The 66,381-nt window shown below is 54.5% G+C and overlaps 3 protein-coding genes across 15 annotated transcripts; all 3 read left to right on the forward strand.

Annotated features, from left to right (window-relative positions):
• Positions 1–10,306: 10,306 nt before the first annotated feature.
• On the forward strand, positions 10,307–23,303 carry FURIN (furin, paired basic amino acid cleaving enzyme). 9 transcript variants are annotated; one of them, XM_059912423.1, is made up of 18 exons: positions 10,993–11,190; positions 12,345–12,452; positions 13,222–13,390; positions 15,457–15,796; positions 16,177–16,275; positions 16,389–16,484; positions 16,806–16,934; positions 17,045–17,121; positions 17,415–17,503; positions 18,033–18,205; positions 18,651–18,863; positions 19,329–19,429; positions 19,551–19,654; positions 19,731–19,848; positions 19,960–20,139; positions 20,543–20,667; positions 20,765–20,875; positions 21,130–23,303. In XM_059912423.1, exons 4-18 carry the CDS (start codon positions 15,620–15,622, stop codon positions 21,723–21,725), a joined length of 2,388 nt encoding a protein of 795 aa, XP_059768406.1. In that variant the 5' UTR covers positions 10,993–11,190; positions 12,345–12,452; positions 13,222–13,390; positions 15,457–15,619; the 3' UTR covers positions 21,726–23,303. The 9 variants fall into 9 exon arrangements, with proteins under 9 accessions (XP_059768412.1, XP_059768406.1, XP_059768407.1 ...); XM_059912424.1 differs by lacking the exon at positions 12,345–12,452; XM_059912425.1 differs by lacking the exon at positions 10,993–11,190 and having other exon boundaries at positions 11,932–12,452; positions 13,222–13,344.
• An 835-nt stretch (positions 23,304–24,138) lies between these two features.
• FES (FES proto-oncogene, tyrosine kinase) lies at positions 24,139–34,932 on the forward strand. The gene is made up of 19 exons (XM_059912432.1): positions 24,139–24,549; positions 24,932–25,153; positions 25,345–25,518; positions 26,900–26,996; positions 27,127–27,310; positions 29,227–29,364; positions 29,437–29,556; positions 29,692–29,814; positions 29,948–30,134; positions 30,257–30,340; positions 30,859–31,068; positions 31,410–31,532; positions 31,891–31,944; positions 32,752–32,870; positions 33,164–33,258; positions 33,374–33,497; positions 33,744–33,901; positions 34,017–34,139; positions 34,568–34,932. Exons 2-19 carry the CDS (start codon positions 24,941–24,943, stop codon positions 34,708–34,710), a joined length of 2,469 nt encoding a protein of 822 aa, XP_059768415.1. The 5' UTR covers positions 24,139–24,549; positions 24,932–24,940; the 3' UTR covers positions 34,711–34,932.
• A 7,522-nt stretch (positions 34,933–42,454) lies between these two features.
• MAN2A2 (mannosidase alpha class 2A member 2) lies at positions 42,455–63,009 on the forward strand. 5 transcript variants are annotated; one of them, XM_059912433.1, is made up of 25 exons: positions 42,455–42,618; positions 42,880–43,082; positions 43,939–44,088; positions 44,659–44,916; positions 44,988–45,132; positions 46,840–47,011; positions 47,461–47,588; positions 47,805–47,978; positions 48,341–48,527; positions 50,997–51,174; positions 51,484–51,686; positions 51,892–52,074; positions 52,247–52,361; positions 52,599–52,666; positions 52,833–52,998; positions 53,504–53,740; positions 53,987–54,109; positions 54,406–54,520; positions 54,783–54,916; positions 55,097–55,238; positions 57,265–57,398; positions 57,718–57,792; positions 59,351–59,545; positions 59,705–59,815; positions 60,427–63,009. In XM_059912433.1, the coding sequence occupies exons 3-25, from the start codon at positions 43,957–43,959 to the stop codon at positions 60,577–60,579; spliced, it is 3,528 nt and encodes a 1,175-aa protein (XP_059768416.1). In that variant the 5' UTR covers positions 42,455–42,618; positions 42,880–43,082; positions 43,939–43,956; the 3' UTR covers positions 60,580–63,009. The 5 variants fall into 5 exon arrangements, with proteins under 5 accessions (XP_059768416.1, XP_059768418.1, XP_059768419.1 ...); XM_059912435.1 differs by lacking the exon at positions 57,718–57,792; XM_059912434.1 differs by lacking the exons at positions 42,455–42,618; positions 42,880–43,082 and adding an exon at positions 43,305–43,372.
• The last annotated feature ends 3,372 nt before the right edge of the window (positions 63,010–66,381 follow it).

Genomic DNA, 66,381 nt, shown 5'->3' on the forward strand with positions numbered 1-66,381 from the left:
GCTCCCAATAGGACTCAACTGGGTCATCGTCTTTGTCATTGAACTAATATGCAACTTCCGTTGCCCAGGAAGCATGGTAAGCTCACACATGCTCTGTGACTTGCAAACTAAGCTTGGGCTGAGGCCCCAGCTTCAGGCCTACCTGACCTCCCTGTTTCTCCTGGAGCTACAGGCTGAGGCCGCAACAGGGAACACGGACAGGCCCGGGGCAGGGAATGAGCAAACAGGCATCGCCAGGAGAGGGGCTAGGAGAGAAAGTGAGGCAGGGCAGGAGTTGAGGGAGGTGGAAGGCCATGGGGAGGTGATGGCTACAGAGTCCACACTTTCACCCTGAGCCTGGCCCAACCCCAGCCCGGCACAGCTGCCCAGGGACCGTCGAAGAACATTCAGAACTCTCAGTCCTTCACCAGAAGCTGACATAGTGTCACTGTTACAGTCACCCATCATGGACATAGAGCATTATCGTCTAAATGGTATTTTGGGGGGGGGGGTGTTTATTCACTTTGATATTGAGAGAGAGGAGGCAGGGTCACATAACAGGCTCAGCACACTTTCACCCAGGACTCAGGGAGAGGGTCCCAGGGGGTCCACGCCCCCACAGGGACTGTCACCCACACACTCCCCTTCCGCCCTCTGCCCCAGACCCCATATATCCGGCCTGGCCCGGTCCAGCAGCGCCTAGCCAGGTGAGCAGTTATGGCCAGCACCTGATGGCAAAGAGCATAGTAAGGTCCCTGCCCCAGCTACCAGCCCTTCCAGTGATCACTGGGGTCAGCCTGACACGGGTTCAAATTCTGACTGTCCCAGTTCCCATACATGTGGTCTTGAGCAAGTTAATATTTAATCCCTCTAAGACTAAATGTTCTCATCTGTAAAATGGGTAGTGCTTACTTTATAGGGCTGTTTGGAAGATTACATAAAATCCTGCATGTAAAGCACTTAGCACAGGGACTTCTCTGGTGGTCCAGTGGGTAAGACTGTGAGCTCCCAATGCAGGGGGCCCAGGTTCGATCCCTCTTCGGGGAACTAGATCCCATATGCATGCCGCAACTAAGAAGCCCACGTGCCACAAGTAAGAAGCCCACATGCTGCAACTAAGACCCAACGGAGCCTAATATATATATATATATATATATATATATATATATATATATATATATATATATAAATATAAAGCACAGCACGGTGCCAGCTCATAGCAAGTACTTGGTAAATGTTAGCCATCATGATTATTTTCATCATCATTACTGTCGGCATGACCACCTTACAATCTACTGTTCACACAGGATTTCACTGCCCAAGTTTGCATTTGTGTTTATGATGGTGGGTGTTGGCATCACGCAGTCCTTTTTAATTGCTGCTGGCTAACAAGAAAAGAACAGAGGTAGATTTAATGCATAAATGATGCATTGAAGCCAAGTGCAGCCCAAATGATGTAACAGCCCACTGTGCAAACAGAAGTATTACAGTAATTCAAATAGAGAAAAGTAGTGGGAGAACTAAGTCATTCCCCAGCACATGGCAGCAGCCACAGGCATGTCAAACTCAAAAGGAAATCTACTCTTATTGGTCAGTCCGATATCACTGTTAAGTGGCAGTTTGGTTTCAGCCAAACAACATCATCCTTCCCATTAAACTAATATTGTCACTTTGAATTGTATTGGGTTTGTAGTTTTGTTTATTTTTGCATTCTCTGTCCCTTTTTAAAATTTTTTATTGAAATATAGTTGATTTACAGTGTTGTATTAGTTTCAGGTGTACAGCAAAGTGATTCAATTATATATATACAATATATATATACATATATATATATATTCTTTTTTTATTTTTTATTTTTATTTTATTTATTTATTTTTAAATTTTTTGGCTGCATCGCACAGCATGTGGGATATTAGTTCCCCGACCAGGGATCGAACCCACACTCCCTGCATTGGAAGCGCAGAATCTTAATCACTGGACTGCCAGGGAAGTCCCTATATATTCTTTTTTAGATTCTTTTCCATTATACGTTATTAAAAGATATTGAGTATAGTTCCCTGTGCTATTCATTAGGTCCTTGTTTATTATCTATTTTATATATAATAGCGTGTATCTTTTAATCTCTTGTTTATTTTTATTATGTAAACTTCTCCAGAATGTACTGCTAAGTGAAAAAACAAATTGTAATATGCTACCTTTTGATTAAAAAAAGGGAAGTACAGGAATAGAGAGAGATAAATGTGTGTGTACATATAATTTTGGGGGTTTTTTTGTTTGTTTTTTTGCAGAAAGAAATAGTGGAAGGATAAATCAGATCTAATAAAAATTGGTACTCAAGGGACCTCCTTGGTGATCCAGTGGGTAAGACTCCACGCTCCCAGTGCAGGGGGCCTGGGTTCGATCCCTGGTTGGGTAAGTAGACCCCACATGAATGCCGCAACTAAGAAGTCCGCATACAGCACCTAAAAATCCCGCATGCTACAACTAAAAGATCCCACATGCTGAGACTAAAACCCGGCACAGCCAAAATAAATTAATAAATTAATTATTTTTTTAAAATTGGTACTCAAGTGTGGAAGGGGGCTGAACAGAAGGGGCAGAGGTATGAGCAAGATTGCTTTATGTGTATTTTTCTGTATAGTTTTGACCTTTGAATCATTTTGGCCTGATGACTGCATGACAACTATAAGGAGTATACCTAATAAAACAAAAATAATTTACACCTCAACCAGCATTGGGGAGGCTGCAGGGGTCTCTTTCCCATGAAGGGAATGTACAGGACTCAGATTTGAGACCCATGTCAGTGATAAAGAGCCCTATTGCGGGACTTCCCTCGTGGTTCAGTGGTTAAGACTGTGCACTTCCACTGCAGGGGTCACGGGTTCCATCCCTGGTCAGGGAACTAAGAAGACTGGCCCTGCCCAGGACTCTATGAGAGGACTTGGCAGTGACGTGGCCTGACCGCCAGGCACCCCTTAGCGAGCACTGCCCGCTCCTGTTCCTGAAATGGGTTCTAGAGCCTCCAGTCCCCAAGCAGGCATTGAGGTGTGGGGTGGCAGCTGCCACCAAGACCCCACCAGCCTCAATCAGCCTGGTCCCTTTGCCCCAGCGGCTGCCCACACTTTCTGCACGTCCTGATGTGAACATGTCGGGAAGCACTGCCTCAGAGGACCGTCTGCTGACCTCTGACCTCAAAGGAGCCGGCAGCTTGCAAAATGGTTACAAGGCACCTCATGTGTCACCCAGGGACCAGGCCACAGCAAAGGCTGCTTTCAGCACAGCAGCAATGCAAGGAGACTGGCCGCTCTCCTCCTAGGAAAAAAAAGAAATCACCTAACAGCACCAAAGAAGGGCCACAGGGAGGGCAGAGATTTCATCCACGAACGCCTGGGTTTGGACCAATGCAGAAGAGTTAGAAGCCTCCACAGCCAGCCCACTGGAAGAGCGTGCCTGCCTCAGAAGGAAGGAGGGTGTAATTTAATCATAGTAGCTACCACTGCGGACCAGACGCTGTGCTGAGTGAGTACTTTACAGGTATCACCTGATGGGCTGGATATTTTTTACCCCAGTTTACAGATGAGGAAACTGAGGCCCTAAGAGGTTAAGTAATTTGCCCAGGGATTGGGGGTAGCATTCAAGCAAGTGTCAGGGCTGGATCTGAGCCCAGGGCTGGGCTGGTAACAGCACACTGGATGGGGGGAAGGGCAGCTCTGTGGTTCTGCAGCACACACCCTATAGAAACATCAACATTACGACTGGGAGAGTGCAGGTGAGCAAGCCTTGTCCAAGAAAAAGTAAAAGGTGAATCACAGCTGAGCCACCCACATCACGGTGCCTCGGGAATCGGCATCTGATTCAGCCCTTGTTCACCCTCTTCTAGAAGCAGAAAGCTGAGTGGTTTAAGTTTGTGTGTTCCCCAGGTTCAAATCCTGGATCTTCCTCTTCCTGTGACTCCAAGCAGGCTCTCAAGGCCTCAGTTTCCTCATCTGTAAAATGGGAATAACAATGGTGCCCGGCTCAGGGTTGCTATGAGAAGTAAAGGGGACAATGAGAGGAAAGCACATAGCAGGGTGCCTGCCAGGGAATGAGCAGTGAGTGCTCTGGGAGTTTTACTGTTGACTCAGGGCAATCCCTTTTTGCCAAGTCTGAAGCTAAAGATGCTGACAGGGATGTGATTTAGGGAGAAGCACCTGAACCCACCCAAGCGGTTGGGCAGTGGGGCCCCAGGCCTGGGTGCCCTGGCCAGCTCTTGGCCTGAGGAGGCTCTGCCTTCCCAGGGCAGACAAGTGGCATGGCTCCCGTCCATCCTTCCCAGGCCTGCTCCCTGCTCAGGAGCCCACAGACTCGCTTAGTGGGTTATGAGAGTCACCCCGACATCCCCAAGCCAGACCCCTCACCCCACATGCAACATGGGAGGGTCACAAATGGTGCCTCCTGCATAGAACAGTCGTGGGGCTCCCACTCTTACCCTCACCCCCCATGACATGTCTTCTCCCCATGGTAGTCAGAGGGGCCTTTGAAAAGGCCCAAATTAGTAAAATTCCTCCAAACTGTCCATTGTTCAATTCAGCATCCAGCCCAGCCTGCCAGATGCTGCATGGTCTAGCCTTGTCTACCCCTCTCATCCCATCTCTTCCCACTGTCACCCTCTCCCACGGCGCTCCGGAGAAGTGTCTGCTCTCCAAGTGCACAAGCTCACACACCAGGCCCATGCACCCTGGTTTCCTCTGCTCACTGCCTGGGACTCCCTCTCTCCAGATCTTCACTCCTTTGTCTCTTGCTTAAGCCTCTGCTCAAATATCACCTCCTCAGAGAGGCCTTCCCTGACCATCCCAGGGACAGTACCCTCCCCTCTCCCAGGCATTACTACACCACCCTCTGTTATTTTTGTTCCAGAGTACTTACCAGGATCTGAACTTCTCTTATAAACTGGCTTAGTTACCTGCTGTCTGGACTTCCCTCACAACTGGAGCACTGGAGGAGGTCCCGCACCACACCCAGTCAATATCTGAGGAAGGAATGATTGAAATGCCTGGTGCACAGTCAACTCTCCACAGACTTTTATTGTCACACATCCCCATGCTAGGCCTCTCCTTGCTCCCCTTCCTCACTCCGGACTTCTGAGACCCTTGGTGGAGGTCTCCATCAGCTAAAAACACTTGAACTGTCCGTGAGACGCCCCTCATTGTTGGCCGCCCCCAGGTCTCCCTGCTGGGCATCTTGGCACCCCTCCCTGCTGAGTGCACCCCCCTGGGCACGGTCGATTCTGGCAACTTTCCCGTGCACCCTGCTCCTATAAAGGCTCTCCGCTCCCCAGCTGTACCAGCCCCACTGAGGGATAGCACCCGCCCTCCTCCAGGTATTAACTGGCTTTTCCCCCAGCAGTGTTTGTTTTAGGGATTAATGGTAGTGGAGGAGCCTGTAATTTCCAGATTCATCTGTTCCTTTCCTGGTAGCCAGCACTACATTTGTTTTTTTTTTTTTCCCCAAGCCCCTGATAATACCTTTCCAGACACGTTGGTTTGATAGCATCATCCAATGGAAAAACTCTCCAGTGTTTCCTCTAAACCAGCGGACAGGCTCTCGCTGGCTTCATCGAAAGACGTCGGAGCTGAATGTTCTCGGCATCCCTTTTCCTCCTTCCTTAGGTCAGCCTTAAGGCCCGTGATCATTTTCTTTTTTGCTGTTTCCTTTTTAAGTACTGCAGTGACCGCCACCCCTCCCCCCATTCATCTGGCACAGTCAAGAAATGGCTACTTCATGTTAGTAAATTTCCAAAATAATGCCTTTCAAGCACTAAAATGTTAAACAATGAAATACATTTTAAAAACAGCTTTATTGACATATAATTGACACGCTATAAACTGCACATATTTAAAACGTACAACTTGATCCATTTTGACGTTTGTGTGTACCCATGGAATCATCACCACAATCAGGATAGCGAACATATCCATCACTCCCCGAAGTCTCCTCCTGCCCCACCCGCACCTCTGCCCCCAGCCACCACTGATCTGCTTTCTAAATACATATTTAATGCGAAGCTGGCTCACCCACTTCCCCACCTCAGTAAACAGAGTGTGATCAATGTGATTGTTCCTTTCCTCAATTCAGCATTATCATTAACGTTCCTGAGAGCGATGTCCTCAGGTGTCGTGGAGATACATAAGATCGTTTGCCCTGAACACTAAATGGCCCCATTTGTTGCACTGCCATGCCAGGCGGTTTGGGGTTTGGGAATTTTCTCCCTTGCTGCCTGCTGTCTCAGTGCATAGTTCCCAGCAGACAACCCCTGATGCCTGGAACCCTGGCACACAAACCGTCTCCCGCACCACTCCCAGTCCTCACTCCGGACCAGTGGTTCTCAGCCGGGGGCAACTTTACACGCCCCCTCCAGGGGATGTTCGGCAATGTCTGGGGACACTTTTGGTTGTCATAATGGGGGTGGGGTGCGACTGGCCCCTAGTGTTTAGAGACCAGGGATGTTGCTAAACATCCTACCATGCAAGGGACAGTTCCCAGAACAAGAATAACCTGGCCCAAGATGTCAATAGTGTGAGGTTGCAAAACCCTGTTCCAGTAACAAAACTGATAGGAAAATTCAACAAGTCGTTAACTGACTGTTTTACTTTTTTGTATCAAGAGGGAGAAGGAAGGGCAGAGCTTGTTGGAACTGCAAGGCCAGAAGGGAGGGTGAAGCTTCAGGAAGATACTGTCATGTCTCAGGTACCTCCTAAGTCTCCCAGAGGTGGTCGCTGGCTTCCTGAGGACAAGTTCTAAGGGACTCAGCTTGAGGTCCCAGGGCCAGGCATTCAGCAGGTGCTCAATGAATGTCTGCCAGACTAGAGTGCACACAAAGCACCTATTTGGTGCCCAATTGTGGGTAGCACTGCCTGGGCACTGAAGGCAAGGCAAAAGACACAGAGCCAGCAGAAGGGAACCAGCCATTAAGCCGACCAGTGACTTGGGGAGGCAGCAGAGCCAGCAGGTAAAAGGTAAGTGCGGAGCTAGCCCAGTAATTGGGAACATGAGAAGGGCTGACCTTGCTGCAATCCTGTCCCAGCGTGACCAGATACATCACCACCACATCACTTCTAGCTCCTCCCCACACCCACACAGACACCCTGTTGGCCTGTCCTATAAAGGAGGTTTTCCCAAAGTGGTTTAGCCAGAACTGGAAGGGCCCTGCCCAGTGATGGGATAGGAGGAGGGACCCCAGGTGTTCTGGAGCTAGATGGTGAAGTATGGGCATGCTTTATTCAGTTTTGCATGACTTAAAATTTTAATTATCTTATTCTAAAAGTTATTGTAGAAATTCCTGAAAATGCAGGTAAGCAAAAAGAAGACAACAAAAAGCTCTCAAATCCCCACCTTTTTAGAGAAAATACCAATTAAATTTTGTTGTCTGCTCCTCTATGCATGTGTGGATGTGGTGCAGACATTTTGATTAAAACCAGGTGTCGGGGGACTTCCCTGGTGGTCCAGTGGTTAAGACTCCGCGCTTCCACTGCAGGGGTCGTGGGTTCGATCCCTGGTCGGGAACTAAGATCCTGCATGCCGAGTGGTGCAGCCAAAAAAAAAAAAAAAGAAGAGAAAAGAAAAAGCCCAGGTGTGGGTGCTGCTGCGAAGGCTTTGTTTGAGGTGCCTGAGAGTGGGGCAGAGATTTTGAGAGAAAGGGACCCCCGGAGCACTCCAAGGGGACAGTGGGAGTGCCTGAGGTAAGGGTGACTGGGTGGATTTTACCATAGGACAACGGTTGCTCTTGGGAGTCTCCCAGGTTAGCCCCAAATCCAAGGATAAAGAGAGGCCTGGCTGGCTGGACGGCTCCTCCGGCCCCCTGCTGGGAAGGTGGGAACTGGTCACAGCCCCTTCCTCCCTCAGGCCTTACCCATCAGGCCCTGCTCCACCCCATAGGTCGCCCCCCACCCTGTTGCCAGACTTCTGTCACGTGGTGCCCCCTGTCCTATTAACTGCTGTGTAAAACGGATAACTGTGATCCAGAGGGCCCTGGGCTCTTAGGGCCCCAAGTCAGTGGACCTGGGCTCTGCAGGCAGTTGAGCTCCTTCTGGCTTTTAAGGCCTCAGACAAATTGTTGGGAGTGATAAAGAGAACAAAACCTGCCCACAGGACTTGTTCCAGGAGAAAAAGAATTTGGCTAGCAGTCACCAGCTGTGGCAAGCTGGGATTCTCTCCAGAGGGCTTTTCGCAAGGAGGTGTCTTCCACATTCTTTTTTTCTTTTGTTTTTTGGGGTTGTTTTTGGCCACGCTGCATGGCATGAGGGATCTTAGCTCCCTGACCAGGGATTGAACCCTTGCCCCCTGCAGTGGAAGCACAGAGTCTTAACCACTGGACCACCTGGGAATTCCCTCCACATTCTTTTTTTTTTTTTTTTTAATTTATTTGTTATTTATTTATTATTTATTTTTGGCTGTGCTGGGTCTTCGTTTCTGTGCGAGGGCTTTCTCTAGTTGCGGCAAGTGCGGGCCACTCTTCATCGCGGTGCGCGGGCCTCTCACTATCGCGGCCTCTCGTTGCCGAGCACAGGCTCCAGACGCCGCAGGCTCAGTAGTTGTGGCTCACAGGCCTAGTTGCTCCGTGGCATGTGGGATCTTCCCAGACCAGGGCTCGAACCCATGTCCCCTGCACTGGCAGGCAGATTCTCAACCACTGCGCCACCAGGGAAGCCCCCCTCCACATTCTTTTAAACAACCAAATCGTTGTAAAATACAGTTGTATGTGAAACCCTAAAATAGGAGCAAGACTAAGATGGAGATCCTCCGGGGCAGGGGCTTACTCTCTCGGTCCTCTCCTCTCTCCTTCCCTCAGTGATGCACTTCTGAGCAACAGTTGAAAGAATTCTCCTTATGCCAAAGGCAGGATTGGAGGGGCCGGCTGTCGGGAGAAACTGGGAAGCTCCAGTGCCTCTGCTGGGTGGCAGCCGCCTGAGACAGGGCTAGCCCCTCCTCCTCCTCAGACCCACTTCGGCTCCCCTGGGGCCGGCCTCCAGGATGGGTGGGGCACCTAGAGGCAGACAGGATTGCTTTCCTTCCGGGTTTACCTTTCTTGTAAGTCAGAGGACAAGGGGGAAGGGCACTGGGGGACTCTGAGGCTAGATGGGACCAGCCCTGTCCCCATTTCCCCTCAATAGGGATCTCTTGCTCACAGACTTAGGAAGAACCGTGACTCACTTCCTGCCTAGGTCTGACTGAAGAAGTATTGTTTTCCCAACTGTGGCTGGTGCTGCTAGTTGGAGCCACCCCAGGGTGGCCCCTAGGAGTCTTTGCTCCCTGTGGGGGGCAGTTCCCATTCCAAGAGGGGGCCAACTGGACTTATCTCCCGGCTCAACTTTTAGGACTGCACATTCTTCCCTGAGTTTCCGGTTTTTGCACTGTTTGTACAGGTGCCCAAACAGTACCTTATCCCACTAGTTGAATATTATCTCCATTTTACAGAGGGGTAAATTGAGGCTCTGAGAATTAAGTAACTTGTCTAAGGTGGCATAGTGTAAATCAGTACTGCAGGGTTTCAAACGCAGGTTTGCTGGTTGACTTGTCACCTAGTGAGTTACTTTACGAATGTTACTTAACTTCTCTGGGCCTCAGTTTCCTCCTCTGTAGATAGTGATACATGAAAGATCCCTAAAGGAAAATTGTATCCACCTTACAGGGTTTGTGGTAAGGATAAAATAATTTAACACACGGAAAGAGCTGAGAACTACTCCTGGCTCAGAGAACATGCTCTGCAGTGTTCGGTGCTCGTTTTTGTCATTATCCCCAAACCGGTGTTGAACAGATCACAGGATAATATTGTTCTGCCAGGTTATCTCAAAGCGAGCAGGAAAGGATGGGCAGAGACTGCTCTGCGACCTTGGAATAACCCAGCCTGGGGAGCTTTTGGCCACATTTCCCCTCTTTTCTCTCTCAGCTCAAGCAGTGGTGGCCTCGGCCAAGTAGCACAGACGTTTTCTAGGGCAGGGACCCAGGGAGGGAGAGGAGCCGGCTGGTATATTGCAAGTAGCTCAGATTCAGGCTCTGCCAAAGCCCTAGATCTCTTCCAGGCTCTGAGGCCTGCTAGTTGTGGTATCTTGGGCAAATTATTTAAACCTTGTGCGCCTCAGTTTCCTTATCTGTAAAATGGGATTAATAATGTCAGCCTGAAAGGATTATGTAGATTAAATAATGTACATGAGAAGGAGATAATATAAAGTGATTGGCCTGGTGCCTGGCAGGCGGTTGGAGTTAAAAAAAAAAAAAGTTTTAAAAAAATTAAAAGGGGATGGGCTACTTGTTCTGCTTATCCACCTGTCTATATAAATGCAAATAAAATCGTGAGTCCTCTAACTGCAGGCCACGAGGAGGTTTGCCCAGGCGCGGTGAAGCCCGACCTCAGATGGGGTACCCCAGGTGCGTCATCCCAGGGCACTTAAATCGGTCGTGCCCAAACTCGTGGCTTAGGAGTGGGGAAGTGGGGGGAGAAGAAGGCCAGCTTCCCCAGAATCCGGCCGAGACTGGGCTCAGAGTGACGCCTCGAGCCCTTCCCAACCCCTGCCGGGGGTTCCGAGTTCGGGTCTCCTCGGCCGCCGGCCCGGGGAGCTCGCGGCGCGAAGAGCCGAGCCCGGGGCGGGGGTGCGGGCAGTGGGGCCTGGGCGACGCGCCGGGCGGCCGCGAGGGCTTTGGGATCGCTGGCCCCACTTCCTACCTGCCCCGACCGTGAGCCGGAGGCAGCGGGCGCCCCGCAAGGCCGGAGCTCGGGGGCTGCGGCTCTCCCGCTCCGAACGCGGGCCCGGGGCCGGGCGGCATGGGCGGCGCGGCGGGCCAGGGCGGCGGGACCGCTGCGGCGGCTGCTGGGGAGCGCGGAGGTGGCGCCGCGAGGGGGAGGGGGCGCGGCGGCGGAGGAGGAGGAGCCCCGGCCGCCGCAGCCGCTGACAGCGGCCCGAGTAAACAAGCCGCGCCGCCGCCGCGGCCCGGCCGCTGCCCCCGCCCGCGCCGGAGCCGGAGCCGGAGCCGAGGCCGAGGCCGAGCCCTGCCCTGGTCGCCGGCCCGGCCGAGGCCGCGCCGCCGCTCCTTCCCGCCTCCGCGCGGTGACGCTGCTGCCGGGCGCGGGGATCGCGTCGAGCCCAGGCCCCGCCGCCGGGCTCTCCGCTCGGCCGAGGGGCGCCCGAGCCGCCGCGGCGCTCGCCTGGAAAAGTTTCCCCGCCCGCGCTCCCTAGGGTAAGCGGCGAGGGCGCGGGGCCCGGTGGAGGCAGCGCGCCGGGAGCCGGGCCCGAGGAGAGCCGGTCGGACTGGGCCGCTCTGCCGGAGGAGCGGGCTCCGCGGCCCGGGCGCCCAGGCAGGGGAGGGTCGGGGTCGCTGGCGCGGAGGCAGCCCGGGCCCGGCTGCCCTCCCGGCTTTCGAAACTGGCCCCCGGGCCGGCCCCGAGGGTGAAGCCGTGGGGAGCAGGAAGGGCGCCCCGCAGCCCACCTGAGAGCGTCGGGCCCGGCTCGGCTCCCAGCCCTTGTAGGTGCCGGTACTTTTCCGCTTGGGGCCGGGGCGAGCCCTCTGACCTCAGGAAGCGCCAGCGGGGCCCCCGCTGGGGGCGGGATGGCGAGAGAATTCCAGAGGCGCCGGGTGCTCCCGCCTCCCCGCAGTCCTTCGGGGGCCGCCGCCGGCTCGCCCACTCCGCGGCTGGGGAGGGCCTGCGCTCCCGCCGGGGGAGGGGAGGAGCGGCTGTTCGCGAGGCGGAGGGGATTATTCACGGCCCGGGCCTCGTCCCCGCCCGCACACCTGAGCGGCGAGACACTCAGGTGCGGGATCCGCGGGCGCTGGGAGGCTGGCTCAGGTAGGTTCCGGGGCTGCCTCCCGCGGAGGCCTGGCCGAGACCCCTGCTGCCCCCGTGGGGTGGCTGGACTGAGGGGCGGCCTGCTTGCCAGACAGGTCTTACAGCAGTCACTTGTCAGGTCAGTACCTGCTTTCCCCGCCATCCCCTAGCCCTTTGCCCCTGGGGGTGCAGACCCTCCTCCACCGGAGGATGTCAGAATTCTTTCTGACTTGGGAAGTGGGAGGGGAACCCAGGTGATGTGGCCTAGTGAGGGCTGGGCAGCTGCTGGCCAGGTGTGGGCACAGCATAGGAGAGTAGCCAAGCGTGACCCGTTTCAACCAGAGTGGCCCAAGTTTTACAATTTCCTATACTGGGCTTCCACATAAGATTTGATTTTTTAAAGATTCTGTGGCTTTAAAAAAAAAGTTTGAAAACCTCTGGTCTAGCAGTTTTTACCATCTAGGAAACTGAGGCCCAGAGAGAGGAAGTGACTTAAGATCACATAGCAAATGAGTTGAGTAAAGATTGGAATTCAGAATTTCAGCACAGCCTTCGGTGCCTGTTACAGGACCTGGCTTGGTGTTTCTTTGCTGGAAAGAGAGACGGGACCAGGTTTCCCAGGCAGCCCTGTCCACGCCAGACCCCCAGTGCCTGGGAAACAGCAGCTGGACCTGGGGTAGGTTCAGTTTGGGTGCCTCAGAGTGGGTGTCTGTGTTAGGAGGTTCCTGGGACTGGAGAAAAGGGCTTTGGCCTAGAACACAGCCACGAGGAGCACCCACAGGTCTCTCTGTGGCCACAGCCTGGAGCTGACTCCCATGTGAGAGGGCTTCACAGGAGGCTGGAAATACAGCAAGCCTCCGGGTTTGAGCCGAACTGGGACTCAGAGGGTGAGTCAGAGTCTGGGATGGGGGTGGGGAGAAGCCCATTCATTCATTGTTCTCAGCGCCTGCTCTTTTGGGAGGGGGTCCTCCCTCCCTCCCTCCCTCCCTCCCTTCCTCCCTCCCTCCCTCCAGGATGCTGAGGCAGGGCTGTCTGGAGGCTTCAGGCTCTGTGGAAGCCATATCTACGGCTCACCGTGGCTGGGGATGCTGAGCAGACAAAGGCTGGTCCTTTCTTGGGGGATTGTTTGGTTGTGCCTGAAGCCCGCTTTCTTTTTGGGTGCTGCAAGGTAATTAAGTAGTTAATCACCTTTACCACCAAGCAGCTGCAGCTCCATCCACAATGTCCCAGAACTTGGGCTGGACGCAGATGAACCCAGTCTTGATTTGGGAGTTCCAGTACGGCTCACAGCACTGTGGTCAGGAGATGGCCTTTCTTGACATCTGGAACCAAGAGGCCGCTCTTGTGGCAAGAAGGGGAGAAGAGGGCTTGTTTCTATCTGGCTCTGCCCCTAGGTCTCCATATCCTCTGTTAAATGAGGGGCTTGGATTTCCTTCACCCCCTAGGGCTGGATGTCTGGCTGCCCAGCCATTGCTCAGACCAGCTTTCCGGAACTTGGTCACCCAAGGCATCATGGGGCTGTGGCTTCCAGGCCTGTCCGGGAACCCTATGGACTCTGCCCATCCAGGGTGAGGAGGAGCTGCATTGTGGATGCCTCCTGCCATCAGCTGTCAGGTTATTTTGGTGTAAACTGAAAATACTCCAGGAATTGTGTGTTGAGTCTCTCCAGCCTGCAGGGTGGGACTGCAGCAGGAGCAGGCAGGGAGGCTGACTGTGACTGAGGGCAGTCTCTGGAAAAGGAGTGTTCCCAGTGGTGAGCCCGCCTGTCCAGCTCTCCGGGGCCCGGGTGAGATGGGGAGCTTCATTTTGCCGTCCAGCAGAGTGGCCTCCTTTGGGGCTGGGCCCTGGGAGTGGTGGGGGCATCCGGGGCCGTGTGGGCAGGCGCTGTGCTCAACAAGCTTGGCACTGAGGCGGGACACCTCCGGCAGCCCCACCGGGACCTCCCCCAGCTTCTCCCCACCCCAGGGGCTTGGCTTCTGGCTAGCCAGGGGCCCTATGTGGGGACAGTTATGTGGCCCCAGGCAGAGAGGTCCTGCTGTCTGTTTGCTGAAGGAGGAAAAACAACACTCGGACTATTGATTCAGCTTCACCTTGGCGCTCCTGGCTCAGCAGCCAGTGTTTGCCCTGGCTGCCCGGGCTCAGATTACGCAAGGCTGGTGGGTGTGGAGCGACCGAGGGGGCTGCTGGAGGCCTGCAGGCCAGGGCTGGGTGGCCCCAGCGTTTCCCAGGAAACTGTGTAAAAAAAGAGCCTGAGCCCCTGACTTTGCTGATGGTCTGGGCCAAAGAGGGAGGGTGAAGCCACTGCGATCCCCCCTCCCCGTGCTCAGCCCCCAAAGCCCCCATCCCACCTTAGGTTACCCACTCTTTCTTGCCAGGGGCTGTGGGTCTTTGCAGGTAACTCCCTATGGCTGGGTCTGCTTTGCTGAACTAGGAAGCCCTAGTGAGCTGTGTAGACACCGCCCATTAAAAAACTTTAAAAAGCTAACATTTTATTCCTTTATAAAATATACCTGGGTAATTTGGAAAATATACATGACACAAAAGAAAATAACAATTACTCATAATTCTCACCACCTTGAGAGAACCATTGTTAGCATGTGTCCTTCCAGATTATGTTTTGTGGTTTTATATAAATATACACGTATAAATAGTTTTTTAAAAACAAAACAGGATTATAGGTACCTACTGCTTTATAACCCACCTTTTTAAAAAATAATTAATTAATTAATTTTTGTCTGCGTTGGGTCTTCGTTGCTGTGCGCAGGCTTTCTCTAGTTGTGGCGAGTGGGGGTTACTCTTCGTTGTGGTGCGAGGGCTTCTCATTACAGTGGCTTCTCTTGTTGTGGAGCCCGGGCTCTAGGAGTGCAAGCTTCAGTAGTTGTGACACGAGGGCTCAGTACTTGTGGCCCACGGGCTTAGTTGCTCCATTGCATGTGGGATCTTACCTGACCAGGGCTTGAACCCCTGTCCCCTGCAGTGGCAGGTGGGTTCTTAACCACTGCGCCACCAGGGAAGTCCCTATAACCCACCTTTTTTTTTTTTTTTAATTTATTTATTTATTTATTTATTTATATTTGGCTGCATTGGGTCTTTGTTGCTGCGCATGGGCTTTCTCTAGTTGTGGCGAGCAGGGGCTGCTCTTCGTTGCGGTGTGCGGGATTCTCATTGCAGTGGCTTCTCTTGTTGCAGAGCACGGGCTCTAGGTGCATGGGCTGCAGTAGTTGTGACACGCGGGCTCAGTAGTTGTGGTTCGCGGGCTCTAGAGCGCAGGCTCAGTAGTTGTGGCGCACGGGCTTAGTTGCTCTACGGCATGTGGGATCTTCCCGGACCAGGGCTCGAACCCGTGTCCCCTGCATTGGCAGGAGGATTCTTAACCACTGCGCCACCAGGGAAGTCCCTAACCCACCTTTTTGACTTCAATTCTGGCAAGCATTTATTCAGTTGTTGCTTCTAATTTTGAGCGACTCAAGCCTTGGTCCTCTTCATCCCACTTCCGTATTCTTGCGTGTGGAGGCGGTCCTTCTGTCCATCTATCCGGCTAACCTTGGGGGGCTGGATTTTCACCCCTCCCCCCCAGAGCCCCTTTCAGGCCTGGAGTGAGCCGTGGGGTGGGAAGGCAGCTTTAGTGCGTGGCTGGGGAGCGACTGACTCTCCCTCTTCTCCTCCCTTGTTCCTCTCAGAGCCGGCAGCCCTCATCCTCCCCGCGCAGTCCTGCCCGTCTCGGTCCCATGCCCCCGCCAGTCAGCCCCGGGCCACAGTCAGTGAGCAGGCACACGGGAGCCGAGGCCCTGTGACCAGGCCAAGGAGACGGGGGCTCCGGGGTCCCGGCCACCTGTCCCCCCCATGGAGCTGAGGCCCTGGTTGCTATGGGTGGTAGCAGCAGCAGGAGCCTTGGTCCTGCTGGCGGCCGATGTCCGTGGCCAGAAGGTCTTCACCAACACCTGGGCCGTGTGCATTCCTGGAGGCCCAGCCGTGGCTGACAGTGTGGCACGCAAGCATGGCTTCCTCAACCTGGGCCAGGTAGGTGTTCTTCCCTCCTGCTGGCCGAGGCATAGGACATCGCCAGGGGGTGGGGCCAGTGAGGGCAGGGGTTCCGGCACCCAGAGCAGGAACTCTGGGGCTTGTCTTCTCAGGGGCATCTGGGTAGTAGGCATGTTATGGGTGGCTTGTCCTGCCCTTGGGCTTCTAGCCTAGGTTGCTCAGTGGACCGGTGTATCCCAGGGGGGGTGAGTCCCCCTCAGCCCGCTGCACCTCCTTGTGGGGTCCTGGGCGAGGAGCAGATGCCCACCACCCCCTGCCGTGGTGAGCCTACCCTTGCAGCCGGTTGTCCACCCCCATCCCCCGCCTCCATGAGGACTGGCAGATGGAAAGCCCAGCTCAGTCTCCCTGCTCTGTTGTAGATCTTCGGCGACTATTACCACTTCTGGCATCGAGCGGTGACAAAGCGGTCCCTGTCACCTCACCGCCCGCGGCACAGCCGGCTGCAGCGGGAACCTCAAGTGAGTGCGGCCCCAGCCCCTCCTGCTGCCACCCTTCCCTTTCAGTTCTCAGGAGGCCTTGCTCTCCCTCCCCACTCCTCCACCCACACCATCTCTCCCTCACTCCCTCACAGGTACAGTGGCTGGAGCAGCAGGTGGCAAAGCGACGGGCCAAACGGGACGTGTACCAGGAGCCCACGGACCCCAAGTTTCCCCAGCAGTGGTACCTGGTACGTTGCCTCCCTGGCTGCATCCATCCATCCACTGAGGGGTCCCGTGAGTGGGTGAGGCCGACTTCCAGGCCTCCTGTCAGTCTTCCTCTGTCTGCTGAGTAATCTTACTCCAGCCCATCCTGCTGAGCCCTGGGGAGTGCCCTCCCAGAGTTCTTTATAATTCCATGAGCCCAGACAACCAGTGGTGGCATTTGAGGAGCAGGGGCGGGTGGAGAAGGAGCTTTTGGGGGTGGCAAAGGGATTCTCCAAGGTTCCCGTAACCTCACCCAGCAACCACATCTCGTAAGTGCTGGGTGACGGGGGTGGGTGTCTCTGCAGTCTGGTGTCACCCAGCGGGACCTGAACGTGAAGGAGGCCTGGGCCCAGGGCTACACGGGGCGTGGCATCGTGGTCTCCATTCTGGACGATGGCATCGAGAAGAACCACCCGGACTTGGCAGGCAATTATGTGAGGAGGTTGGGGAGGGAGGCAGCCATCCCTGGCGAGGGGAGTCTAGGGATGGTCCTGTTCTGCCGGTGTGTTCAGGCTGACCCTGATGATGGCCATGTCCTTTCCAGGATCCTGGGGCCAGCTTCGATGTCAATGACCAGGACCCTGACCCCCAGCCTCGGTACACGCAGATGAATGACAACAGGTAAGAATTGCAGGTCCCTGGCCTCTGCTTCCCTTCTGTTTTCCACTGAGGAAGCAGATGTGCCCTTCCCGAGAGGCTGAAGTCTTTTCCATAGTCCTGGTCTAGCTGGGGCTCTGAGGGAAGGTTCGGTCTGAGTGGAGGTGGCCATAGGCCAAGAGGAGCGGGGGGTGTGTGGTCTGTGTACAGATATGGGACAGCAAAGGTAGAGGGGCATGCATGTGGCCCTTCCTGCTCCTCAGGCTGCACCCACCATGCTCTGTCCACTGTTAATGCTGTGCTCTTGGCCCTGGCAGGCATGGCACACGGTGTGCAGGCGAGGTGGCTGCAGTGGCCAACAACGGTGTCTGTGGTGTAGGCGTGGCCTACAATGCCCGCATTGGAGGTGGGTGTGGGCCTTGGCTACCCGGTCTTTGGGAGGACCCTTCCAGTGGGATTCTTCTCTATTCACTTCCCATCTAGCCTGTGTCTGCCACTTTCCTGCTGTGGATCCTTTTGACCGCATGGCTCTTCTTTAGAGGGTTCTTAGTAACTCAAAAAGCTGAACCACCTGTGCTGGTGGCCCTGTGCTGTGGGGCGGAGGGAGTGTTTCTTAGCAGGAGTCTCCCTAAATCCTCACTGTCCACTCTGAGTCCTTACATGGCAGGCCTTGATCACCATGCTCCTTTGGGACCCCAGAAACTCATCCTAGTCCAGAATGTGTGGTTGGGGCCCAGGGAGATCTCCCCTTTTCCCCTGCGTCTTGTCTTCGAAAGGCAGAGGCTGGCCAGTGAGTTAGGGGCTCAGGGTTTCCCAGCACCATCCTCTGCCCTCCCCTGCCCATCCTCTGGGTGCAAGGCTGGGTGTGCTCCAGGGAGAGCTCCTGGCAGCTGGACCCACGCAGCATCCCTCTCCCCGCCCCCCTCCATGGCCAGGGGTGCGCATGCTGGACGGTGAAGTGACAGATGCGGTAGAGGCACGCTCGCTGGGCCTGAATCCCAACCACATCCACATCTACAGCGCCAGTTGGGGCCCCGAGGACGACGGCAAGACCGTGGATGGGCCAGCCCGCCTTGCTGAGGAGGCCTTCTTCCGGGGGGTCAGCCAGGTGAGGTGGGGGTCCTGGCCCCGCCCTAGAAACCAGGCCCAGCCTCGGGGGGTAAACTAGGCGCTACCTTTTCCATACTTCTTTGTGTTTTTCTGTTCCTATTTATTTATTCTTGTGTTTAATTTTAATTTACACAAAGTTTGTTTATTAAATGTTATTAAAATGTTAAGGAACTGGAAGGACAGAAAAAAGAGAAAAGTAAATACTAATTACCCATAATTCCACCCTTTGGAATCACCAGTCTGAGCATTTTGGTTGGTGGTCTGGGTCTCTCTTTTTTGTGCAAAAAAGGATGAGATCCACCAGGGGTCTCCCAGGGGAACAGGGGCTGGATAGAGAGTCCCCCGAGAAGGATGCTCCAGCCTTCCCAGTCTCGAGCAGCATCTTCCTGCCAGGCCTCCCCCAAGTCCTGTTCTCGAGTGACCCCAGCCCACTCTGTCCACAGGGCCGTGGGGGGCTGGGCTCCATCTTTGTCTGGGCCTCTGGGAACGGGGGCCGGGAACATGACAGCTGCAACTGCGACGGCTACACCAACAGCATCTACACGCTGTCCATCAGCAGCGCCACGCAGTCCGGCAACGTGCCCTGGTACAGTGAGGCCTGCTCGTCCACGCTGGCCACAACCTACAGCAGTGGAAACCAGAACGAGAAGCAGATCGTGAGTCCTGCCCCGGGTGGCGGCTGGGGAAACGGGGCTGCTTGCTGGCTCTGCCCGGGGCCCCCTTTCCAACCCCGTCTGCCTTCCACCCGCACGTGGCTGGGTGGTGGTGGCTAAGGCGTCATGGGATGGGGGCTAGGGAGCTCTCCAAGACTCTTGGGGACTCTGGAGCCATCGGTGAAGCCCCTGAGAAGACTCTCCCTGAAAACATGCGTTGCTCTTAATGATCGCCAACCTTTAGTTCAATCCTCTCATTCCTCGGGAAACTGAGGCCCGGAAAGGGCCAGGCATCGGCCTGTCCACAGCAAGTTAGCAAGGCAGCAGGTGGGACCAAGGTTTCTTGGCCCTGGCTCCGCACTCCTGCTTATGGTGCTCAGGGCCTGTGGGCAGAGGGAGGGCAGGCAGGTGGCCCCCCTCTGGTGCCCTCCCCCCATTACAGGCCCAACATCATTGTCCTCCTGGTAGGTGACCACTGATCTGCGGCAGAAGTGTACGGAGTCTCACACAGGCACCTCTGCCTCTGCCCCCTTGGCAGCGGGCATCATCGCTCTCACCCTGGAGGCCAAGTAAGTGGGTGGGGGCTGAGGCGCAACCCTGTCCCCACCAGCGCCCCCTGCAAGGCAGCCCTTGGTCTCCAGCTTCTTTCCGAAGAGACAGCCCCCAAGCCTCTCCGTCCTTCCTCTGCAGTAAGAACCTCACCTGGCGGGACATGCAGCACCTGGTGGTACAGACCTCAAAGCCAGCGCACCTCAATGCTAACGACTGGGCCACCAATGGTGTGGGCCGCAAAGGTGAGCACAGGGCTGGATTGGGGGTTGCGGGGGCCCTGTGTGCCTCCCAACTGACCCCGCCTTCCCTGCCCCACAGTGAGCCATTCGTATGGCTACGGGTTACTGGACGCAGGTGCCATGGTGGCTCTGGCTCAGAACTGGACGACGGTGACCCCCCAGCGGAAGTGCATCATCGACATCCTCACTGAGCCCAAGTGAGGGCTGGACCCTGGCTGGGAGGGGGCAGGCGGGACCTGAGGGGCGCAGGGGTGCCCGCTGGTCCCCCTGGGCCAGGCTGATAGACCATCACGGTGCTCTCCGTGCAGGGACATCGGGAAGCGGCTGGAGGTGCGGAAGACTGTGACCGCCTGCCTGGGGGAGCCCGGCCACATCACGCGGCTGGAACACACTCAGGCGCGGCTCACCCTGTCCTACAACCGCCGCGGTGACCTGGCCATCCACCTGGTCAGCCCCATGGGCACCCGCTCCACCCTGCTGGCCGCCAGGTGCTTGCCCTCTCCTCTGTCCAGCTTGTCCTGTCCCTCACGTCCACATGCATTCATTCATTCACTCACACAGCCCTGAAGGGCACCAAATACTTTTCCACTGTTGGCATTTTGGGAAGGATGGTTTTTGTCCTATGGGACTGTCCCATGTTGCAGGAATCCCTGATTTTGCCTATTAAATGCCATGTCTGTGTGCCTTCCCATGCGTAGTACCCTTGCACATTTCCAGAATCTTCTGGTTGAGAACATTTGGCCTGCTGGGAAACACCCAGCAGGCATTTCCAGCCCAACGGGGTTATGCTGCACTGGGGGGAGGGTGTGTGGTCCATGTGCTGTGGGCTCGGTGTCCCCTGGCTGGGATCCCCCAGAGGCCTCAGGCAGCTACGTGCACCTTCCTCCCCAGGCCGCACGACTATTCTGCAGACGGGTTTAACGATTGGGCCTTCATGACGACCCATTCCTGGGACGAGGACCCCTCTGGCGAGTGGGTCCTGGAGATTGAAAACACCAGCGAAGCAAACAACTATGGTATTGGGGGTGCTCGAGGGCTGGGGATGGAGGAGGAGCGCTGGCAGAGTCTGAGGTGCCGGGCGTGGCTTCTGACTTTTGCCTCCCCCCTCAATAGGGACACTGACCAAGTTCACCCTCGTGCTGTACGGCACGGCCCCCGAGGGGCTGCCCACACCTCCTGAGAGCATCGGCTGCAAGACCCTCACGTCCAGCCAGGCCTGTGTGGGTCAGTCGTGGGTGCTGCGAGGGCTTGGGAACCTGAGGCTGGGGACAGAGGGCGCCTGTCCTAAAGGAGGAAAAGGGGTGTGAAGGGACGCTGGGACCCCCAGGGTGACCACAGTCCTGGGGCGGGTGGGAGCTCCTGGGGACGGCGGTGACTGCCTGGGGCTGCAGGTCCACAGGCTGCCACTGTCGTGGGGCTCAGGGCCCAACAGCCATGGGCGGCTGGGCTGACGCTCACCTTCTGCCCCGTGCCGGCAGTGTGCGAGGAAGGCTTCTCCCTGCACCAGAAGAGCTGTGTCCAGCGCTGCCCTCCAGGCTTCGCTCCCCAAGTCCTCGACACGCACTACAGCACCGAGAACGACGTGGAGATCATCCGGGCCAGCGTCTGTGCCCCCTGCCACGCCTCGTGTGCCACGTGCCAGGGGCCAGCCCCCACAGACTGCCTCAGCTGCCCCAGCCACTCCTCCCTGGACCCTGTGGAGCAGACGTGCTCCCGGCAAAGCCAGAGCAGCCGTGAGTCTCCGCAGCCGCAGCAGCCACCTCGGCCGCCGCCCGCGGAGGTGGAGGCAGAGCCGCGGCTGCGGGAGGGGTTGCTGCCCTCGCACCTGCCCGAGGTGGTGGCCGGCCTCAGCTGCGCCTTCATCGTGCTGGTCTTCGTCACTGTCTTCCTGGTCCTGCAGCTGCGCTCGGGCTTCAGCTTCCGAGGGGTGAAGGTGTACACCATGGACCGTGGCCTCATCTCCTACAAGGGGCTGCCCCCTGAAGCCTGGCAGGAGGAGTGCCCGTCCGACTCAGAAGAGGACGAGGGCCGGGACGAGAGGACCGCCTTTATCAAAGACCAGAGCGCCCTTTGACGAGCGCCTACTGCCCGCCCCTTCGAGCCCATCCCCTCCTGGGGCACTTTTTAATTCACCAAAGTATTTTTTTATCTTGGGACTGGGTTTGGACCCCAGCTGGGAGGCAAGAGAGGCAGAGACGGCTTCCCACCCTACCCTTGGGCCCCCCGGCTGCCTGAGGTGGGACCCCAGGACCAGCTGGGGAGCAGGGGAGGGCCTCTGCCCACCCCCAGCACACCTGCGTGTGGAGAAAGGAGTGAAACCTTTAGGGCAGCTTTCCAAGTTCCAGGCCCCAGCCAGAGTTCCCTGCGGAGTGAAGAGGGGCAGCCCTTCCCTTATGGGATTCCTGACCCGGGCTGCAGCTCTCGCCCCTTCCCTGTTCCTCTAAAGCAATAATGGTCCCCATCCAGGCAGCAGGGAGGCTGGCCTAGGGGGTATTTGAAGGAGGAGGCCACCTCTCTAAGGGCTTTTGCATCCCTGACCCCATCCCCCACCTCTGGTGAGCCTCGGGCGGAAGCAGTAAGCAAAGGAAGGGACCAAGGCAAGGCAGGCACTTCCAGGGTGCACACGTGTGTGCACACATGTGTTTGTCCCTTTGCCCACCTCCACTACAGCTGGCTGCCTGCTGAGCGAGGCTGGCCCGGCCCCGTGCTGGTGTGCTGACCACCCTCCCCTCTCTGGCACCCTCTCCTCCTGCCAGGGCCCAAGTCCCTGTTTTCTGAGCCCGGGGCTGCCTGGGCTGTTGGCACTCACAGTCCCGGAGCCCCTGGGTGGGTGGTGGGGAGGGACGGTGGCCCAGCCGGCCTCTCCCGCCTCCCACCCGATGCTGCTTTCCCCTGTGGGGATCTCAGGGGCTGTTTGAGGATATATTTTCACTTTGTGATTATTTCACTTTAGATGCTGATTTCTTTTTTTTTTTTTTTTTTTTTGGTATTTTTAATGGGGGTAGCAGCTGGACCATCCACCTTCCCACACCCACTGTCCACCCTGCTGTTCCCCCCGGCTGCCCTGGCCCTGAGGTGTGGGGGTCTGCAGCGTGTTGCTGAGGAGTAGCTGAGCCCCAGGTCCTGAAGAGGCAGGCCAGGCCAGGCGGGCCCTAGGAAAGGAGGAGTACAGTAGAAGGGGCAGGCTGTCGTCCATTTCAGATGGGGCTCCTCGTGCCAAGGGCTCATGGGTCACTGGTTCTCCAAGTGCCAGGGGTGGGCAGGCAGTGGCACTGAGCCCCCCTCCAACACTGTGCCCTGGTGGAGAAAGCACTGACCTGTCCTGCCCCCCAAGTCCCCCTCTTCTGACGTGCCTTTTGTACCCCTCCCATTAGGACAATCAGTCCCCTCCCGTTTGGGAGCCCCCTTTTCTTTCTCTTCCCTAGCCCCTCCTGGCACCCAGCCACCTGCCCAGGGGTGCCCCCACCTCTCCCATCCCCCCCCCCCCACCCTTGTGGCCAGCCCAGCTGGTTTTGTAAGATACTGGGTTGGTGCACAGTGATTTTTTTTTTTCTTGTAATTTAAACAGGCCCAGCATTGTTGGTTCTATTTAATGGACAAGAGATAATGTTAGAGGTTTTAAAGTGATTAAACGTGCAGACTATGCAAACCAGGCCTGGTCTCCAGTGTGGTGATGTTCTTCCCAGGACCTGGGGCTGCGTCCAGGATGGGCTGCGGGTGAGGGCTGGGGCGAGTTACATGCCCGCATGATGTCCTGCCTACCTGTAAGTGCCCAAAGTCCACTTCCCGTGGCGCTCAAAGCCTTCTTTAGGTGGGTGTGGAAGGGATAGCAGCTGGAGACAAGCCCCAGGGGTGGGACTAATGAGCCCCAGGGGTGGGACTAATGAGCCCCAGGGGTGGGACTAGCTGAGCACCTCCACCCCCACAGGCCTGGACTCCAGCAGGGTGGAGAGTGATGGCCTGTGTCCAGTTGCTCAGGGTCTCCCTTGGCTGAAGTAACCTGGCCGCCAGCTGTAGGGCTGAGGCCTTCGGTGGGGCCTAACTGGACCAAGATGGCTTTTGCTGGGGAGATCCTGAGTCCCACACTAGGAACGCCATACCTCTCCACTCCCCAGCCCAGGGCCCTCGCCTGCCACAGGTCTCCCTTGGGACAGGAAGCCCCTGCCTGGGGGTGGAGGAGCCGTGCCAGTTCCACCAGGATCTGTGCCTGAGAAGCAGGCCTCTCCTCGGGATATTTACTTGGAAATTTTATTCAAATGGAGGCTGGCGCCTGAGCTCTCCTTGGGGAATCCAGTGGGGTGGGGAAGGCCTGGACTAGGCTTCCCCCTTCCTCTTCTGGGGCTGCCCTGGCCTGCTGCTCGGACTGCCCGCCCGCCCCCAGGCTCTGGACCCCCAGACTCCCCGGCCCAACGCAATCCTGCAGCCCGGCCCTGTGCCAGGCGCCCACCGCCACCCCCTTGGGCCGTTCCCCGTGTTCCCGGGCGCTGTCTGGGCCCTGGGGAGTGCCGGGCGCAGGCTGCTCTCTTCTGGGCCATTCTTTCCCAGCCCCCTCCTCCCTTCCGTTTCCGTGGCCGTGTGGCCGGCTGAGGCAGCGGCCTGCACTGGGCAGGGGGGCGGGCAGGCGTCGGGGGCTCCCGCCCGCCCCTTCCCCTCAGCCGGCCCGCCCCGGGGCCGGGGCCAACTGAAACCGCAGGAGGAGGAAACGCGGAATCAGGAACTGGCCCCGGGTGGTGCGGGCCTGAGTCTGAGTCGGTCCTCGGCGGCCCCAGGATCAGCTGCCCACGCGGGTAACTCCTGCCCCAAGGCCCAGGAGGCAGCAGCGGCGGGCACGGGGAGCGGGGTCAGCAGGCAGTGGGCAGGGGCCCGGCAGGCGATCAGAGAGCGCGACACGGGACCAGGTAGGGCAGGGGCCTCAGAAGGGCAGGGTCCCGGGCGGCGGCTGCCTGGGGCACCGGCAGGGGCAGCCTTGTGCACACCTTGCCCCTGCAGCGGGTGCTGGGTGGAAAGGCCCAGGGAGGGAGGCTCCGGGAAGTTTCTGTTCCAGGGCTGGGAAGGAGACCCCTGGCACCAGGCCTCGACCTGGGACACAGGAAGCAATGAGGGCTTTCCCAGCCCAGGCCGTGTTCTGTACCCATGGCTGCATTTCAGCGGGACAGGCCCCCACCTCCTGCCTGCCTGCGGCTCCTCCTGGCCCGGCAGCCCCTAGCTTCCCTGTCCTGCCCGCCCGTCTCCAGCTTCTGCCTTGCCCCCAGTGGTGGCCTCTCCTCTCTTGGTCCCCAGGACCACACTATGGGCTTCTCTTCGGAGCTGTGCAGTCCCCAGGGCCACGGGGCAGTGCAGCAGATGCAGGAGGCCGAGCTTCGGCTGCTGGAGGGCATGAGGAAGTGGATGGCCCAGCGGGTCAAGAGTGACAGAGAATACGCTGGGCTGCTGCACCACATGTCACTGCAGGACAGCGGGGGCCAGAGCCGGGGCATCAGCCCCCAGAGCCCCATCAGTCAGGTGGGATTCTACAGGGCCCTAGGCCTCCTCACCGCCCTTCCCGCCCTCGACCAACAAAGCCCTGTGGGTGCTGGGTAGATCTGCCTGCCCCTTCCTTTCCCGGAGCCCACTGGGGAGGGTTGGAGATTGGGCAGGCCCAGGCGTGGGAGCCACTGTCCCCAACTCCCTGCCTTGCCCGCCCCATGCTGTAGTCCTGGGCAGAGATCACCAGCCAGACGGAGGGCCTGAGCCGGTTGCTGAGGCAGCACGCAGAAGATCTGAACTCAGGGCCGCTGAGCAAGCTGAGCCTGTTGATCCGGGAGCGGCAGCAGCTGCGCAAGACCTACAACGAGCAGTGGCAGCAGCTCCAGCAGGAGCTCACCAAGGTAGGTGGGTGGGTGGCACCGGGGCTTCACCTGGTCATTTCTGCCTACATTTTGAGCTGAAAAGGGCTGGTTTTGCAAGGAACCCCTGGACTCACTGAAGAAGTGTAAGTATCTGACCACAGGCCCACCCCCCAGCTTCCTTCCCTCACCCCCCTTCCTGCCTTAGCTTGGGCCGGGCTGCAGCAGCGCCTCTCCACGCCTTTTCTGTCACCCTACTGTGTGCCTGAGCAGAGTGCTGGGAATACAAGGATGAGTGATCCAGCCATTGCCTGGGAGGAGCGCAGGACCTGTGACCCACCTCCTGCACTGCACCAGCGGGCCCTCGGGTCCGAGAGACAGTGACAGGAATGAGGGCTACTCTGCCCGCCCTTGGCCCAGGCTGGCTCCTCCCAGGGACCCAGAGACTCCACAAGGCATCAGCATGGCCCCCTGACTCGGAGGTTAAGGACTGGGGCTGTGAAGTGGGTCTGCCTGCACTTGAATCCTGCCCAGCTCCTCTGACTAGAGGCTGTTTGATTGGAGCTATTTACGCGGATGCTTTAGCCTTCTTATTCAGTGTGCTGGGCAGCCGCCTGCACCACACCCCTTCTACCAGTGCAAACCCAGCCTTGCTGCAGACCCACAGCGGCCCCTGGTGGCCAGTCTTCACCCGCTCCTCTCTTCCCAGACGATCATCTAATTCAGGGGTCAGCCTGCTTTTGCAGGCAGTTTTACTGGAACACAGCCTTGCCCATATGTTTTCATATTATCTGTGGCTACTAAAGAGCTACAGTGGCAGAGCCCAGCAAGTTCAACAGAGACTGCATGGTCTACAAGCCTAAAATGTTTACCACTTGGCCCTTAAGAAAAGGGCTGATCTAGTCTGTGCATTTAGCTCTGTTACAGATGGGGAAGCTGAGGTTCAGAGGAGAGGAGTGGAGTTTGCCCTAAGTACCCCAGTGCAGAAACAGGCAACTGGGATGAGAACTCCAGTCTTGACCACCAGGAACATAATTGTGGGACCCAGTGCAAAATGAAAACGCGGGGCCCCTTGTCAAAAAATTATTAAGAATTTCAAGATGGCATCAACAGAGTGTTAAACCAAGCACACATGCCTGCCTCTGGACCTTAGTTGCCACCAGATACCACTCTAGGCCAAGGAAGGACAGTTTTCGCCTGCCCAGTCCGGCTCTCTGCTGCCCCTGGGGGCCTGTCCTTAGCCCGACTCCTCTGACCTTAACCTCAGCAGCAATGGCTAAGTCCCAGAGGTCTCCAGGCCCTTGCTGAAGGATGAACTTGGATGTGCTGCCCACCTGGACTGCAGAACCTGTCCAGGGCTTCACCTCGGGCAGGAATCCTCTGGGGACCTGCTGTCCCACACTGGTCTCTCCTCTCTCTCCAGACCCACAGCCAGGACATTGAGAAGCTGAAGAGCCAGTACCGAGCCCTGGCACGGGACAGCGCCCAGGCCCGACGCAAGTACCAGGAGGCCAGCAAAGGTCCGGGGCTTCCCTCGCTGGCAGGATGGGAATCCCAAGCCAGCCCAGACCTGTCCACAGGTACCTGGGGAGGGAGGTGCTACCCAGGCCTCTGTGCTGTCACCCACGCCTCCTTCCCCCGACCTGGCAGACAAAGACCGTGACAAGGCCAAGGACAAGTACGTGCGCAGCTTGTGGAAGCTGTTCGCTCACCACAACCGCTATGTGCTGGGCGTGCGGGCCGCGCAGCTACACCACCAGCACCACCACCGGCTCATGCTGCCCGGCCTGCTCCAGTCCCTGCAGGACCTGCACCAGGAGATGGCGTGCATCTTGTAAGCCCACACCCCCCGACCCCCGTCACAGCCCTGAAGCCCAGAGGCAGGGTCCAGAAAACGCAGTCCTGTAAAAGTGACAGGCGTGTAGTCACGTGAGAACACGCCCTGGGCCAGTCAGTTTACATCCAAATTACATTATTCTGGGCCCCTTATTGCAGGGTTTTATTACGTTTATTGAACAGCATTCTAGGCTCTGCTGTGTGATACAGCAGAGAACGTAGACAAAAATATCTGTCCTCTAGGATCATTCGTTTGTGGAGAAAGAAAAGGAAATCAATAAGTAAAGTAGAAAGCATGTTAGAGGTGATAGGTGCTATGGAGAAAAATAAAAAAAGAAAAGAGGATAGGGAGGCAGTGGGACAGGGCAGGAGGTTACTGGTTTATTTATTTATTTATTTATTTATTTTTAAGGCATATGTTCTTTTTTTGCCATTTTTATTTATTTGGTTGCGCCATGTCTTAGTTGCGGCAGGTGGGCTCCTTAGTTGCGGCTCACCAGCTCCTTAGTTGTGGCACGCAAACTCTTAGTTGCAACATGCATGAGAGATCTAGTTCCCTCACCAGGGATCGGACCCGAGGCCCCTGCATTGGGAGCGTGGAGTCTTAACCACTGCACCACCAGGGAAGTCCCAGGTTTGCTGTTTTAAATGGAGTGGTCTGGGAAAGCCTCAAAAGTGCAGAAGTGAGCCAGGGGGATTTTGAGGAAGGGCCATTCCAGAAAGAGGAATCACAGGCGCACAGGCCACAAGGTGGGAGAGTGCCTGAAATCAAGGAATAGCAAGGAAGCCAGTGCAGCCTTTGCAGAGTGAGGGAAGGGCAGAGTCAGACACAGGGCTGGAGGAGTCCAGGGATGATAGAGGGTCCCGCAGGCCATTGTGAGGACTTTGGCTCTGGGTGGACCAGAAGAGCAGCATGATCTGAGCCGTCTTAGTGAGGTCAGTTCGACTGCTGTGTTGAGAACAGACTTCAGGGGGCAAGACAGGACCAGGGAGACCAGGCAGGAGGCTACTGCAGTGATCCAGACCACAGACCATGCCACTGGACCTGGGCAGTAGCAATGGAGGGGAGAAGTGGTCAGGTCTTGGACGTACTTTGAAGGTGGAGCCGGTGGGAATTCCTCATGCACTGGAAGTGGGGTGTGGATAGAGCAGTCAAGGATGACTCCAAGGATTTGGCCCGGAGCCCCTGGGTGGTGGAGGCTACATGGAGAATGCTATGGGAGAAGCAGGTTCAGGAGATAAGAATAGGAGTTCATTTTTCATTTTTTTTTTTAATATTTATTTATTTATTTTTGGCTGTGTCGGGTCTTAAGTTGTGGCACGCGGGATCTTTCGTCGTGGCGTGCAGCCTTCTCTCTAGTTGCAGCGTGCGGGTTCCAGAGTGCGTGGGCTCTATAGTTGCAGCACATGGGATCTTAGTTCCCCAACCAGGGATCGAACCCGTGTCCCCTGAATTGGAAGGTGGATTCTTAACCACTGCGCCACCAGGGAAGTCCCAGCAGTTCATTTTTCAACTGGTAGATGTCCAACAGGACATTTAGAGTAGGTAGATAGTTACATGAGACTGGAGCTCTGGGAGGTATAAATGCGGGGTCAGCAGCACATCGATGGCTTACGCGTGTATCAGAGCCCCGGAGCCCCAGCTGTGGGCCTATGCCCAGGGCAGGCACATTTGTAGCTCACATTTACTGAGCACTTCCTCAAACCACACACTCTGCACATAGGCTGTCACTGGGGCCTTATTACAAACTCCCGGGAGACACTAAGTAACTTGCCTGTGGTCATTTGACTGGTAAATGATGGGTGGGGAGGATCAACCCCAGGGTGGGTCCAAATCCAGTGCCACAGGCCCCAAGCTTCCTAGCCTTGTCCAGCCTGAGGCTCCCCCTGACCCGGGGTCCCGTCTGGGGGCAGGAAGGAGATCCTGCAGGAATACCTGGAGATTAGCAGCCTGGTGCAGGACGAGGTGGTGGCCATTCACCGGGAGATGGCTGCAGCGGTTGCCCACATCCAGCCCGAGGCCGAGTACCAAGGCTTCCTGCAACAGTATGGGTAAGCCCCTCCTTGCAGCAGCTGGGTGCCAGGGCTGCTGGCCTGTGCACTGACGGGCACTGTCCCCCGCAGGTCCACACCTGACGTCCCACCCTGTGTCACCTTTGATGAGTCGCTGCTTGAGGAGGCTGAACTGCTGGAGCCCGGGGAGCTGCAGCTGAACGAGCTGACTGTGGAAAGCGTGCAGCACACGTGTGTGGTGGCTCGGCTCGGGGTCGGGGGTGGACGCCGTCCACACAGAGCTGTGGCCAGCCCGCAGGCTTGCTTGGCCCCACAGGGATGCATCTGAGGGGCGTGGCTCTAACACTGCCCTTCCTCTGGGCACAGGCTGACCTCAGTGACAGAAGAACTGGCTGTGGCCACTGAGACAGTGCTCAGCCGGCAGGAGGTGGTCACTCAGCTGCAGCACGAGCTCTGGACTGAGGAGCAGACCACCCACCCCCGGGAGCGGTGAGTGGGGCCCGCCTACAGCAGCCTGCTGGCCCTCCCTTCCCTCCTTCCGGCCTGCCTGCCCCACTGCTGGCCGCCAGCTGCAGGCTGAGCCCCTCTCTCCCCCCACCCAACCATCCGCCCCTGCCCACAGGGTGCAGCTGCTGGGCAAGAAGCAGGTGCTGCAGGAGGCACTGCAGGGGCTGCAGGTAGCGCTGTGCAGCCAGGCCAAGCTGCAGGCCCAGCAGGAGCTGCTGCAGGCCAAGCTGGAGCAGCTGGGCCCCGGTGAGCCCCTGCCCGTGCTGCTCCTGCAGGACGACCGCCACTCCACCTCGTCCTCGGTGAGCCGCCCACCCGCAGCCTGCACCGCCAGCCCTGCCCGCCCACCCGGGGCCGCGCTCCTCATTTTCGCCCTCCCCCTCCCCAAGCCTGGCCACCCGCTGACGTCTGTCCCTGGCCTCAGGAGCAGGAGCGAGAAGGGGGAAGGACACCCACCCTGGAGATCCTTAAGAGCCACATCTCAGGAATCTTCCGCCCCAAGTTCTCGGTGAGTGGAGCCCAGCCTGGACCCGCACCTCTGCCCTTCTCTTAAGGGGTGGGCCAGGCCAGCGGTCTCAGGGACGTCCCCCTAAGCCCCTCCTACCACGGTGCTTTGGGTTTAGTCACGGGGTTGCCCTAGAGAGGAGGCTCTTCCCAGGCTACTTTTACTGGGGAGCCCCTCTCTTCCCTGGGATTCCGTGCCACCCCTGTACCCTCTTCCTCTCCACCACCCACGTGTGTGGAAGGGACCTGCAGCCTCGTCATCCCACGGCTCTCTCTGCTCCAGGAGTGGTTGGGGGCTGTGGCCTGGAGGAAAAGGCAAAAGCTTTGTTTGGGATCACCCAGCCTGGGTGAGTTTATTGCTGGCTCCAAGGGTTGCAGATGGCTCTTTGTGGCACTAGCGTGGTTTGTGAGGACGAGGAGTATATGAGAGAGAGACGGACACCCCCCAACTGGCCGGCCTAGTGGCCTCCCTGATGGGCTGGCTGAGTGACCCCTCCTTGCTCCTCCCCTGTGCCTGTCTAGCTCCCCCCACCGCTGCAGCTCGTTCCAGAGGTGCAGAAGCCCCTGCATGAGCAGCTGTGGTACCACGGAGCCATCCCACGGGCAGAGGTGGCTGAGCTGCTGACACACTCCGGGGACTTCCTGGTCCGGGAGAGCCAGGGCAAGCAGGAGTACGTGCTGTCTGTGCTGTGGGATGGGCAGCCCCGACACTTCATCATCCAGTATGCTGACGTGAGTGGGGCCTGAACTCCAGCCTTTCTCTTCCCTTCCCCTCCCTCCCCTCCCTCCCCTCCTTTCCCCTTCACCAGGGAGCGTAGAAAGGAGCTGCTATGTCTTAGATGTCTCCCTGGCAGAGCTGAAAGGGGCCCCAGGGACCACCCAGTCCCTGCAACCAAACAGAGGTGTGCGTCCTCCCATAGGACGGGGGAGCAGGCTTGTCGTGCAGCATCAGGTCTCTGCCTCTCGTCCCAGGCAGGCCCTTTCTCCCTGCCGTTCTTTCTTTCTCTCCTCTCCCAGGGCTCAGGCCCCCTCAGCAATGGAGGCTGTTGACCCCAGTTCCCCCTACCCCGCAGAACCTGTACCGACTGGAAGGAGATGGCTTTCCCAGCATCCCCTTGCTCATAGACCACCTGTTGCGCTCCCAGCAGCCCCTCACCAAGAAGAGCGGTATCATCCTGAACAGGGCTGTGCCCAAGGTGAGTCTGTGGCAGGATTGGGACCCACACAGAATCAGAGCAGGAAAAGGGCTTTCCAGGTCCCATACACTCCCCAGGGGGCCGGCCTCCCTCTAGGTTTGGAATGTCAAGGTCAATCCCATTCCCTGGGCCACACACCCCCAGCTGGTGCTCACCCATTTAGTGCCCCTGCCTGGTCCCTGAGTCATCTAAGTGTGATCCTGTGTCCAACCCCCATTTTGCAGACCAACGAACCAAGGTGCCAAGAAATGAAAGACACAGCGTTGGGAGGGGGTATTCAGTCCTTGATAGGGCTCAGCACTCCCTCACTTCACTGACTTCTGACGCACCCCTCCCCCCCGACTCCTCCCTTCCCCAGGACAAGTGGGCACTAAGCCACGAGGACCTGGTGTTGGGTGAGCAGATTGGGCGGGTGAGTTGAGTGCGCTCTGCCAGGCTCCTGGCCGCCTGCTTTTCCCCTCCCCCAGTATCACTTCTTTCCATCCCAAAGGCCGAGTCACACCAGGGCCCCACCCTCAGAGGACTCTCAGCCTCCCTGCCTCAGTCTGAGTTCCAACTTGGACCCCTGACTCCCTGCCCAGCCACCGCCATACGCTGTCCTGCAGGAAACCGGGGGGAAAGCACCTGCCCTGGAAGCTCCCCAGAGACGGCTCTGCCACCAGCACCCACCCCACCCCACTCACACGCACACACTTCCCCCCCAACCCCTGCCTCCTCAGGGAAGAGAGACACGCTCTGTTCACATGAGCCATCAAATACCTGCTTAGGGGGCTTCCCTGGCGGTCCAGTGGTTAAGACTGCGCCTCCAATGCGACGGTGAGGTGGGGCGCAGGTTTGATCCCTGGTCAGGGAACTAGGATCCCACATGCTGCGTGCTGTGGCCTAAAAATAAAAATTAAAAGAAAGAAAGAAAGAAAGAAAAATAAAATAAAATACCTACTCAGGAAAGAAGTCACTTTCCTAAAAACCAGAATGCTTTACCAACCCCAGCAAAAGTGATTGTTGGACTTCCATGTCACTTCTCAGTGAACATGGTAAATCAGAGGTGACTCGCCCTGCCTGTCCCACGTGTACGCTTCGTCCCCCGACCAGAGAGCCGGGATGAGCAGGTCTGAGCATGGGGGCACTGAGGCAAGGGCCGGTGGGGACAAGGTGGGCCCCGAGTGCAGGAGAGGACCACAGTCCAGGGAAGACAGATAGGAGCCCCAGACCGTTTCAGGGGAACTTTGGCGAAGTATTCAGCGGACGCCTGAGAGCAGACAACACCCTGGTGGCCGTGAAATCTTGCCGCGAGACGCTCCCACCTGACCTCAAGGCCAAGTTTCTGCAGGAAGCGAGGTGGGTGATGAAATACCCACCCCTGGAGGTTCCACATACGAGGGCTCCTCTGCGCACGGCAGGGTGCTTGACTTCGGAAGTGCTTGACTTCGGTTCATCCTCACAGCCCCGCCCCCCCGTAGTGTGGAAGGGTTGAGGCTCTGGGACCCACCCAAAGTCACACTTCCAGGTCTGCTGCCCTGCTCTCACCCTGCCTCAGGCTCCCTGGGCTCCCGGGGCCGACGAGGTGAATGTGTAAGACCCCCTGCCCGGCCAAGGTGGGAGCCTGAGCAGCCCTGCGCCCCCGCCCCCAGGATCCTGAAGCAGTACAGCCACCCCAACATCGTGCGTCTCATTGGCGTCTGCACCCAGAAGCAGCCCATCTACATCGTCATGGAGCTCGTGCAGGGTGAGCAGAGTGAGCTGACCTCCAGGGCTGGGGTGCGCCGCTGGGCTAGGTCTCCCCGCCGCCTCCGACCCCCGGAAGGCTCATCGAGCTCCCCGTCCCCACCGTCCACTCCCAGGGGGCGACTTCCTGACCTTCCTCCGGACAGAGGGAGCCCGCCTGAGGGTGAAGACTCTGCTGCAGATGGTAGGGGATGCGGCTGCGGGCATGGAGTATCTGGAGAGCAAGTGCTGCATCCACCGGTGAGGGGGTGGGCGCGGCAGGCAGTCCTGACACCCGCCCCCCCGCCCCCGCACCAGATGCAGGCGCTGCTGCCCCTCACCAGCAGGCACCAGCTCCGGGGGTGGAGTTTGCCTCTCTGACGGACCAGGCATCCCAGGAACAGGGGCAGCTTCGGCTCGTGGCTGTGTCTAGGGAGCCCGGGCCGGGCAGGTGGCAGGTGCTGTGTGGATATTGGCTAAATGAGCCCCTGTCCTGCTTTTGCCCAGGGACCTGGCCGCTCGGAACTGCCTAGTGACAGAGAAGAATGTCCTGAAGATCAGTGACTTTGGGATGTCCCGGGAGGAAGCCGACGGGATCTACGCAGCCTCGGGGGGTCTCAGACAAGTTCCCGTGAAGTGGACCGCACCGGAGGCCCTGAACTACGGTACCTGGGCCTGATCCGCTCTGGCTGCAGGGCCCGAGGCTGGGCATGGGTCCCGCCACCTGCCCTTCTCTGGCCAATGGGTGTGGCCCACTCACGCCGCCTCACCTCCTCATAGGCCGCTACTCCTCTGAGAGCGACGTGTGGAGCTTTGGCATCTTGCTCTGGGAGACCTTCAGCCTGGGGGCCTCTCCCTACCCCAACCTCAGCAATCAGCAGACTCGGGAGTTTGTGGAAAAGGGTAAGGGAACCCTGCGGTGTGACAGTGGCCTCAGAGCCAAGCCCTCTTCCCACCGCTCCAGCTGGACTCCTCCAGGCCTCCTAACGCCCTATCCTTCCCACTGAGGCAGAGTAAGAATAATCCTAGAGCTACCATCCAGTGAAACCCTGCTGTGTGTCAGGCCATCGTTTATTTCATTTACTCTTCATAACATGTGAGGTCGGGATTAATAGGTCCCTTTTACAGAAGGAAACACTGAGGTTTGCAGGGATCACACAACTAGCACATGGTGGCTTGAGATTAGAATCTCTGTGTTTTTGTTGAAGAAAAGGGGCTCCTTAAGAACACTGTACCTTAAGCAGCTCCCATTGCTCATGGCATGGCCCAGGGGCTGCCAGGGCCCCTCAGACCCCCTCCTCATGCCTGGTGTGCTGTGCCTGTCCTCACAGGGGGCCGCCTGCCCTGCCCCGAGCTGTGCCCCGACGCTGTGTTCAGACTCATGGAGCAGTGCTGGGCCTCTGAGCCCGGGCAGCGACCCAGCTTCAGCACCATCTACCAGGAGCTGCAGAGCATCCGAAAGCGGCATCGGTGAGACTGGGGCCCCACTTCTCAAGCCAGTGGCCTCTGCAGGCAAGATTATACCTCCTCACCAGCTCCAGGTCACGCCGCTGGACAGCTCTTCATCGTCCTGGACTCCAGCCAGCGGTATCTATGCTGCCGGCAGGGATGCAGCTCTGTGTCTGTTGTGCATCCCTGTTCCTGCCAGGGATTCCTCTTCCAGGCAGAAATAATAAAAACCATTTGTGCCCATCAAGTGCTCTTGGCATGTGCACTCCTCTGGAGGGCAGGTCTTAGAAGGAATAGAGGCCCTGTACCGTGGCCGTGGGGAAGGAGGAGGACGGGCAGTGTTCACAGGGCAGAACTGACATGGTTTGGTAGCTGTTGGATGTGCGACTTGGGGAAGAGGGAGAGAGATCAGGATGATATACAGGCTTCTTGACCAGATGGTGGTGTTATTTCTGAATTAGGATCCCAGGCAGAGGAGCAGAGCTGCAGGAAGTACGGTGAGTCTGGAGATGTTGCGTTTCAGGGGCCTGTGGGGATGTAAGTGTGACATATAAGTCTGGAGGCTCAGATGGAAGTAAAGGCTGGCAACTGAGGTTTGAAAGTCATTAGCTTATAAATGTCAGAGACACTATGTCTGTGTACCACAGTCACATGAGAAACAGGAAGAGGAGAGTGTCAGGGGAAGTTAGAGTTCCACTCCAAGGGGACTGGAGTAGCTGAAGAGAAAGAAAACTATTCCCATCTCTCAAGACAAGTTTACTGAGCAATGGGTAGCAGAGCGGGGAGCCCTCATCTCCTCCCTTAAATTCACCTGAAACCTACAAAGTTATGTGAAACTTTTCTAGCAGCAACGGTGAAGGTCAAGAAGACAAAGAGGGACTTCCCTGGAGGTCCAGTGGTTAAGACTCCGTGCTTCCACTGCAGGGGGTGCGGGTTCGATCCCTGGTCAGGGAACTAAGGTCCTGTATGCTGCATGGTGCGGCCAAAAAAAAAAGAAGAAGAAGACAAAGAAGTATGAATAGACTGAAAAACAGAAACCTGGAAAGATTTATAGCGCCAAAGAGCAAAGCAGTAAGAACTTTGAGATAAAATGGCCATGAAGTAGTTGATATCTATTTTCAAAGAGATAAAAGACAATACTTGTTTCAACAAGAGGAAGTCAAGTTAGAGTGTGACTAAGTAAAAACACTAACAATTCAAATTGTATCTCCATTAGAAGTGGTAAAAAGCAGAACTGAAGAACTTCTGCTTCTGGGTAGGATGTGGTAGGTCTCCGCAGGTCCCCACGCCCATTGCAACAACTAGGAGGAAATGTAAGATGAAAATAATAATTTTTAAAGACAATGGCGAGGGGTGTTAAGAAAGAAAGACCATATGAATTAAAATTTCAAGGAGGAGAAAGCCCCTTCAAGGTGAACTGATGATGGGCAGTTGTTTTCTTCCCTGAGACATTTGCTGAGATGGGACATCTCTGATGATCAGAATTGTCCCAAACAGAAAGGCTGTACTGGGGAAAAAAAGAAATGGAGTTTCTGGTGCTTACAGGGACAGTGCTATGGATTGGTACCTGGAGGAACCCAAAATGCAAAGCCAGTTTTCCCCCATGGAACATTTGCTGAGTTCTGGAGCAGTATGGGCAACTAGGAAGGGGCTGGGCTGGAAAGGCAGGTGTTTAGAGGGAGGAGGCCTGAAACAAACAATAATTGGTCTCCCCCTCAAGATATTGGCCAGACTTTGTTTGTTTGTTGTTGGTGTTTTTTAATATTTATTTATTTGTTTATTTTGGCTGCATTGGGTCTTAGCCGCAGCACGCGGGCTCTTCGTCGCGGAGTGCAGGCTTCTTTCCAGTTGTGGCACGTAGGTTCTAGAGTGTTCAGGCTTAGTTGCCCCACGGCATGTGGGATCTTAGTTCCCCCACCAGGGATCAAACCCGCCTCCCCTGCATTGGAAGGCAGATTCTTAACCACTGGATCACCAGGGAAGTCCCATTGGCCAGATTTTGAACCTGTGTGGGTTGGGAGGTTAAAGAGCTAACCTCAAAATCTCATTAAAGCAGCACTTGAAGGGCTGGAAGAGACAGAGACTGGCCAGGCTTTCCTAAATCTCAGAGGACAGGGGCGATCCAGGGGAGGATGGAGTTTTATCAGAACTATAACTGCCCCAACTCAGCTCAATGCTTGATTATATCAAGGTAACTGGCTACTCTGGGAACCCTCAGGGAGAAATTGGGGAAGAGAATAACATCATATTTTACCTTTCTTTTATACCCAATATGCAACATACACTCAAATATTATAAAACATGCAAAAAGGGAGAAAAATGGGGCCAATACACAAGAGAAAAATAAACTGTAGAAGCAGACCCACAAATGATAACTATGCTTGGGACTTCCCTGGTGGTCCAGTGGGTAAGACTCCACGCTCCCAAAGCAGGGGGCCTGGGTTCAACCCTAGTTAGGGAACTAGATCCCACATGCATGCTGCAACTAAAAGTTCGCATGCTGCAACTAAGAAGTCTGCATGCTGCAACTAAAGATCCCACGTGCCGCAACTAAGACCCAGCACAGCCAAAATAAGTAAACTAAATAAATAAATAAATACTTAAAAAATAATAAATTAAATTAAATTAAATTAAAATAACTATGCTTAATATGTTAAACGGAGACAAAGGTGGACAAAATAGGTGCAAATATAGAGAATTTCAACAGGGTTGGAATCTATTTTAAAAGAATCAAAGGAGCAGGTAGAACTGAAAAATGCCATCTCTGAAATTACAAACTCTAAAAATTCATAGAGCTAAAGGATAAAGTCACAATCATAGAGACTAAACACACAGTCTCAGGATTAGTTCCCTAACCAGAAGACAGAACTAGTGAACTTGAAGATAGATTGAGTCTAAACTAAAATAGAGAGAGAGAAAAAAAGAAATGGAAAGAACAGAGTCTAAGAAACATGTGGGACTCCAAAATATGAGTAATTGAAGTTCCAGAAGGAAAAAGGGATGTTTGGACCAGAATAAACTGGAGATGACCCAAATGCCTATATGAGAATAAGAAAGAATAAGCCATAAGTACATGTACAAACCCTGATGAATCTCAAAGACAGGTTGACAAAGAAATGCTATGTGAAAAAGTGCATACTTATGATTCCATTTCATGAAGTTCAAGAACAGGCAAAACTAAGCTATAGAAAAATGAAAATAGTAGTTATGTCTGAGGGGTTCTGACAGGAAGCAGTATGAGCATGTAGGGGAACAGCTCCGCTGTGGCATCCTTACAACCTTGCATGTCTCTACGTTGGCCATGTAGGCAAGGCTTGAGTAGGGTGACTTGAGTCTTTTTTTTTTTTTTTTTTAAAGGGAACTTTTTATTTTATTTATTTATGTTTGGCTGCATTTGGTCTTCGTTGCTGCGTGTGGGCCCTCTCCAGTTGCCGCGAGCGGGGGCCACTCCCCGTTGCGGTGCGCGGGCCTCTCACTGCAGCGGCCTCTCTTGTTGCAGAGCACAGGCTCTAGGCGTGCAGGCTTCAGTAGTTGTGTCATGCGGGCTCAGTAGTTGTGGCACGCAGGCTTAGTAGTTGTGGCTCGCAGGCTCTAGAGCGCAGACTCAGTAGTTGTGGCGCATGGGCCCAGCTGCTCTGCGGCATGTGGGATCCTCCCGGACCAGGGCTGGAACCTGCTTCCCCTGCATTGGCAGGCAGACTCCCAACCACTGCGGCACCAGGGAAGCCGTGACTTGAGTCTTGACAGAATACACCACTATTATTCCTGGAGCAAGGGGACATAGCAGCCTAGAGAGGAGACTCCCTGTATTATGGGAGACCATTTTTCATCCATCTTTCTAGTTTCAGTTGAGTGCAGGGCTTTCCATCAGGCCCCCTCCTGTCGTAGAGTAAGGCCAGATGCCATACAACTGCTTGGCCGGAGTTTGGAGTTGGCTCCTTAGCCACAGAGTGACCTATCACCATGCCTCCTGTCACCTGTCCCTCCAGTTCAGTGTCATCCTGCGGCACTAGGGAGGGATGTGAGAAGCTGACAATATGCTGGTCTTGCTTTTGCTGTCAGTGTGAGTAATGAGCTGTCTGGATCCTTGCGACTTGTTGTTTCCTTACCAGCTGAGTCTCTGGAAGTGTGACAGACCCACCCAGTGGCTGCAGTAGTAGATGCTTGTGGCCCTGTTAGCCACCATGCTGCGCCTAGGGACTGCTTGACCACTTGACCACTTTGGTACTTAATGTGAGGCTGATAAGGTCACAACCCTTTTTTTGCAGAAGAGACAGTGCTCTTAATGTGGGCTGTCAAGTCAAGTATGGGCTAGAACTCTGGTGGACTTAGCGTACACTAAGTGTCCACTTACTGCTGAGTTGTTTGGTGACATCAGAGACAAGTGGTCTATGACGATTGTTCCTGATCCCCAATGAGCTCCACTGGTGTTTAGCGTTGGAAATCAAAGAGGGTCTTGCAGAGTTAAAGAAGGCATATGCTGGTTATTACTCACCCTCCTACTGTGACTACAGATAGAACACTATCTGGTGAGTAAGGGCAGTCTGCCACTCAGAAATGGGCTGAGATCCACTCTTACAATGAGTAAGAAAGGAGGGAAATTAGAGACAGACTTGGGCAAAAGTCCAATGAAACGATAGAAGCATGGCTTATCCGACTAGCAAAGGCGAGTGCTATGCAAATTCTGATGTAAGATGACAAGGAATGGAAGCCATTTGGGTGTTAACAACTGACCCCATGCTCCAAGCCACTTTGGCCACAACCATTCTGGTCAGTGAAGTGGATATGGAGGAGGAAAATATACGGACAAATCAGGGCTTGTTGTAGTGGGTCTTTACAGCTATAATGAAACCGTGACCTGTCCAAGATAAATTCCTGTCATCTGATAAGCACCCTTGGACAATAATGGGAGAGTCTATCACTTCCTTTTAGTCCCCTGGATGGAATCCCCCTCATGGATTCAGCATGGCTGAAAACTCACTCTTACTAGATTTGGAAATAGCTCTCAAATTGGACAACAGATTGAGGTAGTTTGGGGGTGGGACCTTTTAATTTTTTTTTTTTTTTTGGTCGCACCATGTGGCATGCGGGATCTTAGTTCCCCAACCAGGGATTGAACCCACGCCCCATGCAGTGGAAGTGCAGAGTCCTAACCACTGGGCTGCCAGGGAAGTCCCCGGGTAAGACTTTTTTTTTTTTTTTTTTTAATTTTTTTAATTTATTTATGGCTGTGTTGGGTCTTCTTTTCTGTGCGAGGGCTTTCTCTAGTTGCGGCAAGTGGGGGCCACTCTTCATTGCGGTGCGCGGGCCTCTCACTATCGCAGCCTCTCTTGTTGCGGAGCACAGGCTCCAGACGCGCAGGCTCAGTAGTTGTGGCTCACAGGCCTAGTTGCTCCGCGGCATGTGGGATCTTCCCAGACCAGGGCTCGAACCCGTGTCCCGCGCATTGGCAGGCAGACTCTCAACCACTGCGCCACCAGGGAAGCCCAAGACTTTTTAAGCTAATACACACCCAAGTGGTTGTAAATAACATTGTTGAATGTATTGTGGGAATAGATGTTTGAAGTATGTTTAAGACTTCTTTTGATTGTAAGGGATGTTCCCAATGGAGAAGTGTCACGATTAGGATAGTGGTAATTAGGACAGGGACAACTGGTCACCTCTCCTGACCTAGCCAAGTGGTTACCAAGAAGCAGAGGGCTATGGATGGGGAAGTGGGGGGGACCACAGTCTTGATCAAGGAACTAGTGGATTTACGGGTGCTCAAGGAAATGAGATCTTTTTTTTTAATAAAGGAAATGTAATATTTAAATTAATTAATTTATTTTTGGCTGCCTTGGGTCTTCGTTGCTGCACGCGGGCTTTCTCTAGTTGTGGCGAGCAGGGGTACTCTTCGTTGCGGTACACGGGCTTCTCATTGGGTGGCTTCTCTTATTGCAGAGCACAGGCTCTAGGCAGGCGGACTTCAGTAGTTGTGGCACTCGGGCTCAGTAGTTGCGACTCGCGGGCTCTAGAGCACAGGCTCAGTAGTTGTGGCGCATGGGCTTAGTTGCTCTACAGCATGTGGGATCCTCCCGGAGCAGGGCTCGAACCCGTGTTCCCTGCACTGGCAGGTGGATTCTTAACCACTGCGCCACCAGGGAAGCCCCACAAGCCCACTTCTCATCCGTCTTCCTAGTTTCAGTTAAGTGTAGTCCTTTCCACCTTGCCCCACCCTCCTCCCCCCACTTAAGAGTGTAGCCGCAGGTCATAAAATTGTCTGACTGCAGTTGAGTTGGCTTCTCAGCCACAGACAGACCTACCATCGTGGTGCCTGTCATCTGGTCCCTCTGGTTCAGTGCTGTCCTGTGACTAGGGAAAGCCGACACCATGTTGGTCTTGCTTTTGCTGTCTGTGTGAGTAATAGCTGTCTGGACCCATTGGGGCTTGTCATCCTCTTACTGGCTGGGTCTCATGGAAGTGTGGTAGGCACACCTGGCAGCTGCACAGTGATTTGTGCAAAAGGATTTGTGGCCTTGTTAGCTACCAGGCTGCACTTAGGGAATGCTTGACCTCTTGATAGAGGGGAACTTTTTGGAGTGATGAGAAAGTGATAATTTGATCTGAGTGGTGATTATACTTGTATATCCATTTATATACATGAGCAGCACACTTAAGACTTGTGCCATATACTGTAAGTTGTATCTCAGTTAAAAAAAAAGAAAAGAACCACCAGAGAATCAATAAGAGCTCTTGAAAATAAGATTATGATTGCCAAAATGGAAAATTCAGTAGACAGGTCGGAAGATAAATTTCCCAGAACACAGGGAAAAACACAGAGACACAGAGGATGACGAACCCAGCCTAGGTCTACCACCTTAGTAACAGGCATGCTAGTTGGCAAATAAACCTAGAAAAATGTTTCTGATGGTGATAAAAGAAATGGGAGTTAAAACAATGAGATGGGTTTGTAAATCTGGTTAATCAACCAAAAAGTTGCTTAAGCAATTTTCAACAGTTTGTAATTGGCGGTGGAAACTGGCACAACCCTTTTGGGGAGCAACAGAATGCCAAGTATCATCAGTCATATCAGTCCTTAGCTTTGGCCCTGGTAACCTCACCGCTGAAAGTTTGTCCTAAGGTAATAGTTTAAAAAGAAGACATGTGGAATTCATGGAGATGTTCACTAGCGTGGTTTATTATGCTGTAAAATTATAAACAACCCAGATGTCCAGTAAAAGAACAAGCAAGAAAATTATAGGCCTTACCGGAGGAAAGCACGGAAAGGGACCGTGATTAACGCACGGTACCAACAGGAGGCAGCACTCCTTTGCCTGAGGAGCGTAACTGCATCTAATTAAGGATACCTACACCAGAACCAGGAGGGGGCTGGAAAATGTACTTCACCGTTCGGTTGGTGAAATGGAGGAGGAATGTTTCTACTACTGGTAATTAATGCGCTCACTCTAGAAAGACTCAGTAAAACCTCAAGTTGCGCGACCCTCCTCGCGGACCCGCAGCTCTCCCAGGCCGGGTCCGGGCTGCGGCTGCGGCTGCGGCTGCGCACTGCGGACCCTCTGCCGGCGCCGGGGGCCACGGCGCAGATCGCACCGGAAGCGCGAGGCCGACCCACCGGAGCTGAGCTAGGGACGCCAGTGGCCCGACTCGCCCGGCTCGGCTGGGCGCACCGCAGGCGGAGGCGGGGCCGAGGCGAGGAGGCGGGGCTGGGGTGGCGCGGGGGCGCGGCGAGGCTGTCCCCGCCCCGCACGCCGCTCTGCCCGGCGGCCTCCAGCGTGGGGAACCGGAGCCGGCGGCCTGGCCCCTGTGGGAGCGACGGGTGGGCGGACGCCCGCCTTCTGCGTCGCTGCCTTCGCGCGGGCCGCAGCCCCCGGGGATGTGAGGGGCGCAGCTCGGCCGGCGGGGCCCGGAGCGGCGCGGAAGCCGGCCGCAGACGGTAACGTGCTGGGCGGGCGCGAGCAGGGCTCCAGTTGCCCCGGCCGAGGCCGGGCTTGAGCGGCAGGAGCGCGTGCGGCGCTTCGGGGTCGGAGGCGGCCCGAGCTCCCGCACGGGGCAGTTGCCGTTGCGGTTCCGGGGCCCGGCAGAGCGGGGGAGGGTCGAGGGCCGGGAGGGGGCTGGGCCGGCGAGCGGGCGAGCAGCCGAAGACCCGGCGGCAGGTGCCGGCCCCCCTCTGAGATCCAACTCTCTCTCTCCCCAGCTCCACCTACTTTGGCCTGGACTCAGCTTCCCAGGGCTAAAAATATTGCCTGGAGGCTCCTGAGCGGAATAAGATCGCGCTAAATAGGGCACAACGCTGCAGAGGCGACAGAGCTCCTTAGCCCGAGGGCTGGAGGAAGACTCCTGAGCTGCCGCTCCCGCCGCCGCTCGGCCGCCAGCTAGCTGTCTCCCTCCGCCCAGCAGGCAAGTGCGGGCCGCGGGCGGTGGCGGAGGACACTGATTCTCTGAAGTTGCCCCACAGCCGAGCAGCTGTGCCTAGCTTCTCTCTACCCAGGTTATCTTTGACATCAATCACTGCTGGCTTCCAGGGGGTCCCCTAAATGCTCTGTAAGCAGAGGCTGAAAGTTACCCACTGCAGGAGTCAGAGCTAACAGGGAGAGGACTCTTTATGTTAGAAACATAAGCTGTGGCTTCTTTTTTTATTCATTCTGCATTTCTGAATAAGAGAGCAGCTGTGCCAGTCACTCTTTCTGGTGAGTACCAGTCTGATGCAAGCGGGCAGGGAGAAAGGCTTTCTTGTTAGGCTTTTGGGGCTTTGTCTGTATCCTTTAAATCAAAATAGATACCAGTATATTCCTCTGAAATTAGAGGCACATGGCCAGGGAGCTTGGACACCCACGTCATTTAACTGGCTGTGTCTTTCTTGTAGGCAAGCTCTGTGGGCAGCTGGTTGTAATCAGGAAATTGTATGGCGAACTCAGGAGTCACAGCTGGGAAGTTTTGTTTTCCGGGCGTGTTTTTTAATAGCATCTGCCTGGGAGAGAGCATCATCTCCACCCTAGGGGCAAAGCTGCTACCAGGACCAGGCAGGACCGGCCTCAGATGTGCCTCTTACTAGTGCTTTCTGTGTCTCAGCCAAGAGAATACGATCCAGGTTGGGTCAGGATCCATAGCCAGTGTTGGGATTCAGTGCTTAGAAGTTTTCTTTTCTTTGGTGTTCCTCGGGAGCAGCCCTCAGGAACTCCTTGGGGCATTTGGTGGAAAGACCACCAAAGGGATTTTTGCCTGCTGGAGCTACATCTGGTATCCCTCCGGCCAGGTGTGTGTGGAGGCCAGTATGAAGCTGAAAAAGCAGGTGACAGTGTGTGGGGCTGCCATCTTCTGTGTGGCTGTCTTCTCACTCTACCTCATGCTGGATCGAGTGCAGCATGATCCCACCCGACACCAGAACGGTGGGAACTTCCCCCGGGTGAGTCATGCCTGATTGCTGATCCCTTCATACACAAATCATCTGGGATCGGGTTATTGCCCCAGCTGGAGAGTCATGTCAGCCCAGGGCAAGAACATTCCTTCTCAATAGGCAGATTTTCTAGAAACTCAAAGCTGAAAGCAGTGATGGCAAAAAGAAAGGAGGGAGGGAAAATGGCAATATGTACTGCTGCTCTGTCCTCCTGAATTATTGGCAGACATTGCTAATGGATTGCAGCATCCCTTCCCACTAAGCCCCAGTGCAGTCCTTGTCAGCACAATGCTCCTGATAGGCAATGCCGATTGTTGAGAATAGGCATGGGAGGTGAAATCTTTGCCATCCATAAGCTAGAGAGTGAGGGTACTCCCAACCCAAGCGGATTGCAGTCTTCAGTAGTGATTCACACCTCTTCCCTTATCTGACCAGAGCAATCCAGCCCTGTAGGCTCATGGTCCTGCCTTTGACTGGGGAGGGAAGGATCATAGTCAGGCCTCAGGTGGTGGGCCCCATGCAGAGATCCTTCTTGTGACATAAGGAGCTGGGGGTGATTGCTTTCTGGTTTTTTGGCAGAGTCAAATTTCTGTGCTGCAGAACCGCATTGAACAGCTGGAGCAGCTGTTGGAGGAGAATCATGAGATCATCAGCCACATCAAGGACTCTGTGCTGGAGCTGACGGCCAACGTGGAGGGCCCACCTGCCCTGCTGCCGTACTATATGGCCAATGGCTCCTGGGTGGTGCCACCAGAGCCCCGGCCCAGCTTCTTCTCCATCTCCCCTCAAGACTGCCAATTTGCTTTGGGGGTCCGGGGCCAGAAGCCAGAGCTGCAGGTAAGAGTCAGAGCTGGCAGGGACCCACAGTGGCCATGGCTGGGGCACTGAGCTGCTCTCCTGCCTGGCAGATGCTGACTGTATCAGAGGAGTTACCATTTGACAACGTGGATGGCGGCGTGTGGAAGCAAGGCTTTGACATCTCTTATAGCCCGCACGACTGGGACACCGAAGACCTGCAGGTGTTTGTGGTCCCCCACTCTCACAATGACCCAGGTGAGGGCCCAGCAGACCCTGGGAGCCAGGGTGTGGAGTGGGCTTTCGTTTTTACTTTTTTAAATTTTTATTGGAGTATAGTTGATTTAAAATGTTGTGTTAGTTTCTGCTCTACAGCAAAGTGAATCAGTTACACGTACACATATATACAGTCTCTTTTAGATTCTTTTCCCATATAGGTCTTTTCAGAGTATTGAGTAGAGTTCCATGTGCTATACAGCAGGTCCTTATTAGTTATCTGTTTTATGTATAGTAGTGTGTATATGTCAGTCCCAGTCTCCCAATTTATCCCTCCCCCCTCTCCCCCTTGGTAACCATAAGTTTGTTTTCTATATCTGTGACTCTATTTCAGTTTTGTAAGTAAGTTCATTTGTACCATTTTTTTAGATTCCACATGTAAGTGATATCATATGATATTTGTCTTTCTCTGTCTGACTTACTTCACTCAGTATGACAATCTCTAGGTCCATCCAAGTTGCTGCAAATGGCATTTCTTTCTTTCTTTTTTTATGGCTGAGTAATATTCCTTTGTATATATGTACCACATCTTCTTTATCCACTCCTCTGCTGTTGGACATTTAGGTTGCTTCCATGTCTTGGCTATTGTGAATAGTGCTGCAGTGAACATTGGGGTGCATGTATCTTTTCGAATTATGGTTTTTCCCGGATATATGCCCAGGAGTGGGATTGCTGGATCATATGGTAGTTCTATATTTAGTTTTTTAAGGAACCTCCATACTGTTCTCCATAATGGTTGTACCAGTCTACAGTCCCACTAACAGTGTAGGAGGGTTCCCTTTTCTCCACACCCTCTCCAGCATTTATTATTTGTAGATTTTTTGATGATGGCCATTCTTACCGGTGTGAGGTGTTACCTCATTGTAGTTTTGATTTGTGTTTCTCTACTAATTAACGATGTCGAGCATCTTTCACGTGCTTTTTGGCCATCTGTATGTCTTCTTTGGAGAAATGGCTATTTAGGTCTTCCGCCCATTTTTTCATTGGGTTCTTTTTTGATATTGAGCTCCATGAGCTGTTTGTATATTTTGGAGATTAATCCTTTGTCCGTTGCTTCATTTGCAAATATTTTCTCCCATTCTGAGGGTTGTCTTTTCGTCTTTATGGTTTCCTTTGCTGTGCAAAAGCTTTTAAGTTTAATTAGGTCCCATTTGTTTATTTTTACTTTCATTACTCTAAGAGGTGGATCAAAAAAGATATTGGTGTGATTTATGTCAGAGAGTGTTCTGCCCATGTTTTCCTCTAAGAGTTTTATAGTATCCGGCCTTACATTTAGGTCTTTAAACCATTTTGAGTTTATTTTTGTGTATGGTATTAGAGAGTGTTTTAATTTCATTTTTTTTACATGTAGTTGTCCAGTTTTCCCAGCACCACTTATTGAAGAGACTGTCTTTTCTCCATTGTATATTCTTGCTTCCTTTGTCATAGATTAGTTGACCATAGGTGCATGGGTTTATCTTTGGACTTTCTATCCTGTTTTATTGATCTATATTTCTGGGTTTGTGCCAGTACCATACTGTTTTGATTACTGTAGCTTTGTAGTATAGTCTGAAGTCAGGGAGCCTGATTCCTCCAGCTGTTTTTCTTAAGATTGCTTTGGCTGGGGTGGGCTTCCTGATGGCAAAGGTAAGGGAGGGACAGTTGAAGAAGATGGTGGCATCCTCAGGGGACCCTATGTTGGCTCCCCAGGCTGGCTCAAGACCTTTGACAAGTACTACACAGAGCAGACCCAGCACATTCTCAACAACATGGTGTCCAAGCTGCAAGAGGACCCCCGGCGGCGCTTCATCTGGGCAGAAGTCTCCTTCTTCGCCAAGTGGTGGGACAACATCAATGCCCAAAAGAGAGCAGCAGTCCGAAGGCCAGTGCCAGTCGAGGAGGCAGGAGGGCTATTCTCTGGGCCCTAGGATGGGTGTGAGGTCCTCTCCTGGAGCTGCAGGTGCCAAGGTGTCAGGGAGAGGCAAGGGGAACCTTGGCAGAGATGAGGAGTGATGGTAGAGGGGCCAGGAATAAGAAGGCAAGAACTGATTTGAGGGTCACTAGTGTTAGGAGAAATCAAAGTAGTGTGAGCACAGGGAAGAGAAAACATAGGGCCTGGCCCCTGGAAGCACAGACAGAGGTCCAGGAATAAGCAGAGCCAGGACAGCATGGTGGTTGGCTGGAGAGAGAGGAGGGCGCATGTCTGTTGTCTTGGTCCTGGGTTTGGGTGAACTGGCTCAGTGAGGCCAGTACACACAGGTCCCAGCATCTGGTTGGCAGGACTGAGCAGAGGGTCTCTGCCCCAGGCTGAGTGTGAGTCCTTAACTCCAGGCTGGTGGGAAATGGGCAGCTGGAGATTGCAACAGGAGGCTGGGTAATGCCGGATGAGGCCAACTCCCACTACTTTGCATTGATTGACCAGCTCATTGAGGGACACCAGTGGCTGGAGAAAAACCTCGGTGAGTCCGGGCTCAGGAGTGAGAGTCTGCCCCCATAGCTGGGCCCAGAGGACAGCAGGGGGCTGTAAGGCACAAGGATTGGCAGGGGGTGCTTCTTTGCTAGGCTAATTCCACCAGCATGGGTGTGGTGTGATGGCAAGACGGGATCTGGGGCCCCTGTGCCGGGAGGCCAGGCCCTGAGACGTTCAGGCCTCTGGCTTCCATGCCCCTGCCCAGGTGCAACCCCGCGTTCAGGCTGGGCAGTGGACCCCTTTGGATACAGCCCCACCATGCCTTACCTTCTGCGCCGTGCCAACCTGACCAGCATGCTGATTCAGAGGGTACATTATGCTATCAAGAAGCACTTTGCTGCCACCCACAGCCTGGAGTTCATGTGGAGGCAGACCTGGGGTAAGGCCAGGTAGGGTGGAGGGGGGTCACAGCAGTGGTTCCCACTGGGAAGGGGCAGGGATATCGGAAATAAGACCCATCTGTCTTTTAAAGCAGACCAACAAACACTGGTGCAGACCGTCAGAAGCTCTCTCCTTCAGGTTAGGTGGGGATCACATTGATCTCTAGCCTCTGTGGAGCCTGCTGTCTGTCTCCTGGAGGAGCTGTGGGCTCCAGAGCCCTCCCTGTGTCCTGACCATTGGCCTGCATGTCCTCTGCAGCCTTAAGTCTAGTTCACGCCTTTAGCTGGAGCAGATCCCCTCCCACCCCCGGCATCCCTGTGCCCAGCTCCGGGGGCTGACAGCTTGGTGTGTTTTCTATAGACTCGGACTCCAGCACAGACATCTTCTGCCACATGATGCCTTTCTACAGCTATGACGTCCCCCATACATGTGGCCCGGATCCCAAGATCTGCTGCCAGTTTGATTTCAAGCGCTTGCCCGGGGGGCGCATCAACTGCCCTTGGAAGGTGCCGCCCCGGGCTATCACAGAGACAAACGTGGCCGAGAGGTACTTGCTCCCAGACCTGGACTAAGTGTGGTGGTGTCATTTTCACTCTGCAGAGGAGTCAGGAGACCTGGCTTCTGGTCTGGGCTCTGCTGCATGGGGGCTTCGGGTTCCACATTCATAAAATGGGGGTGGGCTTGGTTGGTGAGTTCAGGCCCACAGCCCTTGCAGTGACAGTTCCTTTACTGTGTTTTCCTGGAAAACTAGAGTGAGTGGCTCTAAGGAACCACCTTTTCCAGAATGGTTTTATTTTCCCAAATGAGTATGTTTTCCAGTGTCCTAACAAACTGTCGGAGCCAGTGGACTGACTCAGAGGCGAATAATTCTCAGATTAGGTGCAGTGCCTCACAGCCTTCAGTCTGGTAGGCCTGCATTAAGCTCAGGCCGGCCTCCTGCCTTGGCTTGAAGTCACCAGGGATCCTCAGTGCTCTGTGCACCCAGAATCCCATTCAGATGCACATTCTGTCCCGCCCAACAGCCTCCAGCCTCTGAGAAAACAGACCTGTTCCCTTTGAGAGAATCCTTAGGGACCCCAAAAGATGTTGCTGAAATCAGCTCCCCTGGGAAAAGGTGGATTAAGAGAGAGCTAAGCAATGATTTAGCCAGAACTGGACTGGCCTTAAGAATATAACAAGTTGAATGGGTTTTCATGTTGCAATCCTCCGATTTCCATGATGTCCAAGAGGTGAAACACGTGACCAGAAGGGAAAGAAAGTGGTCTTTTGTTTCCAGAATCCAGAAATCTAAATGCTGATTCCAAGCAAGAATCTAGGGCTTTTAAGGCATGCTTTTTCTGAAAGCAGCAGCTGTGATCTACAGATGCCAGGCCAGGTTTACAGAGAGCAAGTCATGGGAGATAACCTCATTTTCTCCTTTAAATTTATTTATTTTATTTTTGGCTGCGTTGGGTCTTCCTTGCTGTGCGTGGGCTTTTCTCTGGTTGTGGCGAGCAGGGGCTACTCTTCGTTGCGGTGTGCGGGCTTCTCACTGCGGTGGCTTCTCTTGTTGCAGAGTACGGGCTCTAGGTCAGGCTTCAGTAGTTGTGGCACAGGGGCTCAGTAGTTGTGGCTCACGGGCTCTAGAGCGCAGGCTCAGTAGTTGTGGCGCACGGGCTTAGTTGCTCTGCGGCATGTGGGATCTTCCCAGACCAGGGATTGAACCCATGTCCCCTGCATTGGCAGGTGGATTCTTAATCACTGCGCCACCAGGGAAGCTCTCGTTTTCTCCTTTAAAAGGCTTACAAGGATGATAAATTAGGGGAAGGTGGTATTTGAGGAGTCCTTTCTTGAGAGCAAAATGGAATAGAACAAGCTGCACCAGCATGGCTAAGTACATTAGTGGCTGGTTGAACTGTAACACCCATAACATGCCAATTACCAGGCTGGTCTAAAAAGAGAAAGAGGTTTTAATGCCACAGGTCTGTTTTTCTGTTGATTGCATTAATGACTTGGATGAAAAAGGAAATAATAAATGTTTATGTAGAACAGTGCCAGGCACTGTTCTAAGTGTTTAGCAAATATTAATTCACTCAGTTCATTGTAATTCTCATAATACTATGACAGTAGGTACTGATGTTACTCTCATTTTATAGAAACTGAGGCCCAGAGAGGTTAAGTAAGTTGTCCAAGGTCACACAGCTAGTGCATACGGAGCTAGTGTTGGTGTAGTCTGGTCCCCAAGTCCAGGCTCTTCACTCTGGGGCTGTGCTGCATCACTGACTGGTGGCAAACAAAGCTGGAGTGTCAGAGTCAGGATCCCAAAAGATCTCAGTAGGTTGGGACGTGGGTTGAATCTAACCAGATAAGATTTATCAGATAAATGTAAGGTTCTACTCTTAGCTTCAGCAAACAGAATAGGAAAGTTCAGGATGAGAAAAGATCTTGCTGGGCCGTATGCACAGAAAACATGATCACTGATGTCAGCATGGTGGGGTGACAGTGGGGGCTGCCAGACATGCCTGTATAAACACGCCGCTCCCACGGCAGCTCTGGCCAGACTGGGGTGTGTGGTCTGCCTTCCCCTGGACTCCCGTATTCAGCGCTGGGCCCCGCACTCTGGGATCCTGGCAGACGGGCTGCTCAGAGAACTACTGGTGACTGGATTCTCAACTGCTATGTAGGGACCAAATAGAGGGGCTGGGATTGCAGAGCCTGATGAGAAAGCACAAGGGAATGCTTGCACATCTTGGATATGTCTGAGGGACCATCATGGGGAAGGAGGACTGGTTTGTTCTTTGTGGTATCCAAGGGCATAACTGGGGCCAGGGAATTGAAGCCACGCATCAGGAAGAACTCTCTAGTTGTTTGGAGAACACTGGGCTCCCTGGGACTGGGTTTCACCCCATGAGGTATCTACCCGCAAGCCGAATGACTCTGTGATGAGGATGTATCGGAGGGCTCCTCTCAGGCTGGCTCTGCTCAGGATCCTATAATGTGAGACTCCATGTGGGGCCCATCCCCCTTCCCACCGCAGGGCAGGCCTGCTCCTGGACCAGTACAGGAAGAAGTCCCGGCTCTTCCGAAGCAACGTCCTCCTGGTGCCGCTGGGCGATGACTTCCGATACGACAAGCCCCAGGAGTGGGATGCCCAGTTCTTCAACTACCAGCGGCTCTTCGACTTCCTCAACAGCAAGCCTGATCTCCACGTGCAGGTGTGAAGGGGCACTCACTGGGGAGGGGACCTCGGTGGTGCTGCAGCCCAGCCCTTCCTGTGAGATTTCATGCTCCCCAATACTGCTCCAAAGCAAGGGCTCATTCCCAACTCTGGGCACGGTTTCCCTTTTATGTCACAGTTCTTTCCCAGGTTCCTCAGCTTCTCGAGGTCCAGAAGGTAGGACATATGGTGACTACCCTCTGCATAGGCAAAAATCCCTGCCCCTAGCCTCCACTGCAGCACTGGGGGGCCACAATTCCCAGAAGACTCTGGAACTGATGGAAGTGTGTTTTTGGGGTCCCCACAGGCCCAGTTTGGCACCCTCTCCGACTATTTTGACGCTCTATACAAGAGGACAGGGGTGGAGCCAGGGGCCCAGCCTCCAGGGTTTCCTGTGCTAAGCGGGGATTTCTTCTCCTACGCGGACCGGGAGGACCATTACTGGACAGGCTATTATACTTCGCGGCCTTTCTACAAGAGCTTGGACCGCGTCCTGGAAGCGCACCTGCGGTGAGACCTGCCCCCCTTCCAGGCTGGAGGGATAGAGTAAGCCTTTGGGGTTTAAGGAGGGGCTGGATTGGCTCAGAAGGGACTAGAAGGGCATGGAGACCAAGACAAGTGGAGAAGGGGTGAAAGGAAGAGGAGTGGGGCTTGCAGAGTGAGGGTGGGCCCTAGGGAGCTGTGTGGCAGGAGGCTGACTTCTCTCTCTGGGCAGGGGGGCAGAGATTCTGTACAGCCTGGCTGTGGCTCATGCCCGGCGCTCTGGACTGGCCAGCCAGTACCCGCTCTCGAACTTCGCCCTTCTGACGGAAGCTCGGCGCACACTGGGGCTCTTCCAGCACCACGACGCCATCACTGGCACTGCCAAGGAGGCAGTTGTTGTGGACTATGGGATCAGGTGGGAGCCCTCTCCTCTTCCCCATCAGCTCCACGCCTTGGCCCACCGTCCCAAAAGAGAGGATGCACCGGGCAGTCAGTGGGCAGGCCTGCCAAGGACTCACCCTGTTGGCAGGTGGACAGTCTCTCGGTGGTCACCTCTCCCATGGTCCCTCTCCTGCCCGCCCTCCCAGGCTTCTGCGCTCCCTTGTCAACCTGAAGCAGGTCATCATTAATGCAGCTCACTATCTGGTGCTGGGGGACAAGAAAAGCTACCACTTTGACCCTGAGGCGCCCTTCCTGCAAATGGTGAGCCCCGCTCCTGCACCTGCTCAGGGGGACCCTCTGGTGTGCAGCCCTGTGCCGAGAACTGTGGTGCGAGGGCATTGCCCTTCTTTTCCTTCCTGGTCCTGGAGTGAAAGATCTATGCCTGGCGCAGCTGCCGGTTCCCATCTGGGATAGGTTGGGGGGGGTCGGGGGAGGCAAGACTCCACAAGTCAGGCCGAGCCCCATGATAGTTCTTTCTTCCCACCCACTTCATTCCAGGATGACACCCGCTTAAATCACGATGCCCTACCAGAGCGCACAGTGATCCAGCTGGATTCCTCACCCAGGTGAGCCGAGCTGGGCCAGGCGCAGAGGCAAAGCCCCTTCATGGCTCTGGGCACCCTCCCGCCCCAACCCTGCCAAACCACTGAGGGACTCTCGGCCTGGCCACTGTTCCTGCTTCCACTGCCCCAGAGCGGTGGCCTCCTGGGTGAGCCTGCTTTCTGCTCACAGGTACGTGGTGCTGTTCAACCCACTGGAGCAGGAGCGGCTCAGCGTGGTGTCCCTTCTGGTCAGCTCACCCCGGGTGCGGGTCCTTACAGAGGAGGGTCAGCCCCTGGCCGTGCAGGTCAGCGCGCATTGGAGCTCTGCCACTGACATGGTCCCTGACGTCTACCAGGTGAGGCGGGGGCTTGGCAGGTGGGGCCCGGCCTCAGCCCTCTGTGCTGATCCTTGGCCTCTCCCCGGAGCCTCACACTGCCCACGGACACTGGCTTCCACCCTCCTGCTTGCAGCCCTCTTACTCCCCAGGTTGGGGACCAGAGTCTTGGGGAGAGGGGTTGCCCAGAGGACAGTCACTCCTGGGCTTTGAGTCTGTCCTTGAAAGGAAGGGGAAGTTTGGTATAGTATATGATAGTAAAAATGGCAGTTATGTTGCCCCATCGTTTGTTCATTCAACAAATATTTATTGAAAGCTTAACGTGTGTTTACCATCTCAGTTTTCCAAATATCATCTGAGACTCATGAAAGTCTGACGAGGGGCAAGTAACATCACCTGCGCTTTGGGCGGAGGGCACCGAGGCCCCAGTGGGTGCAGGGACTTGCTCAGGCTCTCAGGGCCAGAACCCCAGGCCTCAGACACCCATGCCGTGGCCCACACTTCCTCACCCTTCCCGTGCCCGCAGGTGTCTGTGCCCGTCCGCCTGCCGGCGCTGGGCCTGGGTGTGCTGCAGCTGCAGCTGGGTCTGGACGGGACCCGCACTCTGCCCTCCTCCGTGCGCATCTACCTGCATGGGCGGCAGCTGTCCGTCAGCAGGCACGAGGCGTTCCCTCTACGCGTCATTGACTCTGGCACCAGCGACTTCGCCCTCAGCAACCGCTATATGCAGGTCTGGTTCTCAGGCCTTACCGGGCTCCTCAAGGTAAAGGGCCAGGGGCTGGGAGCCGGAGGAGGGCGTGCATGTCGGGGGGGTCGTGGAGCTGCCTCCGGCCCATGAGTGTGCTGCCACCTGACTCATGGTGGACCCGGGAGCGGGCCGTCTGGGCCCCGAGCTGATAGCACAGGGAAGCAGGGCTGGGCTCCTTGGGGGAAGTTCGTCCACACCCTCCCGGGGGCGGGCCTGACACGCGGGTGTGGGGCCAGGGGTCAGGGCTGTGTCTCTTGGCAGAGCATCCGAAGGGTGGACGAGGAGCAGGAGCAGCGGGTGGACATGGAGTTCCTCATCTATGGCACCCGCTCGTCCAAAGACAAGAGTGGAGCCTACCTCTTCCTGCCTGACGGCGAGGCCAAGGTACCCTACAGACACCTTGCAAACCTCAGCAGGCCCTGGAGGCCTCAGGAGAGGAGGGCAGGGAGAAGGGCACGGGCCTCGTCCAGGGCGACCCTGCCTGCCAAGGTGCCTCGCCTGCACTGCCCCTGCGGAGGGTGGGAGACTGAGGAGCATTGCCTGGGGGCCTGGGCCCGGCTCGGCCAGGGGTCTCAGCCCAGAGCCTGCTGGGAACAAGTCCTCCTGCCTGACCGCGGGCTGGCATCTCCCTGCTTTGCTCTCTGTGCCGTGGGTTCAGCAGCCACCTGCTCTTTCCCCAGCCCTACGTCCCCAAGGACCCTCCCGTGCTGCGCATCACGGAAGGCCCTTTCTTCTCAGAGGTGGTTGCCTACTATGAGCACGTTCACCAGGTAGTCCGGCTTTATAACCTGCCAGGTGAGCCCTGCAGACGAGGAAGGTAGGGAAGGAGGTGCGGGCTTCGTGGGCTGTGACGTGCTCTTCCTTCTGCCCGTTGTCTATTCATGCATCTGTTCCCAACAAATGTATCATTTGAGATGGGGATGATTCTTAACTTTCTTGGAGTAGAGCTTGGCCAGAAATGCTGGGAATTGCCCGGGGCTTGGGCACAGCCTCTCCCAGCCCAGTCTCTCAGGCTGTGGCTCACGCCACTCGGCCTCTCCCTTTGTCCTGTGCCCAGGGGTGGAGGGGCTGTCTCTGGACGTGTCATCCCTGGTGGACATCCGGGACTACGTCAACAAGGAGCTGGCCCTGCGCATCCACACAGACATTGACAGCCAGGGCACCTTCTTCACGGACCTCAATGGCTTTCAGGTGATGCCTCAGGCCTGGGGCCCCAGAGACCCTATGGAACAGAACTTGGACTGTTTACTGCCTGCATCACAGGCCCTGGCAGGTGATGTGCTCTGACAGAGCAGGAGGAATCGAAGGCAAGAGTGATCGGGGCCCAAATGGTGCCCGGATGCTCTTGATCTGCTGGCCTTGCCCCCGCAGGTGCAGCCCCGGCGGTATCTGAAGAAGCTGCCCCTGCAGGCCAACTTCTACCCCATGCCAGTCATGGCCTGCCTCCAGGACGCACAGAGCCGCCTCACGCTGCACGCTGCCCAGGCCCTGGGCGTCTCCAGCCTCCACGATGGTGAGGGGAGCAGGCGCTGTTCGGGGGGGGGAGAGGGCAAGATCGAGAAGCCCATCCCCGCCACCGAGGCCTGTCCTCTCTGTGGGCCTCTCTGTCTTTCCTGTCTGTCAGTCACACACCAGCGGGAGATGAAAGGAAGGCAGACACCTGCCGTCACCCTCTCCCCTGGTGGAGGCAGCTGTGGAGGTGACTGGGGGGTGGGTGGCCTGTTGGATCCCCTCAAGAAGCATCAGGGTATTGAAGGGTGATTCTTAGCTGAGGCGTGCAGCCACCTTCTCCTGACGGGGATGGCAGTAGGGACAGTTGGAAAAGTGTAGTCAGTGTTATAATGAAATATTTAGCAAAGGAGAAAAATACTTCCTGCCTTCCTACCAATGGTCATTAAAAGAGAGAATGACAAAAAAAAAGAGAGAATGACATTCTTAAGAATCAAAACGAGGACATGAGGAGACTGACCTGGAGCTGGTCACACTGGGCCAGCCCAGGTGGCTCCCATAGCCTCAGGGTAAAGTGAACAGTTTGCACTTAGTGGCCTCTGAGGCCTTCAGGTCGTCTGTCCTTGGGGCAGAGCCTTTGTGCAGGACTGAGCCAAGAGTGCCCAGTCCAGGCTCTGCGGGGCCGATGGCAAGCGCAGTGGGAACCTGACTCCCTGCTGGAAGGCATGAGGCTCTGCTGCCCCTTTGCCCAGTATCACTCCGGTTGTAAAACTCTTAACCCAGCCCAGCGTCCTCCCTTGGTCTCTGCCCTTCTGGAAAACAGTGTGCTAACAGGCGATTGTTTTACATGCAAGGGGTCCATTTTAGGATTTGGTGTGCCTTTCTGTGGTTGCGCAGGGTAAAGACTGAGGAACTACGTAAGTCAGAATCTGGGCTGGGGTGATGGGAGTGCAGATAGAGCTGTCTGTATGGGCTTCTCTCAAGAGACTCTTGAAAAAACAGATGCTGGGAAAAATCCTCATTCCAACATATGTCAGCTTTGAGTGAGCCCCTTCCCCAGGCATATTTTTATTTTTATTTTATTTTATTTTTTAATTTTTTTTTGGCTGCGTTGGGTCTTCGTTGCTGCGCACGGGCTTCCTCTAGTTGTGGCGAGCGGGGGCTACTCTTCGTCGCGGTGTGCGGGCTTCTCATTGTGGTGGCTTCTCATTGTGGAGCACGGGCTCTAGGCACGCCAGTTTCAGTAGTTGTGGCACACGGGCTCGGTAGTTGTGGCACATGGGCTCAGTAGCTCCGCAGCCTGTGGGATCTTCCCGGACCAGGGCTCGAACCCATGTCCCCTGCATTGGCAGGCAGATTCTTAACCACTGTGCCACGAGGGATGTCCCCCCAGACATATTTTTAAAGCAAAGGAAAGGTTAGGGACTTCCCTGGAGGTCCAGTGGTTAAGACTCCGCGCTTCCAACGCAGGGGGCGTGGGTTCAATTCCTGGTCAGGGAACTAAGATCCCACATGCCGTGTGCGGTGCAGCCAAAAAAAAAAAAAGCAAAGGATTCTCTGCCATCTCTTGTCTGCAGGGCAACCCCAAATAACCTAATCTGAGCCTCTGCCTGATGTGCCATCTGTCTGTCCTCTTGCTCCCTCCTTTTGACAGACGTGGCAGGCAGAGCTGGAGTCTGTCCCCACATAGAACCAGGGCTGGAAGCGTGTGTTCCAGTCACAACAGAATCCACCCAACCTGAGAAAACCTGCCCCGGGTCAGGGCCTCTGCAGCAGCTGCTGATGGCTGTTGTGTTTGCTGTTCACTTTGTTGCATGCAGCCAGCCTAGAGACGGTTCTCTGCCTAGGCACCCGGGCCGGCCCCCACTCCTGAGCCGCGGAGCACGGGCAGTGAACTACCAGGGTCACAGTCCTTCACTCAGCCCCTTCCAGCTCTAGGTTCCACGGCGGCTTTGTGCCCTGAGTGACTCAGCTTCCAGCCAGTTCCCTGGGCTCTTCCCTTGGGGCTTTGGTGGGCTGCTGCTTCCAGAGGTCGGTGTCTGCTTGGGGGTGAGACAGGCAGGCTGGGGGCTCACAGCTAACTTCCCTAGGCCAGCTGGAGGTGATCTTGGACCGGCGACTAATGCAGGACGACAACCGGGGCCTGGGCCAAGGGCTCAAGGACAACAAGAGAACCTGCAACCATTTCCGTCTCCTGTTGGAACGGCGAACCCTGGGCAGGGAGGTAAGTTCTGGGCCTACCCCTAGGGAGCCAGGTCAGGCTAGGCCCCGTGGGTGGCCCTGGGGTTCCAGCCTAGGGCTTGGGGAGCGTACTAGAGGTGGGCAAGGGTAGCAAGAGTAGGGCCTGATTCCTGGGTTGGCGGGGAAGTGAGTCTGATGCTTTGCTGCTCCATCTCATGCAGCCTGGCACCTCCGTCTCCACAGCACCCTGTCTCCTGTCCCCTCCTCGTGCTCATCTCCCACCTTCCCACCCCCGCCCCTGTGTCCTCTAACCTGCTCTGCTCCTGCCCCGCTCATCTCATGGCTTTCTTTGCCCCCACCAGCCTGGCTTTTTCTCCAAACTGGCAGCCATGTTTAGGGGCTTGATCTTTCACAGCAGCAGGAGCGGGCACCGAGAGGTAAGGGCCAGCGATGGGGTGTTGGACTAGTGTTAGTTATTTGTAGCTGGAGTTGGAGCTGGCAGATGGCAGAGCCCGCTGCTCCATCTCCCTGTCTGGGGCTCAGTCCCTCACTCATCAAATAGCTGCTGGGCACCCGCTATGCTGTAAGGACTGAGAGGCCTGCAAATGCATAAGATACTGCCTCAGAGCTCTAGGAATTGACTTGTGAGTATGGGTGGGGGCCAAGCTATGTGTGTGAAAATATAAGGTCGAAAAGGGGTATGTCCACTGGTCCTGAGGAGTGAGAGAACGTAGTGGGCCAAGGGGATCAAGGACAGCTTCTTGGAGGAGGTGTCATCCACGCACATCTTTGATGAATGGGGGTCTGCCCTACACACTTGAACCGAGGCACAGGGTGGGAGGCAGGAAGGAACGTGAATGGCAAGAGCCGTGAATTCACTCAGCTAGACCAGAGCCGCCTGTGCAGTGTGATAGCCACTAGCCACGTGTGGCCACTTAAACGTATTAAGACAAAACACAATAACCAATTTGATTCTTCATTCAAACTGGCCACATTTCAAGTGGCTCAGTGGCCACAAGTGGTTAGTAGCTGCTGTGCTAGTGCAGATATAGCATATTTCCCTGATTGCAGAAAGTTCTAGTGGCCAGTGCTGGGATGCCATGGGGGTAGGTTGGGGCAGACTATAGTGGGCCTTCAGTGCCTGGCGAAGAGTCTGGACTTCCTCCTGGAGGCTAGTGAGGGATCTGAGCTGGGAGAACACTGTTGGGACTTTGCCCTAAGCATGTCACTCCCACAGCAGGGACTCAGGTGGATCTTCAGGGAGACCGGAGGCAGGGGTGACAGCTTAAAGGTTGTTCAAGCAGGAAATTTTGGTGGCTTGAAATGAGCCATGGGAGGGAGAAGCCAGGGGTGGACGTGAGGACACTGCCGAGGTGGGAATGGAGATCGTGGCTGAAGGAAGTGCGAGATTCTGGACAGCAGGAAGGCGGGTGGTGCTAAGAGCAGAAATCCAGAATATGGAAGAGTAGCCACCGTGGAGGAAAGTCCAGCTTAGGCCCGTGAGTGTGACGTCCAGGTCAGCCATCTAAGGAGTAGTCCTCAGTCGGCACAGCTGTGGGGACTGCCGGGCCCGAGCATCAGGGCTGGTGCTGTGGACACGGGGTCGAGCTTGAAGCTGCAGGGTTGCCCCAGAGACTTTCTCCATCAGAGGCCCATCCTCCATGGTGAAACATCCGTCTGTCTGTCTTCCATTCTCCTCCCTGCACTGAGAATCTCGATGTGACAGGAGATGTTGCTGATGGGAGTGTGTGACTCACGATGGTGTTGTGGAAGCAGAAAGCCTCCAGAGTTAGAGGAGCGCTGGCCTGGTGAGGTAGCCCTTCCTAAGCTGTGTGAGGTGGGAAGTGACCGCATTTGAAGAGTCCTGGAGTCAGGCACCCCTTGTATCCAGACACATCAGGGAAGCTCTCTCCAAAGAAACTGACCTGGATGTGCTTTTATCCTCCTGCTCCCCGCGCTCCACTTCCTCACCCACGTCTCGGGCCAATTTTTCAGGTCCAAGATGGCCCCTCTACCAGCTACCCGTCCCTCCTCAGTCACCTGACTTCCATGTACCTGAACACCCCCGTGCTCGCCCTGCCTGTGGCCAAGAGGCAGCCCCCAGGCCCTGCTCTGTGCTCATTTCGTCCTCTGGCCTCCTCTCTGCCCTGTGACTTCCACCTGCTCAACCTGCGGACGCTCCAGGCAGAGGTGAGTGTCCCGCTCAGTGCTGACCCTCCGGGGCGGACCCTGCCCCTCCTCGCCCAGACTCCTCCCCGTCCCAGCCCTGCCTGCCGGGCAGAGGTGCTGCTACACCTGTGAGCCCTGCAGAGACCCCCTCTCCCCACTGCCCTGTGTGTCTGTCACCAGGATGATAGCTTGCCCTCAGCCGAAACTGCGCTCCTCTTACACCGCAAGGGTTTTGACTGTGGCCTTGAGGCCAAGAACTTGGGCTTCAACTGCACCACAAGCCAAGGCAAGGTGAGCAGGGCCCACGTGCGGGAAGGGAGAGGAGGGCAGGGAAACAGAGCACTGGGGATGGCAAGCTGAGAGCTTGGTGAGGTGGCAGTGAGGCTGGGCAGCGAGGGGGGAGGTGGCAGGGTTATTCTGGGGCTTTACGGAGAGCAAGGGAGAAGCTGTTGACATGTGTTTTCAAAGCCTCTGAGGCCTGGCAGGGGCCAGTTCCAGACGAGGTGTCCAGGTAGAGAACTTCTGTTTCATGTGTACGGACCTCTATCAAACAAATGGAAACACCAGGAATTAAAAACTAAAAGCCATCATACTCTGTTCATTGTTTAAGCCAGCAAAGGCTGGCACTGATAAATGCCTCCGTGTGCTGGGCACCAGTGATTCAGAAGTGAATCAAGACATGGTCCCTCTCCTCAAAGAGCTCACAGCTCAGTGCAGCAGTTCCTACCCTAAGGTCTGTGGACAGGCTTCAAGGTTGCGCAGACTCACCTGTGTATGTAGGCACCTTGCTGCGGAGAGGCCCATAGCTTCTGTGAGATTCATACAAGTTATATAGAGGAAGAGCAGCAGCATCTGGTGTGTCAGCCCCCAGCACTGCCCTGCGCCTTCTCTCCTCCCCACAGGTGGCCCTGGGGAGCCTCTTCCGTGGCTTGGATGTGGTTTTCCTGCAGCCAACCTCCTTGACATTGCTGTACCCCCTGGCCTCGCCCTCCAACAGCACTGACATCTATTTGGAGCCCATGGAGATCGCCACCTTTCGCCTCCGCCTGGGCTAGGGCTTCTTGTGGCCTGAAGAGAAAGTTCATCCACAGAGACGGCCTTTTCACATAAGATCGGGTTGGACAAGCCACCCCAGGTCTCCTATCCTGATCTACCTCTCAGAACTGTGACAGACTGGGCTCTGCCCTCATTTTCTCTTTATCGTTGCTTCTGTGTTCGAGGGCAACCCACAGCCCAGCGTTGGGTGGATAGGGCAGGCGCCAGTGAGATGTAGGAGAGAAGGCTCTCGGTCAGAGTGGGTGGTGCCAGCCTCTGCTTTGGGTTGTGCGTGTCCACCTAGTTGGGTGCAGGCTCAAGCACCCATCCTTTCCCCTGAATGGGATGGAGGAGAAGCAGGGGAGCCTGAGTGGGTAATAGCCCAGCGTCAGGGTCACAGTAGGCAAGAGCTGGCTCTAGGGGAGTCCTGTGGTGTGTGACAAGCAGAAGCAGAGCGATGCCAGGAGGAGGGGGCTGGGGACCGAGAGTTCGCAGTGGGGTGGAGGAGTAGAAGGAATCACTGCTCTCTGTGACGGCTCCACTCTTAGTGCTCCCTGACCCTCACGCCCTGGCCGGGCGATGCAGTGTGGCAGGAAGGACTCGTGAAGACTGTCATGACCGGAGGTCATAGGACACTTCAGGTACCAAAACCCCATCTCAGACTGGGCACTTGGTCTGTGTGTTGATTTGTGGAATGGTGGCAGAGGCCACCCTACTTGACTCCTCTTTGGTTCCTGCACTCTGTCCTGCACTCGGGACACCACTGTCCCGAAGAGCTGCTTCCCATCATGGGGGCGTTTGATCGGGCATATTTCCTTTCCCTGGAAAGAAAGTGAAGCCTCCAACTTGCGGTGGGCAACTCGAGAAAGCTTTCGTCATCATCCCTACAGGCAGCCCTGAAGCTTCGCCTTGTACATCCTTCGACAGAAGTATTCACTTCCTGGCGCGGGGACTAGGGAGATGTACACTAAATTAGGAGGCACCGTGGCTGCTCATTAGCCTTCACTGCAGCTTCGATTATTAGAAAAAAATTTATGATACTCTCTAGACACGCTGAAACGATATTTGGTAAAATTTAAAATCTATCCCTTATTAAACTCTTAGTAAGTTAAGATTATAAAGAAACATCCTAACCTAGATAAAGGTGTCTCTATCTGAAACCAACAGTCAGTGGCATTCTAAAGAGTCACATACCACCGGCATTCCCGGTAAAGTCAGAAATTAGTCAAGGACATGCTATTATTTAGTCGTGTTCTGGCACTACTAACCCCTGCAGTGTGGCAGATGAGAGAGATGAGGAAGGGTTAAAGAACGGCCGACCTGTACAATCCAACAGGATCAGCTGAAGACCTTAACAGAGCAAACAAGGCACATCACGTTTCTATAAAGATTCTGGTTCTCTCCAAATCAGCTCATAAATTCAATGTATTCCAGTGAGATTGGATACGTTTTGGAATTTAATGGGTTCTAATGTTCATTTGGAAGAGTAAATGTGTGAGAAGACCAAGAAAATTGTGAATGACGGTGAGTCCGGGGCGGTGGTGCTCAGGTGGGTAAAAGACACTTGTCCTACGAGATTTCCCAGGGGACTCTCGACTGACCATGAGTTCAGTCCGTGTGACCTGGAGTGGGATCCGACTGCTGGAACCAAAGGGAGAGCCTAGCATCAGACCCAGGTGTGAGGGGGTTTGGTACAGGACCCGAGGAGTATTTTAAGTGGGAAAAAGACGGACTATTTAATAAAGAGTACTTTAAGATAACTGCCTATCAAAGTAAGAGTTCTCTACCTCACAGTTTCCACAAAAATTAGCTCTAGAGAGAAAAAACAAAAAAATTACAGAATTACTGAGGAAAATATAGGATATTTTTATACCTTTGGTGTGGAAGGTCTTTTCTAAACAACATGAAACCTAAAAGATGTAATAAGGGAGAAGATAAACAGATTTTACCACCAAAAATATATTGAAAGTTTGTATATGATGGAAACCACCAAGGTTAAAACACAAATGACAGATTTGGGAGAAAATATTTGCAGCACTTCAAAAATTGGTGAGTACAGTTACTTTAGGAGAATAGCTTGCTTTGGGCTCCTTGGAGCAAGTCACTGGGGCCTGCTAAGCAGTGACCTAAAGATTCAGCAGTGACCAGCTAAGTTCTTCCGGGTCATCCAAGGGCATTGCTGCCAGCACCAGGCCAGGGCACATGGAATCCTGTCTGTGTCATAGTGAAAGAATGAAGATTATCAGTGTGAAGTGCTTAGCACAGTGCCTGGTACATATAAGAGCTCAGTAAATATGAACTATAATCATATTAGTAAAGGATTCTAAGCGGTTACACTATAGCAGGCGTTATTTGCAAGTATAATGTAATTTGTAATCAAATGATAAGGGAGAATCTGTGAACCCCCGAGGAAATTAGCAGAATAAAGGCTGTTCTCTCTGGAGGTCTTAGATGTGCAGTGAAGTTATTCATCTGCCAGGAACTGAAATGTTTACTCCTACACACTGGCCTTTTAGAACTCCATAAGGCAGCATTGCTCAAGGTGTGGTCCAGAATCACCAGAATTCCTTGTTGAAAGTCCAGCTTCCTGGCCTGCCCTGCCTGGGGCTCCTCCTTCAGCCCGCAGGCTGAAATGGGCATCTGTGCGGCAGAGCCACGGATCCCGGAGACCGACCTGTAACAAGAGCAAAAACCAAAACCCTCCCTTAGTGCACGAGAGGAGAGACAGATTCCTTGGCAGAACCTATTGGACCAATCTCTGGGAGGAGGGGCCAAAGAATCTGCATTCTTAACAAGCTCCCAGGTGAGTCTTCTGCACACGTAATTTGGAAAGGGGCCTACTATTTTAAGGCTAGCAGCAACCCTTTCCCACGGGGCTCTGGCCCTGAGGCCTCACAGTTCTGAGGGTTACATCAAAACCGGAACCAGATCCCTTATGTATACTTGAGGAAGTGTTTGCAGTTCAGGAAAGTGGATTACTTGTGCTTGATTGAAATTTTTTGAATATACTTTTCAGCTTCCATTTCTTAAAGGACACTCAATTTTACAGTTATTTAGATCCCATTTGTTGAAAGTATTATTGTCTTATGAACTCTGATAACTGTACCATCTCCGTTCTGACAGACTTCTCTTTATGGTATCAAGTAGGAAAAAAGACATCTCTTTTGCCCTTTGTAGAAAAATGCACCTTTCCAGTTCAAAAATGTTTAAAAATTAAATTATGTGTATATGTAATTCAGTTTATAAAATGTGATTTGCAGAAAACTACAGCCTTTGTAGAGACCATAGGCTAAAGTGTTGGTCTGTTTCTTAGATCAATGCCTGGAGTTAAGAATATAAGTAAATTAACCTATAAACCATACTCTGGAATTGGAAAGAACTTAGAAATCATTGTGTCAATATAATTTGATAATCTGACACACACAGTTTCTAATAAGCTATTTTTGAGTGTTTCTTAAAAAAAAAAAATCAACCAGGGACCTTAGGAGTAAGGGAGAACTCAGGTGGAAAGAGTGAGCCCAGGGGGCAGACACCCTTTGCCCCAAGAGGGCCTGCTTTCAATGCAGGATCCTCCATTAAGTAGTACGGAATTTCTCTTCAATTACAAACATGTATGATGTTAGTTCTAGAAGGGCACATAGAGGCCATTTAGTCCAACCCTCTCATTTTGCTAATGAGGAACTGAGACCCACAGAGATTACACGAACTCACCTATGTCAGTGGCAAAGCCAATTAAATGTTCTTTCCAGTATGCAATATCGATACCAGGTTATTGAACAAATCAATTTTCAGTGACATAAAACACATTAAAAAAAAAAAAAAAAAACGGAACCAGGACGTAACAGAAGCAACTTCAGCCACTGGAAATGGATAGGATTCTGTTCCTCTCTGCAACTCTCCACCCATAGAATCATACTGTTTCCATGAAGAAGGGAGGGCTGTATGGCCAGCTGGAACCATGAAGAGAAAGGCAGACTCAAACTGTAAGAGCTGAGTCCCCCCATGCAGGGTGGGCCAGGCCCACACAGTGCTCTGATTTGGCTTGCCTAGGGGATGGGTATGACCTGTGTGGAGAGAGTGGAGTCTTTACCTGAAATTGACCTGCTTACCACACTCTCTCTCACTGTGGTTAGCTAATGACACTCATGCCCTCACAGAGAAAGGAAATCGTAGTCTGGGTGGTAGGAATGAGGCTAACCATCCAAAAGAGACCTCTGAACTAAATTTTTGTTTCTCCCTAACAAGAATGCGTACAAACACTTCAAGGAGCAATTCTCATAGAAAAAAAATAGATGAGAGACCAGATCCTTCACAACAAACCTCAGTTTTACTTAGGGTCAGTGGGAAATCTGATTTGATCATAATAGTTGCCAGGACCAAGTGCTGCAAAGAGTGTCCATCCATTTTGGCTCCTGACTTAGACCTCCCTAGTTGAGAATAAACCTGGAAGGAAAGAACTCTGAAATTAGGTAGTCTAGGCACAGGAAGCCTATGTGGGGTTGGGGATGAGGCCTCCTTGGCATTTGGAACATGACAGGGATGAAGATGTAAGACAGCATTGGGTGTGGAGGCCTGAGAAGCTCAGTGGAGGAAAGACAGGTTTTCTTGTCAGAATGCCTGGGGACTTGCATTCAAACTAGATGAGTAAGCACACCTGTACTGCTGCCCCCTCAACTCCTAATGCCTAAGAATGCTAAACAAAATATGAAAAATGGAAAAGCAAGGGACTTCTCTGGTGGTCCAGGGGTTAAGACTCCGTGCTCCCAATGCAGGGGGCCTGGGTTTGATCCCTGGTTGGGGAACTGGATCCCACACGCATGCCGCAACTAAGACCCGGAGCAGCCAAAATAAATATTTTTTTTTTTAAATGTAAAAGCATGGTCATACTCAAAACAAGAGGAAGTCTCCTTTGACTAAGAATGGAGAGACCAGCTACAGCCATGAACAGAAGACAAGGCCATGCAGTTCCAGAGAAATGGAGACCAGTTAAGGACAGATCCTCAGAGTGGCCAGGAATCTCTTTGTTGTCATTCTAATTCTAGGCCGGAAGTAAACCTTTTGATTCCCAGCCCAGCAAAAGCCAAACTAAGCATACAAGTAAATTGTGAAGCCCCGTATAATCAGAGAGTTAGGGTAGTAATGTATTAACATTAATTTCCTGATGTTGATGGTTGTAGTTTGGTTTATACAGGAGAATTTCTTTGTCCAAATACTAAAGTACTTAGGGGTGATAGGCCATCAGCTCAGCAAGTTAATCTCAAATGGTTCAGGGGAAAAAGTTACTTATGCTGTACTTCCCACTTTTCCAAAAGTCTCTGATTATTTTTAAAAATTATTGAATAAAAAAAATCCACTATACTGGCTCAGATCAAACAGGTTATCTAGGGAGGCCAGACTCATAATCCAGATCCACTAGCCTCTTCAGACTTGATCTTTACTATGTCCAGCGTGGTTGGAGCTAACCTCAATTGTGGTCATTTTTGTCTGGTTAAAAAGGCCCAGCAGTGTGGCAAAAAGAGAGAGGGATTCTGGTCTTGTTGATCATTAACAAGTCTCACCTCTGAGAGCTTCATATTTCATCTCAGTAAAATGAGAACAATAATCCCTACCCTGCCTATCTCATCTGGTTATTATAAAGAACAGGTGAGGTAACACATGTGAAAAGGTTTTGTAAAACATCAAGCACCTCGTGACCACGAAGTGGCCTTTGACCTAACAACCTCCTCATCCCCACAGATGTACCCTTTTCAAGTGGGCTAATAGGCCTCAGCTGCTCAGCACCGACCAAAAAACCGATCACTTGGGGATCCCTTCACGCGGAC

Source organism: Balaenoptera ricei, chromosome 2, assembly GCF_028023285.1.
Source record: "Balaenoptera ricei isolate mBalRic1 chromosome 2, mBalRic1.hap2, whole genome shotgun sequence".
In the NCBI taxonomy this organism is placed as follows: domain Eukaryota; kingdom Metazoa; phylum Chordata; class Mammalia; order Artiodactyla; family Balaenopteridae; genus Balaenoptera; species Balaenoptera ricei.

Bases quoted from the DNA above. Each gene is read 5' to 3' on its own strand.
- FURIN (XM_059912429.1), top strand. From the start codon at position 15,620: ATGGAGCTGAGGCCCTGGTTGCTATGGGTGGTAGCAGCAGCAGGAGCC. The intron at 20,140-20,542 runs GTGCTTGCCCTC...CTTCCTCCCCAG, and splicing joins TCCACCCTGCTGGCCGCCAG to GCCGCACGACTATTCTGCAG. The intron at 20,668-20,764 runs GTATTGGGGGTG...CCCCCTCAATAG, and splicing joins CAGCGAAGCAAACAACTATG to GGACACTGACCAAGTTCACC.
- FES (XM_059912432.1), top strand. From the start codon at position 24,941: ATGGGCTTCTCTTCGGAGCTGTGCAGTCCCCAGGGCCACGGGGCAGTG. The intron at 29,365-29,436 runs GTAAGCCCCTCC...TGTCCCCCGCAG, and splicing joins GGCTTCCTGCAACAGTATGG to GTCCACACCTGACGTCCCAC. The intron at 32,871-33,163 runs GTGGGTGATGAA...CCCCGCCCCCAG, and splicing joins AAGTTTCTGCAGGAAGCGAG to GATCCTGAAGCAGTACAGCC.
- MAN2A2 (XM_059912433.1), top strand. From the start codon at position 43,957: ATGAAGCTGAAAAAGCAGGTGACAGTGTGTGGGGCTGCCATCTTCTGT. The intron at 54,917-55,096 runs GTGATGCCTCAG...TTGCCCCCGCAG, and splicing joins CGGACCTCAATGGCTTTCAG to GTGCAGCCCCGGCGGTATCT. The intron at 55,239-57,264 runs GTGAGGGGAGCA...TAACTTCCCTAG, and splicing joins CGTCTCCAGCCTCCACGATG to GCCAGCTGGAGGTGATCTTG.